Consider the following 72,089-nt stretch of genomic DNA (forward strand, 5'->3'; position numbering starts at 1 on the left):
TCCACGTCTTTAAAACGCATTTGGTGTGATTGGCCCCCAACCAGGGTTTTTTCTGCCACTTTTTATTTTTTTCAGCTTTTGCCTTGATGTTGTATTTTACATTGGTAAATGCCTATGGACATTGGCTACTAGCGTTCTGCACGTGTAAATGCACATCGATGCGAACAACGACGCAAACGTGTAAATGAAAAGTGCCGCATAGCCTACTTGTGTAGAGGCATTGGGGTAGGTCTGACAAAATCAGCCTTAATGACAACTGCATCAGTCTTCAATGTTGGTCTGACTTTTACACAGATAAACACTCACTTTGTCTATCCAGACCTCAATGTTAGAGTTCAGACAGATTCAGATAGTTTGTGTTTTGTTGATATTTTAGTTAGGGATGCACCGATATGGAACTTTTGGCCGATACCGATAACCGATAACTCTTTATAGTTAGGGGCCGATAACCGATATATATATATAGGCCGATAAATATTCCTATTAATTTCACAATGAAAAACTCCCAGACTGCGAACATCTTGTCTTTGCGCTAGACTAGCATACTCTTCTTAAGCCCGCAACATGTGTCATCTTCGTGCTATGTCACAGAAAGCACCAATCAAAACTCCACATGGCCAGCAATGAGCAAGTGAAGTGGTTCAACAAACCAAAATAATCCATAATTTATCGGCTTTCATTTATCTGCCTAATTTTGCTATCAGACCGATAACCGATAATATTAAAAATAAGCAGTTATCGACCGATAACGATATGTCGGCCGATATATCGTGCATCCCTAATTTTAGTCCTAATTGATTATGACAGATTTGTTACAGCCTTATCTGTCAAAATGAAAAAGTTTAATTCAACCTCTGTTGTAAAGCAGATTTTTAACTAGTCTTCTTCAATTGTGTCACTAGCCTACCACAATCCTTGTGCACCAGCTATGGAAAGTGCAGACCAAACTTCTACCTCCACCTGTGAGTCTCTTCCCATATTTAGTAAAGTAATGAATGCGGTCTTACTAATGAAAGGTTTTTTAGGGTACATTATTTTAATTACCAAATGATTTCTCGGATGAATTGGATAAAAAGACAATATTTTATTTTTCATTTATGAAAACTGGTTGTTGCTGCATGAACTCAAGCACATTTATTTCAAACACATCAACGCAACGTCATTGCTAAAAACCAATGCAGCTATTTTGGATAAAAGATAATGCGCCTCAGGTCACACAAATCAAACACGAAGAGTTGTCATACACAGTGTGTACAGTCAGTCATTCAAATTGGATATACACAAAAATCAGATTTAAACTGACAGTGTAAACATAGTCTATGAGATAAAACAAAAATGTTTAAATGTAAGCCTTGCTAAATACCTTATTACCCATAGTTTATCCTCTTTATACTATGGTCACTTGCTTTTGTTTATTTTGCAGTACAAAATAGGACAGGACAGATAAGAAAAAAACATTATTTTTTTTATTAATTATTTTATCTAGGGGTCAATAGATCTAGTTCAATCAACACCCTCACCATGCTCTCCCAGCTTTAGGTGCTTAGACCTGTTTTTCTAATCAAACAATACAAGGGCAGATGTTTCGGCGTTATTGCCTTCATGGCATGAAAGATTAAAATCTGCATTTAAACCCAAAGGGGATATGATCTTTAAATAAAATTGCATTGTCATTTTCTTGATTACAACCATAATACTGAACAACTTTAAAGGTCCCGTTTTTCCTGTGTTTTTTGAAGATTTGATTGTGTTTACAATGCGCAATATAACATGTGTACATGTTTCACATGCGGTATTTTTCACACAATCTACATATCTATATAGTCCTTTCACTGTCCTAAAAACGGGCTGATGTATTCTTTGTCCTATGAAGTCCCTCCTTCAGAAATACGTAACGAGTTCTGATTGTGTAGCTTGTTTAGTGTGTTGTGATTCAATAGCAGCTTATCTTAGCCAGGACGGAGTTTAGTCAAACACACTTGCTTTGACGTCATTCAACCGGGAAGTAGAGGGCTGTAGTACAAACCGGCCGTTCGCTGTATTGGAAGGGGGATTCTGTTAAAGAAAATACATCGCCTGGCTGGCAGTGAACTTTGAGCTTTATCATTTACAGGTATTATTTATGCTATTACAGCAACATTACACACTAACTAAAGTTTGAAAAATGGGATCAGGAAAAACGTGACCTTTAATGTTTAAGTATTGAGAAAGAAATTAATTCTTACTGTGGTGGAGATATTGAAAACTCTTAAAAAGAGGGGCATTTTGGGTGTTTTATTTAAAGACCATGTCCCCTTTTAGCCTGACTACATCAGACTTTGTACTTCCGCTCAAGCAAAGTAGCAGAGAATGGTATTACCAGGCTAGTCCCCTTTGGGTTTAAATGAAGATTTTGATCTGTCATGTTTTTAATATTTTGGTTTTTCTTTGGGTGCAATTTATATAAATGAAATACTTTGTCTGATGTGATGATGGTCTCATTGTGTTCTTTTGTTACAGATAGAACTGAACTGGAGTCTATGAACTAATGCTGTGTTCGAGACAACTTGGATGTTGGATATTATTGACCTTAAACCCGTAAGAAGTCAGGAACAGGAAACAAAGTGGAGTATCCGACCTCTCAACTTGGACCAGATCGATCAACACCGACCTCAACGAGATGCGTCATTTGACATTGCAGACAAGGTGGTGGCTAGCCTTTCACAGCCTTACATGAACCGCAAACAAACTTTAAACAGCACGTAATATAGATGAACATGAATGTTAAATTATCCAGTAACCGTTTTCTGCCATAATTGGCACAAGAGCACAAACTTCTCCTGGCGTCTCATTATGTGGTAAACACGCAAATGTGATACGTGATTGACTGGAATGCATTGAGGTCGGAGGTAGGATATTTAATGACATAACATCAGAAATCAGAGTTGTCTGTAACACTGCACAATATTTCACCTAATTGTTAGCACCTGATTATCATGTTTTTAACACAACCATTGATTGGTCACACGGATGAAGGCAGCAAGCAGAGACATTTGTCCTTTGTATCTCTCTCAAAAAAATTAATCTATATTTAATGTTAAAAAACACTTACAGTAGACTGTGTTAGATAACTGTGCTCTTGGAAGTCAGCTTAAGTGAACAAATGGTAATGTTAATGAAAAGTTCATTTTTGTCACTGTTGCAAACTAACCACCACACAGAATATGAAGAATAGCCAGAACTGTGGTAATAAGCTAGCCCTAAAATGTTGGGAGAATCTTGATGTATTGGACACAGGTGTGTAGTATCTGTTATATATTGACGGTTGACAGGTTTGTTTGCATGTAATTGCATTATTAATTTGGTGTTGATAGTCCAATGTTGATTTGGGAGAAATATTTAATTTCTTTTCTTTTTAGATCCTTTCTCTTTTTAATGCAGCACTTAAGGATGAACCACCCTGATCTACTAAGATGCACAGATTCAACTCTGGCCCAGCATCATCCCCATACCTCATCTGCCATCGGTTCAATTTAATGTCTGTCAATTGCAAATGGTATTTATTTCAGTTATATTACAACTTAATATTAAAGAAATAGTCTACCCTTTTGCCATATTAAACTATGTTATTACCTCAACCTAGATGAATTAATACATACCTATCTTTTTTCAATGCGTGCACCGTACAGCGCGTTGTGAATGTGTTAGCATTTAGCCTAGCCCCTTTCATTCCTATGGTACCAAAAAAGTTTTATTTTGTGGCACCATACTTACTGGTATAACTCCTCATGTAACAGTCTTAAAATAGGGAAAACACGAAAGTGTTTGGTGGCTTCCCTGTTTGGTACCATAGGAATGAATGGGGCTAGGCTAAATGCTAACACATTCACGACGCGCTGTACAGTGCACAATAGATATGTATTAATTCGTCTAAGTTGAGGTAATAACATAGTTTAATATGGCAAAAGGGTAGACTATTCCTTTAACTTTAATTGAGACTAGTATTGTGTAAAGCTGGGGTTTCCAAACTTCTCATTTCAAAACCTATTAGACAACTGTAATCATCTAGACCCACTAAAATATTTTTAAATATACATTTTTAAATGGGGTAAAACACATTTTTTCTCTTTCAGTGGAGTCATTTTATTTTCATAATATTTCATAATGTAAAGTAAATATAAGTTTATTTGCAATACCAAATATTTTATGGTATATTCTTTCAAAACCATTGTCATTGTTAATTATTAGTTTGGCCAAACTGTTGTTGCATCATTACGGTGTAGGTGTACACCTTAACCTACTGTGTGACGGACAAGTAGGTCCTCCTGACACACAATTTAAAATCCCCTGGTGTACCGAATGTTGTATTGTAATTAAAGTTGCATCTAAGTCTTGTGTAACAGTCTCCATTATTTGTGATTATATTCATAGTGTCACATGGTACTTTCAGCACTTACTACATCACAGTGTTTTTAATGCTTTCATTTTTAGGGTTATTATAAATTCATTCATTTTTAAAGAATTACTTCTTTATGTAGAACATGCAAAGTCTAAAATGTAAAGTGTCATGATCAGCTCTGGGTCTTGTGCAGTGATTAAATGAGCAGGTAGTAAATGTCATAGCTTTAAGTTCTGGATGTAATGAACATTCAGCACATAGGTTTCATAAATTGAATTTGGTAAACAAACTTGTCGAAACAATTCATGCTGTGATGCTGGATAATACCTGGTCAAATGAATACATGTATAATGTGTTTCAACATTGTATAAGGTTTCTTCATCTATATAGATATATGTTAAAGAACGGTGCAGAGACTGCTGTCCATTATTGGTTACAGTGTATTTGTTAAAATGTTGCCAGTAAGATTATTTCTGTGTATAAGGTACTTTGAGTACCTTTATGTGTCTTATTCTGCACTTAAAACATGAACGCAATTTATATGCAGGCGTCTCGTCAGAACTGCAAAATATGCAAATGAAACTGGACTAAACGCAAATAAGGGTATGATTTCATGTTATATTACACGTGATATGAGGTAGGGTATATAATAATTATATTTTATGAATGCAAATTAAATGCAAAACTCTTAAAAAACTGTCTAATTATATGCAGCTGAGGGGTTTTTTTTCAATCTTTTTGTTTGTGTTCAATACAATTAAACAAGAAATTAGTGTAAACAATGAAATGAGTTGAGCATTTCGGTCAGCTGATTCGTCTGCGTTTGCTCGGATTCAAGATCTCCAGAAGATGTATGCAGCTCGTAAAAATTTCGAATGTTTCAAGACATCGCCAAGACGTCTTGCAGAGATATTGCAGACGTCTTACTTTTCAATGTTCGCGGCCGATCTACAGAAGATGAAGCGATATTTAGCAGACGTCTCCGCGACGTACGTGTGCTATCTGGGGAGGGTGTAGCAAACACCCCGTAGCCCAGCCAAACGGATAAGCAATGGATGGATAGAAATAAATAGCCAGCCCCTAACTTTTAGTGCTTAAATTTCAATCTGAAACACAATTATAAATAATGACATTTTAAATGATTTCTTAGCAATATCAGTATCTTTTCCCCCCAATACGTTTACCTTACTTAGGCCTATATGTGTCTGTGGTCAGGCTGTTAGCTTAGCAACTAGCATGAACTCGTTTGAATTCTTACAATATGTTTTATTGTTTGGCAATAGCATGTCTGTTAGAAAGTCACTTTATACTATAGTTCTTTTGAAAAGATGTAAACAATATAGGCTACTGGTCCAGAGGCACTTCCTGTTTCAGTTTGTGACTGTTATTTTACACATAGGCTATATCATTATCTTTAAGATGTTTGTTTAACTTTTTGACTCAGTTCTATATGTTCTGTTGGTTGTAATTTATCCCAACATTTATCTAGTGTTAAAAAACTGAAACAGGAAGTGCTTCTGGACCAGTGTTGTTTACATCTTTTGAAATGGTCTATTTACAACCCTAGTTTGCAAACCTAAGAACTACATATTTAACAGTCTATATTACACTGCAACAGGGAAATTATTTGTAGTGTTTTTCATGTCTGGAATATTAAACCCTAATGGAAAAAACAGCATAGACCAGCATAATTCCCATGCTGGTTTGGTGCTTGTTTAGCTGGTCACCAGCATACCAGCACCAAAACACAACATATAGCATGCTGTTCTTGCTGGTATGACCTGCATGGGATTGGTGGTGGTATGCGATGACCACCAGCACCAACCCAGCATGGGAATTATGCTGGTCATCAGCAAACCAGCACCAAAACACATCATTTCCCTGCTGGAAAAAAACAGCATACCAGCATGAGTATGCATTTAGGGTTATGCAGAAGTGAAGCACAGTAGTGTTGTCAGAATTAATAATTATACATGACAGCAAAGTGAAATTTAATTTGTATCACATTTTGTGATGCTATCTAGTGATCACACCAGTACTCCTCATGATGGAAGAGTTCAAGGGCTTTGTAAAACAGTTGGTCTCATCATTGTAGTCCCTTTCCTTTTCTGAATGATGAGACTCACATATATGCATCATTTTTATAGTTCAGAGGTCAATATATCAAAGCAAAGCAACTGTATATTTGGTTTAGTCCTATGACAACATTTTTAATTTCACTCTGCCCACTCAGCCCTTGTATCACACATTTCAAAGACATGAAATGGTCCAGCGCATTTGTCAGACATAGTATTCAATTCCTTAATGAATTTTTTTCTTATTTGAATCAAACACTACTGTGGGCCTCATAACAGTGTCATTATAGATGGCCCTCAAAGCAGCAACAGTTGAGGGGGGCTGATCACATCCCAATTAGCTTCAAGTAATGTACTGCAGAACTCCAGGGTCCATCCTCTTAATTTTATGTCTGTCTGTTTGGGCTGTGCACATATGGGTAAGTGGTTATTTTCAGAATCATCATCTAATTTAAAGAGCTATTATATGACACTGATGTTTTAAAACTTTTCTATTGCTCAGAAGTTCACAACGCATTTGGCAACATTTAAATGATGGTGTGATTACTCAACACCTTATGTATTGTTGGTTTATATATGTTGTATACTGAGAGTATTTCTGGTGCACTTATGTATTGTTGTTCTTCTGTTGCTCTTAATGCTACCTCATTTGTAAGTCGCTTTGGACAAAAGCATCTGCAAAATTATTAAATGTATAAACAATTACTTATTTCCCACCATCAATCTTCAAGTAAAAAAAGCTTTGTATAGAGTTGTCTATCAACATTAAAAATTGAGGTGCTCTAAACCACATCATTTCCATTGCTTGATAGATAAAATGTGTAGGTAAAATATGTGATCAATTAGAATGGATGATTGATTTGTTTTTTACAACACAAGACAGGCAGAACAAAATATATTTTTTCTAGAAACTAAACAGTTTTACTATAATTAATACAAGGATCAGCAGCTATGGATGTTTTTTATTCTCTGAGCAAATACATTTTATGTTGTCTTGAATGTTCACCAAGTAGACTTTTTAATAAATAGTGTGTGTGTGAAAATAAAGAAACCAATGAATTCCTCAATGTTTATTGAAAAAAGTAAAGTAAATAGACTCACTGCACTTAACATCATTACATCACAGTAGGATATAACATCAATTAAAACAGTTAAATTGACAATAATTTGGTTGCAAAACAGTTTTAACAGTATTCAGTATTAATATCCAAAAAAGAGCAAAAAAGCAAGTGAAAGGAGGAGCAATAAAAGGGTCCAGGAAACAATGGTTTGTTTAAAACATAAAAGAAAAACAAGTTACACAGAGAAAATAATAGTGCTTCTTATTGTATCAGGTCCCCAAGAAGATGCCGAAGTCTAACAAGTGTCCCCATCCGCCACCCACTCCAATGGCCACTTCTTTTATCTGTAACACAAAAAGAAAAAATGCAATTACATGTTTGGTTGGGCAAATAAACTGTAGACACATTAAAGGAGAACACCACAGTTTTTCAATATTTACTATGTTCTTACCTCAACTTAGATGAATACATACATAGCTTTTTTCAACGCGTGCACTTAATCTTTGTACAACGCTTCTTGAATGTGTTAGCATTTAGCCTCGCCCCACTCACTCCCTAGGATCCAAACCGGGTTCAACCCAGGAGCCACCAAACACTACCATGGTTTCCACACTTTCCATGTTTTGTTTTGTGCCACCATACTTACTCGTGTAACTACTCATGTAAGAGTCTTTAAATATGGAAAACATGGAAGTGTTGTGGCGGCTTCCAAATTCATCCCTGTTTGGATCCTAAGGAATGAATGGCGCTAGGCTAAATGCTAAAGCATTCAAGAAGCACTGTACAAAGATTAAGTGCATGCATTGAAAAAAGATATGTATTCATTTGTCTAAGTTACATAGTAAATATTGAAAATGGTGGTGTTTTCCTTTAAGACACACATTAAAACTTCAGCTGTTTTCCTAAAGCTGTGTTTTGGTGGGGTTTTATTAAATCACAGTAGGATATGCAAGTCAACAATGCAAAAGAAAGCCTTCATTGTTCTTTTACATCAATTTTGTGTTAAAGCATTACTTGACTTATTGCATTTTGTTCTGGTAACTCCAAAGAGAGGAATGTGAAGTTCACATTTAACTTTAAGACAACATATGTGATAAATGAATCACAATGTTAACATTGTTTATGTCTCAATTTGGTGTTTTTAACAATTAAAGACAAGCCATGTGCAAATTCATTATTCAACAACTTTGTCTTTAATTATATGGAGAAAATATTCCGCAGTCTAATTCCCGTAGTTTAAAATCACCTGCGTTTCCAACGTCACAAACATAATATAACCAATCACATCAACACAGTTGAACGCGTGCATCAGTAGTATGTATGCATGTATGAATGTGTGTATGTATGTATGTATGTATGTGTATATATAGTCTAAGCTCAGCAGTTATGCGTCTAGACAGTGGTCACCAATCCTGGTCCTTCAGGTGTGTTTGATTAGGGTTGGAGCTAAAATCTGCAGAGACACCGTCCCTTCAGGACCAGGATTGGTGACCAATGGTCTTAGACCATATACATGTAAGTAGATGCTACATACAGATGTTTTAGCTGTGCAACTGAGTCGATTAGCATATTCATAGATCTGCGCATACAATGTGACAAGCAAAACTTTTTTTATATTATTATATTATATTATTATTTTTTATTATGATGTTCAAAGATGCATTTTAACTGATACAATTCTTGACTAGAATGAGACTTTAAAGAAAAGCACATGAGCAAGGTAAATCTATATAAATACCTAGAGACAAGGAAAGCTCATTTTGCAATGATGCCAAAATCTTACATTTTGTCTCGACCTTATCTTCTACAAGGAGTTTAATGGGTTGACAAATCCTCAGAACTATGACTTCACGTAGGCCATTTAGTTTGGGCATACTACCTTAATTTCATTATTTGCCTAAATTGTTTTGCATGTTAATTGTGGACAGTAGGTGTTAGTGGCAATTAGATATACTGACAACAGATTAAAATTAACAGTGAACATGCCACTTCTCATTGGCATGACTGAGACGTTGTACATACCAAAGTTTGCACGGCTCCCACTCCACCTGCTTCCATTTCTGGCCCTAAAAAACAGTGGGACTTTTTTAGTTTCAAATATTTACTGTGTTTACCAATAAGTTTAAGACCATTACATCAATAACAAAACAAAAAAAAACTATATCATCCCTTTTCAACTGGAACATTATATAACCCGCGTATTGTTTGAGTTGTATTACATTTAACCTTAATAACTCTGGATTTGGCAACCCTCTTCACAGAGTAAAAATCCTGTCTCCCTGTCACATTGTGTGGGGATTCAGAATTTCTGAATAATACATTTTAGAAAATGGAATGGGAGTAATAGTCTGCATTTTTTTTTATATACACTCCTTAAATCAAATCCGTACTTTCCCATAGAGTGCAAGAACCACCATGTTCAACAGTTTCCACACTGCAGATAAGTACTGTTCATTAATTCACAACAGACTGTAATACACTACATACTAGTGCTGCACAATTAATCGCATGTGATTGTAATGCGCATCTCGTCAGTAAATCTCGTCCTTGTTTAGTAGTAAATGGCCATCAGCTGCTTTCAGATGGAGCGCATTTACTACACAGAGCCGTAGTTCACTGACAAGAGGGGAAATATTGCATTAATAATCGCACGTGATTCATCCTACTACATAAATATCCCCTCCTGAATTTAAAGGCCATTGCTGATTCATCTAGTTAGATTGTGATCTTTTTCCCCATCAACCAATTCAAATTTAGCTTAAAAGTCATTTAACTGTCCGTTGTCAACACACCTTTCCTTTGATCTGGCCGCACTGTAGTCAGAGCTGGAAAGCCTTCTTTCACACCATCTGTTAACAACAGAGAAACATTTAAAATGTAGAAATTATTATGAAAATTAGTCCAGTTTATAATAAAAACTTATTTTCATAAAGGCTGCACACGGTAAGCACTGGACGCAAAAGGTCTTGTACAGTCAGTAAGAAATAACGCCATCACAGTAAAGTAATCACAACAAAAAATAGCCTATTATTCCACAGCTTTATAATCTCAAATAGACAGTTTATACTTGCATGGACACTTGCACGTGACTGGGCAACTGGCCAATGAAACATGATCATTAGCAGTTCCAAGTGGGCTCTAAATCTAACGCAACTAAGCCACACAGTCAACAGAAAGTATGCAGTTTTTCTTTATGATATTATGCAATGAAATATTGTGATAAAGGTACAGAGTCAATATATATTGCACCCCTAATTGGAGCCCACCAAAACCATGTCTTAGATATAGGCAAACACAGGCATGATTTAAGTTATGACAACAGCATTTCATGGAATTTGCCAAACACACACAAAACTGTTATTTGATTGATGGTACCTCTCGTCAAAATTCATGAAATGCTGTTTTCATTACTTAAAGTGGTGGCCAAAATGATTAGAACACCTGACAGATTATTAAACCCACATGGGCTATGAGATAACATTACCGATAAAGTTCTGAGGAAATATATTGACACTATGCCAGAGAGATGTGCTGCTGTAATTGCTGCAAAAGGTGAACATACCAAATAATAAAGTTAAAAGTGGATAAAAACAGTACGACTCACCTCATCTGATATTTGTTGTGCTCAAAGCAACCATTGTTATGAAAAGTAATCATGTTTTGGAAACAAACAAAAAAATCAATATTTCAGATCTGTCAGGTGTTCGAATAATTTTGACCACCACTGTATATAAATATAAATTTCTGCAACTCCTATTCCAAATGCTTTGAATGCAGGGATCCCAGGACTCTTAATTTGATTACAGTTTCACATGACACAAAGTAAGAGTATGGTTTTTTATAAAGCTTAGAATTTATTTTCAATGCACTTCATAAAGCTCCTTTTTTGCTTACCTTTTCTAAGAGAAACTGGGGAGGCTCTTGGGGGTCCATCTGGGTAATGGGTTTCTTTTCCCAGATTGCTGCAGTGGGGTTGCATGGTGTCCTGAGGGTCCTAAAAGGGATACTGGCTGTCAAATTGGGGACTTTGGTGGTGCAATAAGGGCTGCTGGTGGTCCAGTTGGAGCTGCTCTGGTATGAGGCAGGGCCACTGGTACCTGGAGATCAGGTTGGTCCATTTGGATTCAACTCGGGCTGATGAGGTTTTATTGACTTGTTCTGCAACACCTTGTGAGGTCCCGCCTACATTTTCGAAATACAGAATTATTTAGAAAACACTGATCAACCGTTTTAACAATTTTATAGACCAAACACCTAAACAATTATTTTAAGAGAAAAACGACAATTAAAATAATCATAATAAATTGCAGCCACAGTAGTAACAAGAGATGTAGACCTTACAAATGTAAAAAGTGCTTATTGTTCTACCAAACAGTAATAATTTAAAATAGAAATGTGATGGATGTTTGATAGTCTGGATGTTGACCAATTGTGCCACTTGTTCTACTGGTATACTGAAATTGTATAACTACAATATTTACTATTTACAGTGTCTACCAATTCAATGTGATAGTTAATGTTATAAACAAATGATATATGCAATTGTAAAGTTACTCTGATAGGACCAGTGTTATCACCTTTAGGGGTGGTTTCCTGGTCAGAGTTGATACTAGTCCCAAAGTAAAATGCATGTTTGAGCGTTTTAATTGGAAAAACAACTTGTACTGACATATCTTACCATACATCAGTGCCAATGTTTGGTCTCTAGATGCAGACACTGGTTGCTTGATTAGTAGTAAATCACCATCACCTGCTTTCAGATGGAGCAACATTTACCACACAAAGCGAAGTACACTGACAAGCTACGCAATATTGCATTTATCATCGTTGACAAATTGCCTGTGACAATGAACTGGATATTGCCTAGCTTTTCAGAGAAACACAGCTTTGTGTAGTAAATGCTGCTCCATCTGAAAACAGGTGATGGTGATTTACTGCTAATCAAAGAACTGACTTCACTGATGAGATGTGCAGGACAATTTCATGCAATTTATCCTGCAGCCCTATTTGCAAGCATTTGTAGAATAAAATGTCAACCCTTTAATCCACATTAGAGTTCAAGCTTAGTTCAAGCTTAGTTTAATATCGTCTGTCGTCCTGTGTCTGGACTGGATCATCTGGTGTGTGCATTTAATTTTATTTTAGATTAAACTGACAACCAAGCAGATGGAGTTATTAATGTTATTTTATTGATACTTAAACATGATCAGCTACATAAAGCTAGCTAGCTTTTAACCTCTCCCAACACTTGAGAGCAGTTGTAGCTGCAGTGATAGCTGCCCACTGTTCTGTGTGTGTGTGTGTGTGTGTTTACTACTCACTAAGATGGGTTAAAAGAATAGTTCACACTGTCATCATTTACTCACTCATTATTTTAAACCTATATGAGTATCTTTAGTCCTTTGAATGCTAAAGATGATAATTTGATGAGCAAGGATGGCAAGGATGCAGTTGACAGTACTCAGTGACTTTCATAGTATTTGTTTTAAATACTATGGAAGTCAATGAGCAACATCATCATACATTATCAAAATATCTTTTGTATTCAATAGACAAAGGGAATTCATGCTGGTTTAGAACAATGTCAGAATGAGAAAATAATGACAATGTTATTTATTTGGGTGAACTATCCCTTTAAATTGCATGGGTCACTTTCGAGCATGCATTCAACACGTGGTGTGTGACACATTTGTCAAAAGTCAGTTGTAAACTAAAAGCATCAATCACAAGCTGAGTACTACATTAGTTGAGAGAAGGCACCACATTTTTACCTGTAATTTTTAATACATAAAAAAAAATAATCTTACCTTGAATAGGTTCTTTAATCTTTCCAATCATGTAATGGATGTCTCAGTCAAGTGACAACGGGGTGTCAGAACCTCAGACCCCCAAGCATTTGGTTTTCTTCCAGGCCTTGACCAATACAAAACATAACAAACACGCAAAATAACATATATATGTTGTATGTATGTATGTATATAAAACAATAATCGCAATTTCATACCAGCATATCTTCATCATGCACCCAGCTCTCCCGCTTCTGATCAAATTTCTTCAGTTCTTTTTTACCCGAAGCTTATGTGGCTGCTCTACCTTGCATGTGTTGCAGGTTTTGCAAGCTACATTTAGTTGTGTATGGCAGACCACACACTTTCTAGTTGTTGACCCCTGGCCTGGCATTTCTAATAAAAATAAGAGTAAACGGAAGAGAGTGAAAGAGACTTTGAGAAGTACAAAGCAGGGCAAGATTATAAAATTAAAAAGCAATACTTACTTGAGGAGAGTGAGTGAGTTGATTATTGAAGTGGCTCTTAAAAGAGCTGTTGGTTTTCTAAGAAAAAGTATAAAGTGTGGGTGATGTTAACAGGGAAGGGTGGTGGGTACTGACCGGGCCTGAGAAAAGAAAACAAAAACATGATTAATTCTCTTACAGCAAAGTCTCCTAGGTTTGTCATATTATATATGCAGAACTGTAAAAAAAAAAGGTAACAGTTATGCTACCTATAAATAAAGCATAAACTGCATAAATGAACAGTTCTGAATTCTGAATTCAGAGAAATAAATGAAATAATTATCTTGGTACATGAAGCTTGGTTAGATATGGTTACTGTAGTCAAACTTTTACACACTTTCTTCTGAAAGATTTATTAACAACAATTACAGAACATAACACAATCAATTTTAATCCCTTCTAACGCTCAATTGACATAGATGTAACTGCACAAACTAGCCTTATTATATAAATAATATTAAATAATTAAATAAATGTATTCTGCTCACCAAGGCTGCATTTATTTGATATAAAAACACTTATAATGTGAAATATTATTGTAATCTGAATGTAATAATGTGAAATATTATTGTAATCTGAATGTAAGTGCTGCTGACGGTGTCAGCAGCGATCGCTCTCTGTGATCGATTGGTTCCGCCTTGTATGTTTAGATGAGCAGATTTACAATGAACACAATTATTTACTTAAAACGGTTATTTTTTTCATTTAGAGCTTATTTCATGAACTGTATTCCGCGCGAAATTAATAAAACTACTGGTTTAAAAACGCTAGAACAACTGTTTAGCAACAGTTATAATATAATGCAGTCACTGCAGCTTTCTGTGATTAATACATTAGCTGATTATCAAACAGTCATCCAATAATGTTTCTGACCTTAGTAACGTAAAAACCACTATAGATAACTCCATAGTCCACACACGCAAATTAAATGTTATGCTGCACCAACTTTAGGATTTCTTAAATGACCGCACCTGAACAAACAATTATGTCCTAAATATGAGCCTATTGGATTCTGACCAAACGCGTGCACTGACTTGTCTGTTGCCTTAGCGGTGATATTATATTGCTAACGTTGCAACAAAGACTTAACATAAACACAGGATTTACTCAATTTTAGTAACATTAATCACCAAATTTCCAAGAAAGTCTTACCCATGGAGCTCCAGAGAACGCATATCACTGCGTCGCTTCTCTTGTTGAAGTTGTTGGCAATAAGAAATTATCGCCCCCTATTGGTTATCATCCTCATAAATGCGTGTCATTTTCACGCCTTGAGGAGGCAAAGCGTGACATTGACACGCATCCTCGAGTGGACCAGCGTGTCTATTACACGCTTTAGCGTGATACTGGGTTGACATTATTCTTTTGGCAAAATGGGTAAAATATAAAAACTAAACTCTCAGAGCTTTCCAATGATATATAGTCATATTAGTGTAATAACACTGTAAAATAAAACATTGATTTAAATGTAAGATGTACTGTTAAAATAATTTATACCACAGGGCTGTTGAATGCTTTATTTTGATTGGTTGAAAAAAGTTCAATTGGTGTTGATTATTTTTCTGTAAAACAGACTAATCGCTTATTTTTCTCTTAAAATAACCACCAGAGTAATGTCTGTGGTAATCGTGGTGTAAGAGGAATAATTGACTCCGGTCCTTTAAATTATTAGAAAATAATGCACAACCACAGTGTTATTACCACCTTAGGTGTGCTTTATTTTCAAATAATTCAACGGCCCATCATCAATGATTCCTTACCTAAACTAAAGTTCTTATCTGTATGTTGTAAATCTAAAGTAAATGTGTTTCAGATGCAGTGAAGACTCCTGAGCTGACTGTCATCTCTTACCCGAGCATTGACTCCTGTACTGTAAACTTCACATGTAGAGCTCATAATCTCACACTTCACTCCACTTATAATAATGATAACTGCTCTCCAGAGGAAGTGACATCACATGAGAAGTTCACTCTCATCCTGATCTGTAGTGATGAAACCATCATCTGTAACCATAGCAACCCTGTCAGCTGGGAAATAGACACAATAGACATTAGACAGCTTTGTAAAGGTAAATATTTTCTGCTGACCCATCATCACAAACCATAAACACAATAATGTATACACAGATTATCTGCTATTCATGTGTCTCACAAAACAAAACTCTCTTCTTGATTTTCTGATCTTAAAACTGCATTTTCTCTGTATTTTAAACTTTAAGATGAATAGACTGATGACTGTAGTTTTTATTTAATAATCTCTTGCAGGGAATGAAGGACACAATCTATTCTCCTCCAGTCAATCGTATAGTGTGTTCAGTATTGTGATGCTTATGGTTGTTGTTGGAGTTATGGTGTTTTGTGGTTTGGTCCCTTATTGTTGCTGCAGGAATAAAAAAGGTTTGTATACTTTATCAGAAACTAAAATATCGTAATACTGTAAGTGTTTAGTTTGTGTTACATGAAAATCCACTCAGTCCTCAAATGCACACTGACACCTTGACAGAGCTGACAAATATTGCGTTTTTGCGCGTGTAGATCCAAAAAGCTGTTTTTAATCATGATAAGTCAACTTCTTAAGCGGTCGTTTTTTCTTATAATGCGTTGTGTTTCTTGTTTTATGTGTTACAATACTGATCAATCTACAAGTTATTTAGTGACCTAACACATCCTGAAGTTTCACTTCTCAGAGTTTTTCAGAATAAAAATATAAGTATACTTTTGTCCCGTTGCTGGTTGTATGTTGAAAATTTTTATTTTTCTAATTTAATTTAATTTAATTTTCATTGTGTTCAAAGTGTTGAAAAAATATTTTATTCTCAACTATTTAAGTTTGTACTGTCGGGTTGCTTTAAAAACATTTGATGAAACTGAAATTTAAAATAAAAATGTAATTGTATTATTTTTTACAAAGATAAATTACAATATATGTTTGCAGTTACATATCAACAAGGTCATAGTCACGTACTAAAAACAATAACACAAAAATCTGTCTTGTTCTGTTGTGTTACTTTTGAATCACCTGTGTGTTACTTTCATCCCAGCTGACAGGGTCAAAAGTAACCACTGATGTTCAAAGTATTCTGAAGTCATTTTATATTTGTTTAAAATTTCACCTGGTATTGACAGAGCACACTTGTGAGTTATTGACCACAGCAGAAATATATCTCTGTCTAAAACATTATATTTTAAAATTACGCTTTTCTGAAAAGTTGTACTTCGCCCCTGTTCTCCCTTAATGTGAAAAGTAAACTATTTTATATTTCTCAGGTGTTCAGATGGATGATAATATAGACTATGATGATGTTGAGGTAAGATTCATATCACTCATCATTTGTTGTACACTGTCAGAATTTTTTTTTTCAAAAAAGTGCTCCCTGTATAGCTACCACTGGGGTGGATCCCTTTCAAAAAGTAGACCTTTGTCAAAAGAGTTCATATCAGTACCTAAGAGGTACAAATTGGTAACCATAGAGTGCATATTAGTAACGCAAAGTAACATATTTGTACCAAATGTGACCCATCACGGAAACCAGTGACACATGTCAGCAGCACAACTTTCGAGATAATGAGAAAGAACGTTTTTTTCTAAATTTGTGATTTTTGTTTTATTGCAGAATCTGTTAGTTAGATAGCAGTTTTTGTATATTTAAAAGCGCACATTTTGTGGTTGAAATCGGCTTGTTTTTCTGGAGATTCTAGCGTGCAGCGGGGGGCGTCATTGTCTGTGTGTGTATTTACATACTGGATAAGCGGCTTTTGTTTTTGCCCCCGCCCCTAAAGGGAACAGGGTGACTACTGAATAAGGATAGTTCGCCCAAAAATGAAAATAATGTCATTAATGACTCACCCTTATGTCATTCTAAACTCGGAAGACCTCCGTTCATCTTCAGAACACAGATTAAGATGTTTTAACGTCATTAAAAATCTATGTACTGTTTCCATGACCAGAAAGGTAAAAAAACATCATCAAAGTAGTCCATGTGACATCAGTGGGTCAGTTAGAATTTGTTGAAGCATTGAAAATACATTTTGGTCCAAAAACAGCAAGAATTACGACTTTCTGTTGTAAACCACGTGATGTCATATGACTGTAGTGACGCGGCTGCCCTGTTCCTCAGACATGTTTGCTACGTTTTTTTTTCAAAATTACAGCGTGCGTCTCCCCAGACTGTAACCGAAGCTCGGTCACACCAAAAACAAAAGAAAAAAAAGCTGGGGTGCACCAGATACAGTAACAGTCAGCCGCGTCGTACGTCAGCCGCGTCACTGACTTGTTTGACTTTATCCAGCGCCGCAGTCGGATGATGTCAAAGTACCGCGAGAGCTCTTCAAGAAATCTTACGAAGTAGTTTAATTTCGACTCGCTCTCGCTGTACTTTGACGTCATCTGTCTGTCAGTTCATGCAGCGTAGCATGAAGTCAAACACACACAAAAAAGTCACACAGAGATCGTTGAATTCGTTATATAATTGGCTACTGTATATGTTTTGTCTATCAATATTTTCCATGAAGTCATTGGCAAAAAGGTGAAAAGAGTCATGTTTATTTTTGCATGTTGTCATCTGGACTTCTGTCACAAAATACTACATATGATGTTAGAACATCTGTATCTCAAAACGGCTTTACAGGGGGTATGGCTTAGCTAAATGAGATTTAAATGAGCCCTATTGTCTCTCCAGGCATGAGAAGGTCTAACTTTCAAAGTCTATTTTCTTTGTTATTTTTGAATCTGTTACATTCAAATGGCCACAACTTCTCCAAATCTTATCAGATTTTCATGTGTTACACATCGTTGAAAAGCTTAGAAACTGCACTTTCAGAATCTGTGAATAACTCAAAATGCCCCAGATCCGACTTGTGTCCCTACTTTCCGTGACTGGTCACATATGTATACATATCTGTACCTAAATGGTAGATATTAGGACTTTTTTAAATTGTACCACCCCAGTTACATCTTGGGATCATTTTCTTCTAACAGTGTTCACATTAGATATACACAGTGTTGGGGAAAGTTACTTTTAAAAGTAATGCATTACAATATTAAGTTACTCCCCAAAAAAGTAACTAATTGCGTTACTTAGTTACTTTTCATGGAAAGTAAAGCTTGCGTTACTTTTAAGTTACTTTTGCGTTACTTTTTCTTACTTGGCTGAGGCTTGATGTCTTTCAGGCCTTGCAGGTGTTTTTTATGATCGCAAAAATGTCAAGCTCTGGCCTGCCATCATCGTTTCTGACTCAAACTGTTTCCGCTCGGTCGCACAGAGTGCGTAATTCTACGTTAATATGTTCAGTTTAATTCAATACATTATTTTATTTTAAAATTGAATTAATTAAACTGAAAATTAACTCGCATTACTTTTTTAAAAAAGTAACTCAAATATTAATGAGTACATTTATTAAGTAATGCTTTACTCGTTACTTTAGAAAAGTAATATTATTACGTAATGATCATTACTTGTAATGCGTTACCCCCAACACTGGATATACACGCTGTCATGGTCTCTAAATTTGTACATTTCAAAAATAAAGTCTTTCATAAAACACTGTCAATAATTATATTGTTTCATAAATAACTGTTAGTTAAAAATAATAGATACAGTGTACTGTATGTTGCTTGTTCTAAAGTAGTGTCGTTAAATATCTACTAATATAATATCAAACATAATACAAAACATTATTTTACTAAACAGTAATGCATCATCACCCTTCAGTAATACACTAACATCTGTTTTATTTTATTTGTTGTTAAAGACTCTGACCCACATACATAAGATGACAGAAGATATCTGGACCACTGTTACATACAGTACCACACAGTAGATCATCATTACAAACCTTAATGTGTTCATCATGACTGTTGATAAAGATCAGACTGAAGTAAACCAAAAACATTTTTGGTTTCACACCCTCTTTCTGGAACAGCTCACAAACACAACTTGAACTTCAGGACCTCAATACTTACATAGTAATTAAAAAAGTATAAATATTAATGGCTTGTAATTTCTATTTGCTGTAATTCTTGTAAAGCAAAACTTTGTACAAACTAAAACTATTTTTACGCCGTTCAATGTATGTTTAACATATGCAGTTAAGTGTATCTTTGATAAAGAAAGTTCTTCTCTGGAGAAATATAAGCAAAGATTATTAGTTCACATACAGTAGTATTGTTGTTAAAAGAAATGTTGATATGTTTAATTCCCACATGTTTTTGCATTAACAAAGTTGTTGTTATTCATTTTTGTCTTGATTAGATGTTCTGCTTGCACTTTTGAGTTTTAATAAATCATTTGGATTAAAGTGTAATCATTTGTTTAAAATCTTATATTGTAAAACTGGATTAAATGTGTTTTATAATAACAGCATGCTTTTAAACAGACAAGACCTCATCTTTCATCCAACCTCTGCATTTGCTCTGACATGTTGAATATTAACTTCTGGCCCAAATCCTGAATGATGGGGATCCATTCTTGCCTTGTGATGATTGCAATTTGTGCATTTCTGCTTGACTTTTAAGGCCTTAAAAACTTACGAAATGTTTAATTGCAACGAAGTATACCATAGAATTGTGAAATAAGCATATTATGCAACACAAAATTTCTATAACCCAGCATTTTAATTTAGGCACCGGTTATTAACACTAAGTGATATTTTCTTAGCAACAGATACTATATGTGATATGAAAGGAAGAAGATTGAGGTCAACAAAAAGTGGATATGAAACATCAACATCCCACCAAAAGTCAGTCCCACGAGTCATACACACTAATGCTGCACCACCGAAGCTGTTGATGTCTTTTTTAAACTTTACTGCTCCAAACAGATGTAATGGGGTAGAAGGGGTAGGACTACAAATTAGGTGGACTACAAATCCCAGGAGTCAATATACTATAATAGAAAATCAAACTTTGTGTGACTTCCTCTTTGTGGTACCATGTGCTATAAAAAGCTGTTTGGTGTTTTTCAAAGCTGTGTAATAGCAAATGAAATAAAAACAATTGATTAATGAACAGTATAGCAGCCTAGAACTGAATTGTAAAGATAAGAGTTGTGACTTATAGTTTCATTGGCCATGTCAGAGTGCAAGCTAAGCATCTAGCTGGAACAATGAGGTTACCGCTTACTGCCCCAAGAGTTTGTCAAATTCAGTCACTCTATTAGAACCTATGAGCAATGATAGTGGTGGTGGATTACCTGCAGCTATTTTGATTTCTCCAGCATTGTTACAGTCTTCCCAAAATACAATCTGTGTACCTATGGTTAATGTTAGCACAGAGACAGCATATTTACCAGCAAAAGCTAAGTTAAGTAGTTTGGTTAGCGCTACGGTTGTCAATCAATCTGAACAAGATTTTTTTTGAAGAAAATTTGCAAGGTAATGTTACTGAAATGGTTATTCAGTGTCAGACTGCAGCGTCTATTTCAAACCACAGTGAGATAGAGTTACCAGGCCTATCAGAGTCTGAAAAGGAAGTGGTTAGGCACCTCTTGCAAAAATATCAGATAAGGATGATTGTGACTTGGGTTGTACTAAATTAACAGAGCATCAAATCCCTTTGTTGGATGATGTTCCAGTCCACCAGCGTCATCGCCAATTCCCCCAAGTCAGTTGGAAGCAGTGAAAACTCACATTAAGCAGCTTTTGGAGAGCCAGGTCATCAAGGAGAGTTGTACTGTAGTCCATATTCATCTACAATTGTGCTGGTAAAGAATGATTCCTTAAGAATGTGCGTAGTAGACTATCGCCAGCTAAATGCAAAAACATGAAAGGACGCTTATCCTCTTCCTCGCATTAAGAAGTCATTAGATGCATTGACTGGGACAAATGTTTTTTTTGCATTAGATTTAGCAAGCGGCTGCAATCAAGTGCCATTGGCTGAAGCCGATTGCACCAAGACTGCCTTCTGTACTCCTTTTGGACTCTTGGCCTTTGTAATGGACCAAGCACTTTTCAACGACTAATGGAGCAAATTTTAATGCTGTAATTTGTGTTTTTAATGTAGAATTCTTTTAAGTGTTTTTAATGTTGGTAAATATGGTATAGGGGCAATAATCAATTTGTATTTTCTTTGTCTTTTTACAGATGATGCATGATTTACTTTTATTGAAAGAATTGATGGCTTGATGGTTGCTTGAGAGATCCCTTTAAATGTTGAATTGGGTCTTGTATTTTGAAGTGGCAAAGTGATTTATTGTGGAGAGTGTGTTTTGTTTTTTGTTTTTCTTGTTTGTTTTATTTATCTTGGATCAACTAATGACCGTTGGGTTTTCTTTACCTCATATATGTTGTAATCTGTTAATGTGGGGGAAACAACTTGTAGTGGTTTGAGGTGATGATTTACTTTTGCTGTGGAGTGCGGATTAAACAGGTTTTTGTTTTATTTGTAAGGACTGTATTGTAGTGCTTACAATGTAGTCCTTTTTCTCTTTTTTGTTTGTTGGATCTTTTGCCATGTTTGATTGTCTGTGATGCGACTTCTAAATGCTGTAAAATAAACCTTGTCATTTTTGCAAAGAAACACACTGTAGTGATTGCCCTTAATTTTAATGTTCTCCTCATCCCCTTGTGAGATGATGGGCTTACACAGACATTTTAACAAGGGACCATATTTGAACTTAGTGTAAATAGACACTCTGATTCATTTTTGTCAGTTTTTGCTTGTCATATTCAAACATAAAGCACAACACAAGAACATGACACAATCGCTCACAAAGCCAATAGCGCTTCACATTTCAAGCTGACGTAATGATACAAGCTTACATAAAACGAAACAGATTAGTGGAAAATATTTTATGACAGCAAGAGAAGTGGAAACAGTCATTAGAAAAACATTTTTTTTTATTCATATTTTTTATTATTCAAAATATGGTTGTTGCCCATAAATAACAATGACACCACTAGGGATAGCACCAAATACAACGACATACTGTTTTGGAGTAGCAGAAATATTGAAACAAGGGAGAGATTCTTGGTAAGTAAGTGTGAGGATTTGGGGGCATATGAACCCAAAATGCATACAGGGGATGAACAAAACAGAAACTTTATTAACAAAAGGGAAAACAAAACCCACAAGGGGGCAAAACAAGACAGGATCAACACTAAACTTGACAAAACAAATAAAAACTTACAATTAACAAAAACAGACTACACTAGGAATACACTGGACAAACAACTTACAGCAAGATGAACACCGGGCACAGACACAATATAACAAAGCAAACGTGCACAGAACAGCAAACACAAAAGGACTTTAAATAGGAGAACTAATGAGGGGAACAGGTGAAAATCATAACAGGTAAGGGATCGGGTAAAAAGTGACGGGACAATTAAAACACGTGGCCTGATAATAAATAATCCATAGCCACGTGTTCCCACACAAAACATGGTACTGTCAGAACCCTGTCACAATGAACTAGATGTAATACAAGACAAGATCCTGAAAGTAAGTAAACATCTTGATTAAATAAGTGATTGAACCGACTGATCCCATTCCTAAACCAGTTTAAAAAATGAGATTTTTGTTTATAACAATTATTCTTATTATTCCAAATAAAAAAATTGGTTGTGGGAAATTGTTTTTGAAAATCATAGATCATACTAACAAAGCTTTACTAATAAATTAATACCGCCATTACTGTAGCTGTTGGATAAAAACAGATTTTTGACATAATGGTGCAGCAGGGCTTAAGACTACACTGTTAGACATTTCAAAGGGTTTTTACAGTAGTCTACTGGCAACACTGTTGCCAGTAGACTACTGTAATCTCAATTTACAATACTATACTGTATTTCAGGTTTACAGTATCTCTGCAATACTGTAATTTTGTTATACAGTAAAATACTGTAAAATACACCGAGTTAACGGTACACTACTGTAATATTTCATCATTTGTATTCATTGGTTTATCAATTTGTTCTAAATATAAAGTAGGATTTTATAGAAATGATTTTATTTATACTACACAAATACAACTGAAATTTAATACAAACAGCCACAGTTGTAACAAAATATAACATTTTTATTTAAAAAATGACATACAAGAACTTTCAACATTCAAAAATTGAATGAAAAAAATTTATTTAATGCTGCAATGTAATAAATTACCACAAAACACATGGGTTTACATGGACATTAACGTGCATTGTAGAATGCACACTCAATAAATAGAAACAATCACAGTAGCTTCAAAATGAAAACAAATAAATTACCACAAAACACATGGGTTTACATGGACATTACCGTGCATTATAGAATGCACACTCAATCAATAGGAAAATCACAGTAGCTTCAAAATGAAAACAAATGTGTGTCACAAAACACATGGGTTTACATGGACATTAACGTGCATTATAAAATGCACACTCAATAAATAGAAACAATCACAGTTGCTTCAAAATGAAAACAAATGTGTGTCACAAAACACATGGGTTTACATGGACATTAACGTGCATTATAGAATGCACACTCAATAAATAGAAACATCTTATTAACATCAAAATCAATTGAACTTTTTGTATAAATAGTAAATACAAAGTAAAACGTTAGTAAAACATGTTGTCTTGTAACAAAACAATCCATCTGATGTCCTGTAGGTAAAAAAGATGGTTATAATAATTTTTTGACTAAACATACATTTTTATGAAACTTAAAATATCCTACAAAATATTCCTCTCTATAAAATTAAACATTGATGGGCAGTTTCCCAGACAGGGTTCAGATTAATCCAGAACTGGGCCTTGGTTATAATTAAAGGGATAGTTCGGCCACAAAATGATATTAAATCTATGATTTACTCACCCTCAAGCTGTCCAAGATGCATATGTTCATAACTTTTCAGACAAACAGATTTTCAGTTATTTTAGAAAATGTCCTAAATCTTACAGTTCATAAAATGCAAGGGTATGGGGTCCACCGCCAAGTCCAAAAAATGTGCATCCGTCATTCACAAAAGAAAACGGCTCTAGTGGGTAAAAAAGGCCTTCTGGGAATAATCTGTATGGTTTTGTTGTACAAATATCCACATGTAAAACTTTATAAGAGTATAACTAGATTCCGGTAAAGCGGCCATCTTAGACCCCTCTGCATTCAGATAAGAGTGTATGCACTTTGCAGAGTTCTTTGCTGCTGCTTCGTGCCTTCGCCCTCTGCGTTTGTCATACATGACTAAGAAAAGAGCGTACACTACACTGATACTCTCTCCTGAATGCGGAGGAGTCTAAGATGGCGGCAGAACTGGAAGCAAATTGTTTTCGTTTATAAAGTTTTACATCTGGATATTCCACAACACCGCAGAGATTACCCTGGTTGGATTACTTTTGTGAGGGATGGATGCACATTTTTTGGACTTAAAGGAGGATCTTAGACATTTTCTAAAATAACTAAAAATATGTTAGTCTGAAAAATGATGAACATATGCATCTCAGAAGACCCGAGGGTAAATCAGTCATGGGTCCAACATCATTTTTGGCCGAACAATCCCTTTAACTAAAAACTAAACTGTCTGTATACTGTACATGTCCTAATCAGAAGTGTCTTACCTAATCAAAGTTTTTCCATTCAAACTCTGGGAGGTGTCGTAGGAAGGAAGATACTCTGCTGTTGATGACTGTTGTTTTTCTGTTTACCATTTCCCCAGTCTTGCGGCTTACTCCAGTTTTAGCAGTGCATTTACTTCCATCCTCTGGATTGATCCTCACGAAGAATCTTTAGGTTACAGGAAAAAGTAAAAATTAATACATGTGTGATATTACATTGTGACATAACATTGTGACAGTGTGAACAAGGTCTAAATGGCCATTGGACTTGTTTTGTTTTGAGTGCATATAAACTAGGTCTACACAATAAATCACATGCCATTGTCACACGCATCTTGTCAGTAAAGCCGGTTCTTTGATTATTTGTTAATCGTCATCACCTGCCTTCAGATTGAGCAGCTTTTACTACACAGAGCCGTAGTTCACTGACAAGCTGGGCAATATTGCATTCATAATTGCGGACAAATCACATGCAGTAATGAATCAGATATTGCCTAGATTTTCAGTGAACTACGGCTCTGTGTAGTAAATTCTGCTCCATCCGAAAGCAGGTGATGACGATTAACAAATAATCAAAGAACCGGCTTTACTGACAAGATGCGTGTGACAATCGCATGTGATTTATTGTGCAGACCTAGTTTATATGCACTCAAAACAAAACAAGTCCAGTGGCCATTTAGACTTTGTTCACACTGTCAGTCCAAATCTGATTTTGGTGCATATCCGATTTGACACTCACTTTTTTGATTCAACGTCTGGCGTGTTTACGTTTTACGTCACGCTACAGCATGATGTAACCGAAAAGCTACACAAATGCGATCAGAGCGATCAGACTGAATCGGATTTCCGGAAATGTGATTTGAAAAGGTTTTCAAACCACCTCTGTATGTAGCCTGAAACGGATTAGAAAAAAAACAAACAAATTTTGTGTGCTTTTTGACCGTTCACACGTTCTAAATGTGATTGGATTCGGCTATGCACCAAAATCAGATTTGAACTGAAAGTGTGAACAATGTCTTTGAGTCTAAATACAAAAACAATTTAAAAAATCTTTCCTCGTTTAACCAGCAATAAAAATTATAGAGAAAACAGTTTAAAAGTTTACAAATTCTAAACACAAACTGGGTGTGATTGTCTCTTGTACTTGGCCTGCAGCCTTTATACATATTTTTGGATATAAAAAGTTTATATGAGAGAACCATCTTTGTGAAAGCACCATCTTTGTAAAACTGCTTTGAACACGTTTTGCACTTTTGACAGAGATAGTTCCCCTAAAAGCTAATAAAAGAATGTCAAAAACAACAGTTATGAAGGAAGAGGTTTTGAGGAATGTTTGTAACCAAACCAATGATGAGCCCCATTCACTTACATAGTTGGAAAAAGAATACTATGGAGGTGAATGGAGCTCATGAACGGTTTGGTTACAAACATTCCTCAAAATATCTTCCTTTGTGTTCATTAGAACTATCCCTTTAAACCAGGAGTGGGCATTCCTGATCTTGTAGGGCCACTGTCCAGCAAAGTTTAGCTTAAACCCTAATCAAACACACCTGAAAGATTTAATCAAAGACTGCAGGATTAATTGGAAATTATATTCAGGTGTGTTTGATAAGGGTTGGAACTAAACTTTGCTTTACAGTGGCTCTACAGGACCAGGAATGCCCACCCTGATTGAAACAGATGTGAAATAAACACTGAATTAAAAGTAAATGTGGAGAAACAAAGAGAGGTACTTACAGTTGTATGAGTTCCAGTGTCACACAGGCTTGCTCCTGGTATTCTATGTTGAAAACATAGAAGCTTGCAAAGAATACTGAAAAGGCATCTGCGAATCCCAGGTGCTCCTCCAGAATATAAGCCACTTTTCCATCAATGCTCACCATCCACTTTGATGCAGAAAGAAACGTGTTCCCTAAAATACATGCAAATAAAGGCTTAGCTCAAATGGACAACACAAACCCTTCTCAAAATCAAAGGCAAGTCTTTTCTTACCAAGCATTATTAGTCTTGGTGTTGCTGGCAGTTTGTGTTTTCCTCTATGGATGACTTTGTTGCAGTTGTCTTTAAAACAGAAACATTTGTGAAAACGAAATTAAAAAATGATGAATAATATGTTGCGCTAATAAAATGTCTACTTACATCTGCCAAAATAAAGATGGAGTCTTCTTTTTCAAGGAAGTGCTTCATCAGAAGCAGCACTGCTGCTATGCCGGTCCGGTTCTGCTGCATGACTGTTGTGTCATTGTCAATGTTGTGTAAAAGTCTCTGGATCTGGATGTCTTTGTTTTGTGTTCCTCTTTGAAAAAAATTTATGATCCTCTTTCCTTTGGTTTGTAGAGCCTCTCCTACTCGATCACAAATGTCAATACCTGTGAGAGTTTTGAAATGGGCACAGAGTCCTCTTTTTGTAAAAAGAAAAGGCCATTGTTCCTCAACTGTAATCATACTTGGGGGAGGGCAGCTGTTTATCATGTGACGTTGATAAATGTATGTCAAATTCATTGACTCGTCAATTTCTGGCAAGTCAGCAGCTCTGGGGCCAGCAGACTGAAATATGACCACCATATTTTGTCTTCTGTCTTCTAGAGATTCAACTGTCTCTCCTTCTGGTAGATGTTTTGGCTGCCAATTTGTGCAGCCATAGCGGTCTTGTTTGCTTCGTACGGTTATGGAGGTAGCGCTACCACCACTAGTTTCTGTCACTGCCCTTGGTTTCCGCATTCTTTCACTTACATTGTTGCGGTTGACATGTTCAACTCTTGTTTTAAGTTGATTAACAAGTGAATAGTAACCTATTCCTAATTGTTCACCTTCCTCGTCTGTGTCTGCAAAGGTCAAAGGATATTTTGACACAATCACTTTGGCTATATCTACACAGGCAGCCCTGTTGGGATTTGGACAGCTTTTTTGCATAGCTGCCACCACAGTTCTCACCATGGCTCTTCTGTCTGCAGGGTTAGCCCTATGCCCTCTTAATATTGCCTCTGAGAGTGAAGTAGGCATCTTGTCCCAAGGAATCTCAAACTGATGGGTCCATGAGTTTGGTGTTTTTGTTAAAGATAATCCAGAATTGCGGGACTGTGTACAAGATGGTGTTGGGTGGGAACGTTCATCAATCAATTCGATGTTCAAGGTAGTGACTGGCACTGGGCCTGTCTGTTCATTTGGCACGCAGTTGGCAGTAGTGTCCACTATATTCAATTATTTGAGAGAGAAAACAAATACATTAACAAGTTTTTACAAATACATTAACAAATATTTACAAAGTTAGCTTATTTACAGTATATACTCTTTACATATAAAATAACTTAAATTTTATGAATGATTCTCAAATATGCTTTAATTTTCTAAACAATCCAACATCAATAGTTATTAATAAGTCACATTTTCTGTGTTTTAAGTGGTATCACAATATCAATTTATGCTTAGATGAGAACAATTAATTAGTTTTATCCCTACTGTCATTTTAGAGGCTACATTAATTTAGTAATTTAAATCATTATAAAAACATAAAATAATAGTGTCTCAAGCTTTACCAAGAAAGATGTCTCATACAGTATCTTCAAAATTTTACACTGCTATAGACCCACTGTTTCCTCACCTCTTTGTTTAAAGGTGTGGATGACTTTACGGCACTGTATTGGTGTTAAAAGATGCTGCAAGTCATCCTTCTCAATAAAGGCAAGGTCCTCTTTTCTTGTTACTCCAACCGCTGATGACAGGTGTTCTATGAGGACCTTCAATCTCTCATAATCTAATTCAGGTAGCACTCTTTGAATTTCCTGAATGCAGTCGACATCCATTCCTAGAACGAAGAACACACAGAATGATGTAAGCAAACAGTAGGGAGGTCAAAGATGTTGTACACTGCCAGTGGGTAATAGTCATGCAACCTGTCTGCATTGACATATGTATATTCATTATCTGACTTTAGGTAGTAGACTCCAAGATCAACTAACAGAACTGCATGATGTACCAACGCAACAAAGTAAACCTCTTTGTCATCAGTAAATATTAGGGATATTTTCCCAAAAACCAGTGCATCACCAGTGTGCTTTAAAACAACAACAAGGCCCTTGCTGTACTTGGTCCCTTTATAAATTACTGATGAAACCTCTGAGGTTTTGCTTTTGTCAATACCAGCTGACTTTAACAGCATCTGTATATCCCTGTTGTATGCCTGCTCATCAATTTCATTTGCTTCACCAGCAACCTGAATAGGAGGAGGAAACAACTGACCACAACTTAGGTATGACTGTAGAAGCTGGTGTCGTTCTGCCAGTGTTTTACTTAAGTGTAAAAAATTTCTAAGTTTCCTGGCACATTCCTTGAAATAGGAGTGCTTGCTCTCAAACCGGAGGGTCCACAAGCGTATCAGTGGCCCAAACTTAAGGATAAGATCAGGATAATGCAACATGTAGTGATGCTTTGGTTTGAGGGGGTGGTCAGGGAACATGCTGCTGCGCAAATACATATATTCCTCTAGCAAAACTTTCAGATATGCAACCTCATTCTGGTTAATTTTTGGAGCACAGATTAATTCAGCTATTTCCTTTAGTTTTAGACACAACTGCCAAACCTCACTTTCAATAGGATGTTTGATCCACTTACCAACATAAACTGGTAACAGTCGTAAGAGACACCAATTCTGTGTTGCTGTACCACTCAGCTTTTTAGCATTTTGCTTAATCTCACATGGTTTGTTATTCGAGTCACTACCCTGAAGTTTTGTTTGTGAAATGGCACGATTTAGCTGTAAGTAAGTGAAATCTTTTTCAACTTTTACTAAATGTTCAATATAGAGGGCCAAATCATTTGCTACTACTCCCTCAAAAAGGTCATGTCCAAGACATGGAGGAAGGCCGCTGCAGACATGAAAAGACTTCAGTGTGTTAAAACATGAATCAAATTTGATTCCATCTACTAAATTCTGTTCAGAGGTCAGTCGCTGAACACTGTCATTATAATTTGCAGGTGTTCGTTGTGGGCCGAATACCAGTGGCGATTTGGTAAATGTTTCCCTGTCAATCAAGCAGTACCTACAAAAGTTTGTGCTACTGCTAAAATTTTCTGTAAATACACCAACAGAGTGGGAACCAAGATTGTCACCACATATGACATATTAGGTTATTAATTCAGGTAAACAAACCATATAACCGCGTATCAAATATTCTTACCTTGCGGGCCTTTTTCTCTTCCCCGAATGAAATCTTCTGGGTCTTCAAGTCATTAAAAAAACCCCGTCGTCTCCGGGATATAAATCGTCGTCAAAAAAGCACTGCTGGTGGAAATTAGCGTTAAAAACCCATTTGCTTTTATCCTCCGTTAGTTCCTCGCATCTGTGTCACAAAACACGTACCTTTACTGTCAAATCTTCGTTAAAAAAGCACTGTTATTTGTGGCAAAACTCCTCGTTGAAAACTCCTCAGCTTAACAAAAATACACTTTGTTTAGTCCCAGCACCCGTGTCACACAAACAACATCCCTGACAAATCTTCGTGGGGGAACTCCTCGTTTAAAACTCCTCAGCTTAAAAAGTACACTTTATTTGTTCCCAGCACCCGTGTCACACAAATAACTTCCCTGACAAATCTTCGTGGATAAACTCCTCGTTTAAACTCCTCAAATTAAAATAAATAAATAAACTACACTTTATTTGTTTCCATCACATGTGTCACTAAACGCCTTCCCTGACTAAATGTCGTCGAAAAACACCGTTATTTGTGGAGAAAATCCTTGTTTAAAACTCCTCAACTTAAAAATAGATCTCCTCAACTTATTTTCTTCCCCGCATCTTTGTCATACCTAAACAACTTGCATGGCAAACCTTCGTCGAACCGCGGTGTTGTTTTGGTGAAACTCGTTAAAAACTCCTTAGTTTACCCGTGTAACAGATTTGTGTCACCTGTGGCACCTTCCCTGCAAAACGTGTGGCGCGGCTGTGGGGGTTCCTAATCTAAAACATGGGGCATAGCCTGTACATGCATTTGTAAGAAATAAGCTAAATGGCTTAGATTAATAGTAAAAAGACCGCCAAAAGAGAGACTGTAAATACAGTAGCATACTTCAATTCTTAAAAATACAGTAAGTAACTGTATATTGTGTTTGACGTCACAGAAAATTCCCACAATGCACTGCAAATTACAGTTCCTTACTGTAAAGATAATTTGCTGTATGATACTGTGTGAAATACAGTAAATAACTGTAAAAATTACAGAAATGTCTAACAGTGTAGTCCCAGACTGAAATGCATGTTTGAGCTGCCTTCATTTAAAAACATCTTGGTAACCCTTTACAATAAGGTTAATTCGTTAATGAACTGCACTTATAAAACATTTATTAATGTTTGTTAATGTTAATTTCAACAATTACTAATACTTTATTAAAATCTTGTTAACAATAGTTAATGCACTGAGAACTAACATGAACAAACAATTAAAAGCTTTATTTCTATTAACATTAACAAATATAACTGTAACAAATGTACTGCTCATGTTTTGTTCATGTTAGTTTATACATTAACTAATGTTAACGAATGAACCTTATTGTAAAGTTTCTTAACATACATCAGTGTAAGTGTATTGTCTCAAGATGCACACCAGTAGTTTTTTGTAAGGTTTGTTTGTAAAAAAAAAAAATGCTATCGTTCGATGTATAGTGTAATCCAGTGGCGGCTCGTGACTGCTCTTCCGAGGATGCGCTTATTCAAAATAAGTGTTCGGATTGTCACGTGTGTTGTTCCCTTTTCCAAAATATGTGTCATGCGTGTGGAGAGATCCTGTGTGCATCATGTGTTTTGTCAAAATGCCTGCTGCAAATGCGCCAAACCGTTTATGATAAAAGAGACGCTCACGTTCCTTTAATACACGCAACACACTCCCTTAACACTAAACTCTGATTACGCATGAGATTATGCGAGTATCTGGCAAACACAAGGATCTCTTTTCAAGTTCATGTTCAAGGCAGCAGGCACTTATTTTGGCATGACACATGATGCACACACGATCTCTCAAAGCGCAGAACACATATTATGAAATGACGAACCACACACATGACAAGCTACATACATGTTGTGACGAACTTTGCATTGTGCGCTTCAAAAAAAGAAGTCACCAGCCACCACTGGTGTAATCATTTGTTTCAAATCTTATTAAACTTTTGCAGTTCTATATATACACTTTGCAAAACACAAAATTTATGTCACCCAATGGTTTATTTACATCGGTTTATGCCCCAGCAGAGGTCTGTGCACACCAATGCTGTCTCAACTGGTAAGCTGACTAAACCACTTGCATACAGGAAGCAGAATAGTTTCTGGTCAAGCTGTAAATGGAGTTGAACACTTCCTTATCTACTCACAGGATCAAACATTTCAGTTCATTTCTGTTTGATAGAATGGGTGATCTTTATTATTTTGCTTTCTTTCTCGCTCTTCTCATCTCTAACACAGGTAAAAAACTTTATTTAATAATGACTTAAGTCTTAAGACATTGACGGCATTCAGCACAGAGTTTACACTACTGATCATATTGCTCTATGGTATGTATTGTGAAATAATTAAATTTCCATGAAAAAAAATCAAAAATCTTTTTTAAATTGTAAAGTGATGTCAAATTAACAAAGCCCCACCAACAACCACTGACACATAAATCAATAACTTTGACCCATGCAATGTATCTTTGGCTTTTTCTACAAATATGATGTTTACGACTGGTTTTGTGTCCCAAGGTCACATTTTACCCAAAAGCTTTTCTTGTGATTATAAGCACGCTATAGCAATAATGTGGCTAAAGATAATATTGTCTCAGACTGTATTTACAGCCCAAATCTCACCCCAAATGCAAATAAAGTATTTAGCCTGTGGTGAGAAAGCAATCTGGCCCAATGGACAAACAAACCAGGCTGAATAAGATGTTTAAGGGCTGACAAGCAGCAGTGTGTTTTGCTAATATGTTACCAACCGGTGCGGGCTACTGAATGCCCCTCCGGCGCATTCCACCTCGAGGAGGTCCCCAAAGCACCCCAATGACCAAACACACACAGCAGGTAAGTAAAGGTTAAAACAAACTTTATTTAAATTATTTAAAACTAGGATGGGGGAGGGGAAAGGGGAAACTAAAATAATTTGTCTTCTGCCTCTCAGCTGGATCTTGCAGAAGGGGAGAGGGGCAGGTGCCAGAGGCAGGGGCACGACTAAGGGGGAGACAGGGGGATGGAGCTCCTTCCGTTTTGTCCGCGGCCTTCCAAGCCGTTCCACATCCCGCTCCGGTGGGTGACCGTGGTGTATTCAGGTAAGTTCAGATAAGTAAGGACTCCTTTGTGCCGATAACTTTGTATTCTGCTCTTCCTCCGCAGGGTGCCTGACCAACTGTCCTCTGTCCGCGGCCGGCTGGACTCTGAGCCCGTCCCGAATGCCTGTTCTGGTCACACACACAAGAGACAGGTTAGAAAATCTACTAGACTGTCGTACCTTTCTCCGGCACTAGAGGTTTGCTAGGACAGGCTACTGGGCTATGAATAACTCCACTTTCTGTTTGCAGGCTGCTCAGGGACGCTTCGGGGCCGTGCTCCACCAGGCTGGCGAGTACACAAGGTAAGTATGGATTTCACTCGGCGCGCTGGACTGGATCTATAAAGTCTCCCTGGTAAGTATGGTTTTGGGCTCCACCCTGGTGACGCTCTACAGTTCACTGGGCATGCTGCTCTGTATCATCTGACAATTCAGGTACGTATAGCTTTTAGCTTAGTCCTAATGTGGCTCTGCGGTTCACGGGGCGTGCTGCTCTGCATCAACAGACGGTTCAGGTACGTATAGCTATAAGCTTGGTTCTAATGTAGCTTTGCGGTTTTTCTGGCCGGTGGTCTGGGTGTCACGGATCCCCACACGATGGTCTGCGTGTCCTACACTCCTCTGGCTCGCCCACCGGCTTCATACTGCACGGCGGGGCCACTACACAGCGACACACTCCACACACAATAGCTTACTGTCTGTTACTTCGATGCCTCAGTGAATGTAAACAACTCTTGTACTTACGGTCTGATACCATGTATCTCTCTTTCTCCGTGTTTGTTTGTCCTCTTCTCGCGGTTCCCCAAGCCGCTTGACTCCAGGAAACCTCCGCTCAGAAATCGTGCTTCACTGTGGCCTTAAATACACACGTATACACATAGGTAATAATGCACTTCTTTAAGTATGATTCGTCTTCTTCCAAACCGATGACTCGGGTCTCTGTTCTCTTTACTCCACAGATCTCCTCTTTCAGTCTTTATCCGCTGTTTTGCCACTTCAGCCCACCACTTTGCCACAACGCCCGCTCTAACATCCACTAGAAAGGGGAACAACAATGAACACCGTCTTGTGTTTCACATGCTCTATTTATACTTCCTGCTTCCCTTGAATCTACCAGTCAGTGTTCGCCACCTCAGCGTGCACACCTGTCACTTGTTTTTGCTGATTCCGTTGCCCGGGGTTACCCGGAAGTGCCGGTGTTTGGGTAAATCGGTCCGGGCGGAACTCTTCTCCATAACTTTGGTTCCACCCCTATAGTCACTCGTGACAAATACATACTTTACAAGCAGTTTAGTGAGTATCTTGAAGAGATGGGCTTTAATCACTCAGTTTAACAGTGCTGCTATTAAATCGTTAAATAACATAAGGACAGCTACAAAACAAAAAAAACCACAATAAACGTGCAGCTCTGACAGATTACAATGAGCAGAATCCCGCAAAATATGTGCATGGTCGGCCAAAGCCTTTATGGGACACTAAGCAGAATTTATTTGGGGGCCCCTCGCTGCCTAATTTTATTACTAAATGTATTAGTTGTAGGTGTGTTTAGAAGCGTATTATGTATTACCATATAAAATTATTGTCAAAACATTTGATAACAATTTCAGTACTTTACATTTTGAGTGAACAGACTACACAGGGACTCATCATACAAAAGTTGTATACACTTGGGAGAAAAAGAGAAAATTAAAGAAAAAGGGTTAAATAGTTCCTCTATTAGAATGCATTGATAAACTCATTAAACTATTTTATAAAAATACTTTAAATGTGACATATCATCAAAACTGACTTTTTCCATGGTTAAGTGCTATAATTGAGTCCCCAGTGCTTCTATCAACCTAGAAAATGTGAAAAAGATCGACCCAGTAACTTAGTTTTGGCAAACCATTTTCTGCGAGCATTACAAAAATAGATAATTGAAATTTGGCTCCCCTTGTGATGTCAGAAGGGGATCTTATTATAATAATAAAGCCCCTTAATCTGCACTATCCAACCACAGCACTGTCATTTAGTCCCAAGATTAGCTCATTTGCATTTAAAAGGACACCCAAAAAATTATATATTTTGCTGAAGCATTTTGTTAAAGATGCAAACCGTAACTTGACGTTTTCTTTGATTTGATTGTTCAGCGCTCAGTTCAAACAGTAACTCCCACCTTCTTTCACTCGTTTTGATATTTAGGGTGAAGTCCGAATGGTGTTTATGCGCCCTTGTTGGTACTTCAGAAAGAAGACATCACAAAAACAGTCGGTTTAAATAAAAAGAAAACGACGTTTTATTTCATTGCTCTATTTGCCAAGTGAATTTGGCCTCACTATGAGACAAAATTGTGCAACTTCCTCTAAAGTTTATACATAAAGGGATATTTTCCCCTCTGAAGGGCACTTTGAGAAGGGGAAGCCACATGAACTAGTTCTACTACTTATTGTTCACCAAGTGTATTTTTATCAGTCACACTGAGAGACACAATTGCGCAAATCCCTCTAGAATTTATACATCAAGAGTTTTAACTCTTTCCCTGCTATTGATGAGTTATCTTGTCAATTAAGAGAAAACATTTGCATATAAAAACATGTTCCTGATTAATTTTATGTTAATCTGTGCACTTACCCAATTTATGAAATAAACTGAAGCCAAAACGTTATTTACTAATTTTAAACTCCATGTATGCTTTGATAATCGATCTGAATCTGATCTCTAACAAAAGTTTTTTATTTTTAAAGAAAAATAGCCACATTTAAGAGTTTATAAGCAAAGAAAAAAATTAAGATAGGCTGAAACATTTTTTTCCCATTTTGTTTTTTTTATGTTTGTTTGAAAGCAGAAGGTCTGTATTTTCATTTGATATATTTGTATGTTTATATATTTTTAGAAGAAAATTTTTCTGGAAGGCATATTGTGAAATTGAAAATCACAAAAAATTATGGTGGGCAACTTTTCAAAAAATGGCTGACGGGAAATAAGTTAATCTTCAAAGGGAATAGGGCATAGAGATGATCACTTACAAGCAGAATCCACCCTGAGTAGCGCTATATATGCATACATGAGTGCATTCTGACCAATAAAAGGAAACTTTAATCTCACGTGAGCTTTATTAACAAATTTTGGCACATGTTAAGATTTTGCCATTTGAAAGCGAACTGAACCAAGAAGAGAAGAAACAATGTAACTATATTAATCCATGTTTAATTTGACTCAAGTTTGTGTAAAACTTGTTAAGCTTAATAAAACTAGCAAATAATAATCTGTGTTTCTTTCTCACCTCAGGGTCCAGAGCTGAAGACACTGTGTTTGTGGAGACAGGAGCTTCTGTTCAACTGAATATACAGAGAGATAAACTACCTGACAAGTTTGATGAGATATTCTGGCAGAATGAAAAATCAGACACTATAGTGAAATATTATAATAAATTTAAAGCAGTAAATGATTACGATGCCTACAAGGACAGAGTGGATTTCAATAACAAAACCTTCTCTCTAACACTGAAGAACATGAAGAAGACAGACAGTGGAGTTTATACAGCAAAAATAACTGGAACATCAAATAGAGATGTTGTATGTACAGATGAGTATCTGTTATAGGTGAGTGAATATAGAGAGTCTGTTGTGATTTAATGTGTTACTGCATTTTTTTTGGGCCTTTCTTTTAGACTGCAGTAGCATGGCAGTGGCCTTGCAATTTGAAACTGATAACTGATCAACAAAACACTTAAATGATACAAATTACACAAAAATACATTTGTTCCAAAGAAAACTTAACACAAAACTTAATATGTTATAACATATTTTGGGCCCACCTGTGGGCTGGTGACCATTTTTAAACAAAACTTGATTTAAATGTAAGATGTATTGTTAAAATAATCTACAGTTCATTTCATGATGTTGTAAAACTAAAGTAAATGTGTTTCAGACGCGGTGAAGACTCCTGACCTGACTGTCATCTCTAACTGGTCCAGCAGTGACTCCTGTACTGTAAACTTCACATATAGAGCTCATGATCTCACACTTAACTCCACTTATAATAATGATAACTGCTCTCCAGAGGAAGTGACATCACATGAGAAGTTCACTCTCATCATAATCTGTAGTGATGCATCCATCATCTGTAACCATAGCAACCCTATCAGCTGGAAAACAGACAGAATAGACATTAAACAGCTTTGTAAAGGTAAATATGTTCTGCTAACCCGTCATCACAAACCACAGACACAATAGTGCATACACCAACATGATCTCACAAAGTTCCGTGGGATAGTTTTTGCTCATTTTTCCGTGACATTCTCACGGATCTCCGCGTGTTTCCGTGGCCCTGCCACGGACTTTCTTTTCCGTGGCATTCTCACGGATTGGTTACTCAACTGCTTTTTCCTATTTTCAAACCATTGTCGCTTCGGTTTAGGGTTAGATTTGGTGCTTGCGTTACTTTGTCACTGTAAGTATTGGTTTATACAATTTTTTCTGATGTATTCTTTTATATTTTCTAAACTTTAATCAATTGTCACCTGGCATTGGGGTTAGAGTTTGGTTTGGGTAGGGATGTCATTTTATGTAAATCTAACCCTAAACCGAAGCGACAATGGTAAGAAAATAGGACAAAACAGTTGAGTAACCAATCCGTGAGAATGCCACGGAAAAGAAAGTCCGTGACAGGGCCACGGAAATATGCGGAGATCCGTGAGAATGTCACGGAAAAATTAGCAAAAAATTCCGTGACTATGCCACGGAAATTCGTGAGATTGCATACACAGATTATCTGTTATTTATGTGTCTCACAAAACAAAGCTTTCTTCTTGGTTTACTGATCTTAAAGGTGCAGTCTGTACATTTTAGTGGCATCTAGTGGTGAGGTTGCAAATTGCAACCAACAACTCAGTTTACAGCTCACCCTTCACTTTTGAAATGCATAGAAAGCTACGGTAGCTGCCACAGGTCAAACATATCACAGTTGAAGATAACTTAGTAAAAAAGTTTGTCCATTAAGAGCTTCTGTAAAAAACATGGCGGCACAAAATGGCGACTGTAAAAAAAATCAGTAGAAATTGCAGCTGGGTTGCCAGTAACTTACCGTAGATTCAAATCCACGTCATTCACTGGCAACATTTTGTTCAAAGTTAAACGAACATCAAACATTTACAAGTCTTTGTCCCCACAGAGCAAAACCAAAAAAACAGCATCAAGCAAAGCATTCTGGGAAACAAAATCTGAAGCAAAAAACTGAAAAAGGTTGATGATGATTTCTGGTTCCCAGAATGCTTTGCATGAGGCTGCCATTATATAGTGTTATTCTGTAAAGACAAAGACTTGTTAATATTTAACATTTATTTAACATTGAACAAACTCTTGCCAGTAAATAATATAAATACAAATCTACGGTAAATTACCGGCAACCCAGCTGCAATAACATTGTAATTTCTACAGATTTTTTTTACAGTGCGTAAAGGACCCTCTGTGTATGTAGTTAAAAACATATAATTCTAAGGTTATATAAACATAACGGTTCATTATGAAAGGTCTTCATACACCCCTAATTTAGTTTTGTATATTATTTTGCATTTCTGTCAAAAGATCTTTCTAAAAATTACACACTGCATCTTTAAAACCGCATTTTCTCTGTATTTTAAACTTTAATATTTATTCATTTAATAATCTCTTCTAGGGAATAAAGGACACATTCTATTCTACCCCAGTAAAACTTATATTGTGTTCAGTATTTTGATGCTGGTGGTTGTTGCTGGAGTGATTGTGTTTTGTGGTTTGCTTTTTTGTTGTTGCTGGAGGAATAAAAAAGGTTTGTATCCTTTTCAGAAACTAAAATATTGTAATATTGTGAGTGTTTAGTTTGTGTTACATGAGTTTAACTGAGAGAAATCTACTCAGTCCTCAAATGCACACTGACACCTTGACAGAGCTAAAAAAATATCGCGTTTTGCATGTGTAGGTCCAGAAAGCTGTTTTTAACCATGATAAGTTAATTTCTTTTAGGAACTGTAAGTAGGATTTTAAGTGTTTTATTAATTAAAATCAATTTCTTTATTCATAAATATGTCCTCGTTGGTGTCAAATGACCTCTGTCATTGATCTGACTTTTCTTTGTAAGCTTAGAATTTCTTCTCTTTATTTACATTGAATGGGTAAGTCCAAGAAATCTCCCATGTCGTTCTTCGCCGTATTGATAAATTATAATAGCAGAAAGGGACAAAAAGCACTAGCCTACCAAAGCGTTTCCACAACGTGTTTTCATTTAGAACACGTGAACCAGCTGAAACGGACAAGGAGATCAGTGAGTACAAAACAGCAATCGTAGTTGCAACACTAATTTGGAAAAGCGAGGCGCTAGAGAGTACTGTTCGTTTGAATGCAAAATACAATTTCACCACTAGATGGGGGTAAATCCTACTTATTGCCCCTTTAAGCAGTCACTTTTTCTTATAATGCGTTGTGTTTCTTTGTTCATGTGTTACAATATTGATCAATCTACAGGTTATTTAGTGCCCTAACACATCCTGAATTTTGACTTTTCAGAATAAAAGTATAAGTATACTTTTGTCCCAATGCTAATACGGTTGTATATGTTGAAAATTTAAAATTTTCTCATTTGATTTAATTTAATTTTCATAGGGGCGGTTTCCCGGACAGGGACTAGACCAGTCCTAGACTAAAACATTTTTAAGAGCTGTCCAAACTGAAAACAACTTGCACTGACATATCTTAAAATACACCAGTGCCCTTTGTTTTGCCTCAAAATGCACACAGGTAATGTTTTAAGTAAGGCATATTTGTTAAAACTAGTTATATTTCCTAATTAAACTAAGGCCTAGTCCTGGATTAAGCTAATCCCTGTCCGGGAAACCGCCCCATAGTGTTCAAAGTGTTGAATTTTTTTTTATTCTCAACAATTGAAGTTTGTACTGTCAGGTTGCTTTTGAAATATTTGATAAAACTGAAATTTAAAATAAAAATGTAATTTCATTATTTTTTACAAAGATAACAACATATTTTTGCAGTTACATATCAACAAGGTCATAGTCATGTATATTTACTAAAAACAAGTGTAACACAAAATCTATCTTGTTCTGTTGTGTTACTTTTGACCCACCTGTGTGTTACTTTTATCCCAGCTGACAGGGTCAAAAGTAACAATCCACTATTTATGTTCAACGTGAATTTATACTGAATTCAGTTTACATTTGATCTAAATTTCACCTGGTATTGACAGAGCACACTTGTGAGTTATTGACCACAGCAAACATACAGTATATCTCTGTCTAAAACATTATCTTTTAAAATAACATTCTTCTGAAAAGTTTTACTTTCGCCCCTGCTCTCCCTTAATGTGTAAAGTAAAACTATTTTATATTTCTCAGGTGTTCAGAAGGATGATTATATAAACTATGATGATGTTGAGGTAAGATTCATATCACTCATCATTTGTTGTACACTGTCAGAATTTTTTTTTAAAAAGTGCTCCCTGTATAGCTGTGACTGGAGTGGATCCCTTTCAAACATTCACACCAAAAGAGTTCATATTAGTACCTCAGATGTACAAATTGGTAACCATAGAACGCAAATGTATACATATCTGTACCTAAATGGTAGATATTAAGATCTTTTTAAATGTTACCACCCCAGTGACAGCTTGGGGTCATTTTCTTCTGGCAGTGTAAACATAATACTGTCACGGTTGGTCTAAACCGGATAATAGAAAATAACAGAAGACGAACCCAAACGCAAGATGTAAGAAAATATAACAAAGATTTATTTACAAAAACTGAAACACCCACGAGGGGGTAAAACGGAAAGGAACAAAACAATGTGATGAAACACAAATAACTGGAACAGATAAACAGGAACCATAAAACTTGGATTTCACAAACATCAAACAACGCACGCACACCACACAGAGAACACAAGGGCATTATAAAGACACCACATCAATGGGGAACAGGTGAACATAATTAATCACTTAAGACATGATTACATAAGGGAGTAGGGTAAAAGTGACAAGACACTGGGAATACGTGTTACACAGATATGATGTGAATACACACGTATTCCCACATAAAACAATGCTGCCCTGGTCCTGCCCTCTGGATAATAACCAAGGTCAGGCAAGACCATGACAGCCACAAAACACTGGGAACACGTGTCACACAGATATGATGTGAACACACGTGTTCCCACGTACACACACTGCTGCCCTGACCTTGCCCACAGAACATAGACCTGATCTACACTAAGGTCTGGCAAGATCACGACAGCAACAAGACACCGGGGACATGTGGCAGCCACACACAGAATGTGATCCCACATGTCCTCACACAGAACATGATACTGCCACGGTCCTGTCAGATGCACTCAGACCTACATCTAGCACGGATGTCCGACAGGACCATGACAAATACACACTGTCATGATCTCTAAATTTGTACATTTCAAAATTAAAATGTTTCAGTGTTATAGATACAGTGTTTGTTGCTTGTTTCCAGTAGTGTCATTAAATATCTACTAATATTATTAAAACATTATTTTACTAAACAGCAATACATCATCACTCTTCAATTATACACTAACATCTGTTTTATTTGATTTTATTTATTGTTAAAGACTCCGACTCACATTCATAAGATGACAGAAGATATCTGGACCACTGTTACATACAATACAATACAGTAGATCATCATTACAAACCTTAATGTGTTCATCATGATGTTGATAAACTTTAATAATGTTGATAAAGCTTTTTTGGTTTCACGCACACTTCAACTTCAGGACCTTTATACTTTCATAGTAGCTAATTTAAAAAAAGTATAAATATTAATGGCTTGTAATTTCTCTTTTAAAACTTTGTACAAACTAAATCAGTTCAATGTATGTTTAACATCTGCAGTTTTTAGTGTATGTTTGATATAGAAAGTTTATTACAAGTCACATACTGTAATGGTTTTTGTGTTTCATACATTTCTGTTCATTGTTAATCATCTTGTTTAGTTAATTTGTTATCTTATTTTGTCATTAATAGTTTCACCTGTGTTTAATTCTAGTTAAGTTCTTACACCTGATCACCTTTTTTCCCCTGGACTAGCCAGGAGGGTTTTTCCTCCAAGAGTTTTGTTCATACCCTGAAGAGTCCGGCACCACCTTTGGCTTAACTGAATACTTTTTTCTGTATACGTTACATTATTACTACGCTCGCTTTTCTATGCTTTTCCCTACATCTATTAATGTAAAGCTGCTTTGAAACAATTAACAATTGTGAAAATGTTTATAAATAAAATTAAATTGAATTTAATTGATATGTTTGATTAATCACTACTCTTTATATTCTGCCCTCATGTGTTTATTCGTTTGTCGGTTGTTGTCAATGTTATGATGTTCCTCGTCTTCATTGTGTGTTTTTGAATAAAGTTCCAGAATGTATTAAGAATCTTATTTCCTCATCATTGTTGGTATATATTGTGTAGTAAAAGGATTTGTGTACGCGAAGGAAATGTTGATCTGTTTAATTCAGACCAGTTTTGCATTAACAAAATTGTTGTTATTCATTTTTGTCTTTAGATTAGAAGTTCTGCTTGCACTTTTGAGTTTTAATAAATCATTTGCTGTAAAGTGTAATCATTTGTTTAAAATCTTATATTGTAAAACTGAATTAAATGTGTTTTATAATAGCAGCTGCTTTTAAACAGACAAGACCTCATATCTCTCATCCTGGACTGGATAAGAAAAGGCTTTTAATGGTAAAAACGTTATAACAATGTATTCAAAGAGTCAATATTTACAGTGTTGTCTCTTCTTCTTCATTTGCTCTGACATGGATATTAACTTCTGGCCAAATCCTGAATGATGGAGATCCATTCCTGCTTGCCTTTTAAGGCCTTTAAAACTTATGAAATGTTTCATTGCATCATAGTATACCATAAAATGTGAAAATAGCATACTATGCAACACAACATTTATATAAGCCAGCATATTAATTTATGCACCGGTTATTAATTATTTATTTGCATGAATAAATAATGAGGTGAGTCTAAGAAAGGATAAGGGGATATTTTGGGCATGTTTTACTAATAAAAAAGTTTTAAATTAATATGTGTTGTGTTATTACGTTTATGTAATACTGAATTGCATTGTTTCTGATATATATTGTAAAGATGCGGGGTTTTTTAGTCACCGTCATAGAGAACAGTAGTACTTTTCCTGTGATTTAAATACTGCTGAAAAGACCTGCAAGGATTGAATAAACTAGTCAGATAAAATGGGTGGGAAACGTAACCACTAGAGTTTGCCAACAGAAATCACTTTTTGTTTAAAAAGACTCCGTTATTTTAGGCTGGACATTTTTGGAGGGCAGAAGGAAAATCTGGGGGGGGGGCAATGCCCCTCCCAGCCCCCCTGTAGACCCGGCCCTGCTGTGAACTAACATGAACAAACAATTAAAAGCTTTATTACTATTAACTAACATTAACAAAGATTAATAAATACTGTAACAAATGTATTGCTCATGGTTTGTTCATGTTAGTTAATACATTAACTAATGTTAACTAATGAACCTTATTGTAAAGTTTCTTAACATATATCAGTGTAATTGTATTGTGTCAAGATGCACACCAGTAGTTGTTTGTAAGGTTTGTTTGTAAAAAAGATATGCTATCGTTCAATGTATAGTGTAACCGTTTGTTTAAAATCTTATACAGTTAAACTGTGGCTGTTCCATTGTCAATCTGATGAACCAGCACACATAATAAAAGCAGCTACATGCTTTCAAACAGCAAACTCCTCATATCGCTGGACTCTGACAATAAAATTGCAAAAACATTCAATATATTCAAAGAGTCATTATTTAAAATGTAAAGACCTTTCTTCTTCATCACCTCTGTAGTTTGCTCTGGCAGGTTGGATCTCAACTTCTGGGCCAGATCTTAACTGATGGCAATCTATTCTTGATTTATTAATGATCACAGTTTGTGGGCTTCTGCTTGTCTACTGACATTTTGAGATCTGACCGCAGGTTCTCTATGGCCAATAAAAGCCTTTAATAGTTCTGAAATGCTTCATTGTTTTCTCTTAAATATATACATTTGAAAAAGCATACTTTGCAAAACACAAAATTTTATGTCACCCAATGGTTTATTTACATCAGTTTATGCCCCAGCAGAGGTCTGTGCACATCAATGCTGTCTCAACTGGTAAGTAGCTGACTAAACCACTTGCATACAGGAAGAAGAGTTTGGTAGTTTCTGGTTAAGATGTGAATGGAGTTGAACACTTCCTCATCTACTCACAGGATCATTTCAGTTCATTTCTGTTTGATAGAATGGGAAATCTTCAGTATTTAGTTTTCTTTATCGCTCTTCTCATCTTTAACACAGGTAATAAACTTTATTTAATAATGACTTAAGACATGTTAATAATCTAAATATTGTTAATGATTATCATAACACTGATGGTGATATTCAGCACAGTGTTTAGACACAACTGATCATATATTCCTCTTTGATATGTATTATATATTAAATAATTAAATTTCCATGTTTGTTTCCATTTTTCTTTATCTATAACGAGGTTTGTTAAAATATTTGTGCATGTGCATAATAACGTAGTTTCCATGTTCTTGTAAAGTGAAAGCAGGTTTCTGTTTACATGTGAGTTGTTGACTAATGGCCGTTAACATTTTTGTTTTTCAACAAGAAGGGATCAAAAATCTGCCTACTGAGAAATTCATCAATTCATGTAACTTAAATATTCAATAAAGTCAACTAGTATAAACCTCTTTTATTTCTCAGTAAATACTTGTGCATGTAGGAAGTAAAGGCAAAGTGTGCTGTTTCTGTATATTTGAACACGTGTGTCCATGTGTCTATGAACACATAAATGACATGTGCATGTAAGTGTATATGTATGCGTATGTATCTTTAAAGGGCACATATTTTGCAAAATCCACTTTTACAAGGTGTTTGAAGTGTGTAAACACAACAATGAAAAAAAATAAAAAAGTATTTTTTAATTGTAATTTGACGTCAAATTAACAAAGCCCGCCCACAGTCACTGATGTATAAGAAAAAACAATAACTTTGACCCATATAATGTATCTTTGGCTTTTTCTTCAAATATACTCATGAGGCTTACGACTCGTTTTGTGGCCCAAGGTCACATTTAACCCAAAAGCTTTTCTTGTGTTTATTTGCACGTAAATGTGGCTAAAGATAATATTGTCTCAGACTGTATTCACAGCCCAAATCTCAGCCCAAATGAGAAAGCAATCTGACCCAATGGACAAACAAAACAGGCTGAATATGGCGGGTAAGGGCATACAAACAGCAGTGTGTTTTGCAAATATATACTTCATACAGTTTATAAGCAGTTTAGTGAGTATTTTGAGAAGATTTAAACACATTAAATAATATAAAGACAGCTACAAAAAAAAACACACACAATAGACGTACAGCTCTGACAGATTACAATGAGCAGAGTCCCCCAAAATATGTGCATGGTCAGCCAAAGCCTTTACACTAAGCAGAATTTTATTTAGGGGCCCCCTCACCGCCTAATTTTATTACTAAATGTATTAGTTGTAGTTGTGTTTACACTGAAAAAAAATCCTTTCAATTTACGTAATTTTAATGTGTACATCGGTCCCACATAATCCGATTGTATAAAACCAACATAATTTTCCTCATTTAATTTTTATGTGTCAGACCAAAACATTTTAATTGTTTTAAGTAGTCTAATAGAAATATGTTGACTCAAAGTGCTATTTCTCTTTCCTATAACACATTTATTTTGTAATGTTTAAGTAATTTTATTATGTAAGGGGACTAGATTTTCATCTGTAATTCCAACATGCTTTTTTAATGCTTATATTATGGGATTATGTAACTCTAAAGCAATTTCATTATGTCTCTGGCACCAGAATAATCACCCATAATTATCCAAATGTTATTTATTTTTTTTTAAATACAAAATACATTTGCATTGGCATAAAAAGCAAAGAATTTTGTACAAATGTTTAGTGATATTGAGGCAAACCACTGCTTTCAGATCATCAATTCAATTACATCATTATACATTAATTCATTAACAGTCAATAACTATTACAACAATCAGCACATGCAGTACATACATAAAGGGGCAATTTCCCAGACAGGTTGTAGATTAATCCATGACTAGGCCCTAGTTATATTAGGATATTTTTTTACAAAAAAAGTTTACAAACAAACCTAGCTTACAAAAACAACACTGGAGTACATCTTGAGACAAAACAATGGCACTGATATATGTCAAGATATGTCAGTGCAATATGTTTTCAAATTAAGGCATTGCAAAAGTCTGGGACTAGGAAAAGCCCCATCTGTAAAACTGACCCAAATGTTTAAAATAGTTACTATCACAGTCAAGCCCGTAGGCAGGGGGGGTTCGGGTGGTTCGAACGAACCCCCCCTCACTGCCAAAAGGTCCAGAATTTAAGTCGTTTTTTCGTGTGATTATTGTCATCATTGTTTTAATCAATGCTTGTGACAAATATTCTGGGTTCCTGTTTCAAATTAATATAATACATTATTTAAGCTGGACGCTGATGCTCGTTTTATTTGACTCAACGTTCAGCGCTCGTTTGACTTCTGGCTGCGCTGCGCAGACCGATCGGCATGTGACGTCTTAGCAGCGCGAGACCGATTCAATAGTAAATGACTCAGTATGCTTTTAAATAGATCTCGCGGTAGTGTGATGTCACATGCCAACAGGTCTGAGCTGCACCCCATTAAGTAAGATAAAGTCAAAATTATACCGAGATGACCAATCAAATCAAACCAGGCAGACAGAGGTGCAACACAGAGGTCAGATGCGCAGTTAATGGAAGTGCAAGAAAGATGTAAGTAATCAAACGCTGACTATTATACATCAGTTTAATGACGAGAAATATGAAATCGCAGTGATTGTCATGGTGACGAGACAAGAAACATTACTGCAGGTGCGCACATATGGGTGTCCAAATTTAATGCACTGCTTTCACTCCCTCCAGTAATTCACTTCCCGTTATTCAGTGTGTTTATTAACAAAATTGCCACCCTTTAATTCTTTAAGATATCTTTTTACTGTATGATTAAATTCACTGTTGTACTGAACTGCTGCGGAGCTTGAAAACTTGAAAGCGCGACGCATGATGTGCGCGGTACAACGCTTCATCCACCGGTAATGCGCGTGCACGAGTTTAAATGAGCCCATATTCATCTTTTGGCTTAAACATTTTATTCCATTCGGTCTTAAAGCCCAATAAACAATACCTGTTGAAGTCATTAAAGTTAAATAACAAAAGAAGAGAAAGTCACTTACTGGTCCTGACTGTAACCTAGAGCTCTGCTATTAAAAGTAAGTTCGTGGAGTTTTGATTTTCTGAACAACTTTTACTAAAGTTACTGCAGTTAACACGAAACCTTTTGCTTCATTAACAGACAGTAAATCAGATTGGAGAAGTTTAAAATTAAGGCTTGCATTATGTTTACATCTTACACAGTTAGTATAATGCAGTAATGCATGCAGGGCAAGAAGAATATCTATCTAATGTGGGGTAATTATGTGAAGTAATCGTAGATTCATTTATGCTTTTTTAATAATTACAGTTTTCTTTCATGGGATATGGACCCCCTAAAGTAGCCTCTGCCAACCCATTTATAAAATTCTAGTTCCCTGCATTACTGATGTTGTATTTAAGCAAATTAAGTGTATATTAAGTGTGTGCATATTTTGAATTAATTTAATAAACTAATTATTGATAGCCTTTAGTTAATTGACTAAAATGATCCTATATTGTTTACTTTACTGACATAGCCCATTGTGCCCAGGATGGTAAAATAATTATTACAATGTATTTCTATACTGCCAAAGGCAAAAGACCTTAACTCACTAGAGTGTGAAACTGAGAAAAATGACTTTAAAGTTTAGACTTTTAGTGAGTTTCAGTTGTCAGTTAATTTATTCTTTATTTTATTTTCTTGAAAAAAACATAAAATTGACTCAAGATACTTATGCAAATAATAAAGGAGGTCTTGAATGTCTCAAAAATATCAATAAGTAATTTTGACCAAAAACGAAGGGGCAGTACTGACATGGTTTGAAATCTATAGTTAATCTATAGTTATTTGATTCTTTGGTTTTCTGATGTTTTTTGAAATTCATATATGTAGAGCAGACAAATATTTTTTTCCTGGGGTGCATGCCCTAGAAAAATACGGACCTCGGTATTTATAAAATCCTGTGTATGGCCCTCCTCATAATTAAATACAAAAGGAGGAGAAAAACTGCAAAAAGGTCCACTTTTTGAAAAAAAAAGAACCCCCCCTTTCAATAGGCTGGCTACGGACCTGACAGTAGATTTAGAAGTGCTAAAACACAAACACTGCATTCTAAAGAGAAATGCAAAACAGTAAGTACTATTATTTTTAAAATGGATTTACAAACTGGAAAATATCAATTCTTCAGAAAGTCAGAGCTACAGCATTTGTATAAACTGATAATCAAAGATTCAACAAAAACAAAATACAACAACCATTTCCAAAATCCACTCTGAGCAGCAAACTGTTAATGTTTTAATAAGAGAAAACACTTAAAACAGATAAACAAAGTCGAAAATGAGCAGCACGGTCTTTCTGATCCTTTCACTGAAAGAAAGTGTTTGTTAAAGTTACGCTCAATGCAGTTCCATTAAAATCTTTTGGATTTCCTCCAAAATAAAGCGGAGATCAGGATAGCTCAGGTTTAAGGCATACATCAGCTCAAACAACATGGCACGAAGTTGCAACACCTTCATGGCATCCAGGACTATACAAAGATCCTCTTCTTCATCACAAGAAGCATGTTGTTTGAGAGCACAAATCCCAACATTGGTGTCTTCAAATGACCTCACTGATGCTGACTTCATCCATGCCCTGTACAAAACAAACTAATTTAGTTAAAGAAACAGAAAAAAGTTACTGTTACAATAAAAGTGTCATTGGAAATTAGTACAATGCAATTGAATATAAATGTAAGTATACAGCCCCATGTGCATTGCCACAGCATGTTACAATTGGTTACAAATATATGGGTTACAAAGCAAGGCAGCTGCACTGTCCACTGCTCTGGGTGTGTGTGTGTGTGTGTGTGTGTGTTCACTACACTGGGATGAGTTAAATAAAGAGGCCACATTTCGAGTGTGTGCTACCATACCTGACAATCACAGCAAAAGTGAATTATCTCATTTTCTCACTCTCATGTTGTTACAGACCTGTATAAATGTCTTGTTCTGATGAACATGAAGGAAGATATTTATTTTGAGAAATGTTTGCAACCAAACTGTTCATGAGCCCCATTCACTTCAATAGTATTATATTTCCCCACTATGGAAGTGAATGGGGCTTATGATTGGTTTGGTTACAAACATTCCTCAAAATATCTTCCTTAGTGTTCATCAGAACAAAGACAATTATAAAGGTTTGTAACAACATGATAGGGAGTAAGTGATGAGAATTTTTATTTTTGGGTGAACTACCCCTTTAAATCTTCCCAGGTGTTTTAATGACCCTTGTGCCAAAAGATGTTGTAACTAAAACATACTAAACGTTCTGTACTTCCAACAATGTTTACACATTTTTATGTCAATGAATCTATATTACTTACTTCTGTCATTTGATCATTAATTGTTTGAAGTCTTTTTGCTAGCTGTCCTCCTTTCTGATAGAAGAGTTTCATCAGGTTTTTGGAATGGAGGTCCAGGTGACACAGGAACATAAGACAGTAGTGATTCTTTTAAATTCAGCATTTATCTGAAAACAGATTAACCAACCATTGTATATTTGAGTACTGCGAGTCAAAGAATAATACATGTATATTAGTTACAAAAATAAGATTTAGCTCCTAACAGCAGTACAAAAGTGATATGAATTACTTACCAATGCTTTTGAGTGTGTGCAAGGATGATGGACCTATAAGAGGAAATATTCAGAGGTGAAATCAAACATAACCTCAAATGATGAAGGTCACACATACACAGAGCAATAATGAAATAAGTATTATATCAGTCATACAAAATTTGGACAAAATTAGATCTTAAAACAACAAGGTTCTCTTCTGAAAACGTCAGCTTTAAGGTGTGGCACTTCAAAGCAATTTTTTCAGTTAATATACCAGACGTCACGCGAGACATTTAAAAAAGCTTTTTCTAATAGAATCAAGTGTTGCTCGTGGCGCAGCGAAGTCATGAATAACTGACGCGGGCTGATAATCTGATTAAGCAGACAGTTTGTTTCATACGCAATGTCATTATTAATGTAGTCAATTGATATCATCTGGTAAATTACTAACATGGATAACGTTACTCTGGACAGAATAACGTTTGGTTAGCGTTTTATTTGTCCTGAACCGTTTCCATAGAACAGCTGAGTAAATAGTGCATCAAAAGTCAACTCAAAGCTGACAGTTTTCAACTCAGATAAAACTACCAAACGTGAAATAACGTTATACAGCTGACATTTTTAAAACGCTGTTTTTCTTTATGAGCCTTACATTTACTGACTGACTGACTGACTGTAAAATTAACTTACTCCACCAACCTCCTCCAAACTAATTTTTACTACAAGTCATTGCAATGGCTACATATTGTAAAAAAAACTGTCTATCTAGTGATGTATCACGTATAAAGTGAACATAAATAAATAATAGAACTTACTTTAATAACGTGGTGTCCGTCTGAGAGAGTTCTTCTGACTGACTGCTGCTCATTTTGGCGCCCAAAACAAACGATGTTTATTCTTCTTTTATGGCAGTTGACGTCCTTTTCATTGAGCTATACTGCCACCTTCTGCTCAGGAGGTGCCATTTTGTGTGCAAACTCAATTTTATTGCATTAAGTATTTAATTCAATCAATTTTAATCAATGTGAGAATAATGTGTTCATTTTACATTCAAACTAAACATTTACATCCTAATCAATTAAATTATTTTTACACAAGGAATATAAATATTTTGTGTTGCATCTACATGTTTATTTTATTTAAATTCAAAGACCCACCAAGTCCATTTTTTTCAGTGTAGAAGTTTAATATGTATTAGAAGTGTATTATGACTGTAAAAACATTTGATAACAATTTCAGTACATTTTTAGTGAACAGTCCCTTTAAATTTTAAGCACAGACTACACAGGGACTTATCATTCAAACATTGTGGACACTTGGGAGGAAAAGAGAAAATGAAAGAAATGGGACTAAAGAAACAAATAAAGGCAAACTTTTTTCAAAAATACTTTAAAGGGGACATATCATTAAATCTGTCTTTTTCTATGTTTAAGTGCTATAATTGTGTCCCCAGTGCTTCTGTCAACTAGAAAATGTGAAAAAGATCAACCCAGTAACTTAGTTTTGGTAAACCATTATCTGCATGTGAAAAGTCATTGAAATTTGGCTCCCCTTGTGATGTCAGAATAGCCTGGGTGCCAGCCGATCTTAGCCCCGCCCACCACATTTGAAAAACGGGGAAGATCGGTCTGGGGATTCACCGTTGAGGAGCTACTATGCGAATACCAAAACCGGCCGACGAATCAAATTGTGAGGGCGGGCTTTATACGATGATGGACAGATGATCAACAGTAACGTATCAACCACGTCAGCAAAGAGCGCGTGTGTTCAATCTGTTTACAATGAAATGGCTGCCGCTGGTGAATTCAGATGTGTGGATTCTGACATTGAGTCTGTTCTAAAAGATATTGACAGAGCATTGATTTAAAAAGAGGAACAGAGAAACGCGATCAAGGCATTTGTTTATGTTTTCGCCGTCCTTTCTATGGAGGACAAAGTTAAAGAAGCAACTGAAATGGGTATCACGGCGATGCAACTCGGCGTGCACGACGAGATGGATATAATTAGCGGTCGTTGCCAGCTTCTTTTCGGAAGCCTGGAATCGTAACTGCTGAATAAGCGGAGGGACATGCTAGGCTCCGATATTTTTCAAGCCAACGTAATGGGTAGCTATCGTCGTGGATGAAGTTCACCTAACGTACAAATGGTAAGAGAACGTTAGTCTTACTGTATGACTTAGTAAATACTTAATGTTGTGATATAAATGAAATGTTGAAAACATAGTAGGTGTTGATGTACCTTCGCTAACTCAGACTTAGTATAATTAAAATGATGTTAGTATCATTGTAGCGAAATTACTAGCAGTTCGGTCAGGCTGCTTAAGACGCCATTTCAACATAAGTCACACACTCCGTTGCTCTGATTGGTCGTATGTCTATCCAATTGAGTGCAGAGGCATTTTTCGGTTGAGACACGCCTCATAATTTTAGCTCAATGGAGCGGTATCAGACTCAAATTCTGACTAGAATTGAGTATGACAACGTCAGGCTAATGTCAGAAGGGAATCTTATTATAATAATACCGCCCCTTAATCTGCACTATCCAACCATGACACTGCATTTAGTGAAGATATCAGCTCTTTTCATTTAAAAGGACACATCCAAAAAATCTATATGGTATTTTGCTGAAGACGCAAACCGTAACTTGATGTTTTCTTTGATTTGATTGTTCACCGCTCAGTTCAAACAGTAACTCCCACCTTCTTTCACTTGTTTTGTCATTGAGGGTGAAGTCCAAATGGTGTTTATGTGCCCTTGATTGGTACTTCAGGAAGAGGACATCACAAAAACAGTCGCTCTATTCGCGAAATAAATGCAGCTACACTATGAGACACAATTGCACAAATCCCTCTAGAATTTATACATCAAGAGTTTTAACCAGTTTAGGGATGATTACTTTCGAGTGGAATTCACCTTGAGTAGCGCTATATATGCATACACGAGTGCATTCTAACTAATAAAAGGAAACTTTAATCTCACGTGAGTTTTATTAACAAATTTTGCCCGTTTTAAAACTTTTCCATTTGAAAGGGAACTAAAGAAGAGAATGCAACATTGTAACTATTTTAATTCATGTTATATTTGACTCAAGTTTGTGTAAAACTTGTAGGGGCGGTTTCCCGGACAGGGATTAGACGAGTCCTAGACTAAAACATTTTTAAGAGCTGTCCAAACTGAAAAAAACTTGCACTTACATACAGTATCTTAAAATACATCAGTGCCATTTGTTATGCCTCAAAATGCACACATGTAATGTTTTTAGTAAGGCATGTTTGTTAAAACTAATTATATTTCCTAATTAAACTAAGGCCTAGTCCTGGATTAAGCTAATCCCTGTCCGGGAAACTGCCCCGTAAAGCTTAATGAAATCAACAATTATTCGTCTGTATTTCTCTGTCTTCTCAGGGTCCAGCGCTGAAGACACTGTGTATGTGGAGACAGGAGCTTCTGTTCAACTGGATATACAGAGAGATAAACTACCTGATGAGTTTGAAGAGATAAACTGGCAGAATGAAAAATCAGACACTATAGTGAAATATTATATTCAATTTAAAGCAGTTAAAGAGTACAATCACTACAAGGACAGCGTGGATTTTAATACTGAAAGTTTCTCTCTAACACTGAAGAACATGAAGAAGACAGACAGTGGAGTTTACACAGCTAAAATAACTGGAACAATAAATAGAGATGTTGCAGTACACAGAGTATCTGTTATAGGTGAGTGAGTATAGAGAGTCTGTTGTGATTTAATGTGTTACTGCATTTGTTTCAGCCTTTCCTTAAGACTGCAGAAGCATGACAGTGTGCTTGCAATTTGAAACTGATATCTGATCAACAAAACACTGTTTGAAATTATACAAATTACACACAAATACATTTGTTCCAAAGAAGACTTAACACAAAACCTATAATGGTGAAACATTGTGTTTGTCCCACTCCAACAAATGGTCCACATGTGGGTCAGTGACAGTTTTAAAAAATACTCTCACTACATTATTCTTTTGGCAAAATTTGTGAAATATAAAAACTAAACTCTCAGAGCTTTCCAATATTAGTGTAATAAAAAACAGTTTTTTAAACAAAACATTGATTTAAATGTAAGATAAACTGTTAAAATAATTTATAAAACAGTTAAATTGGTGTTGATTATTTTTCTGTAAAACAGACTAATCGCTTATTTTTCTCTTAAAATAACCGAAGAGTAATGTCTGTGGTAATCATGGTGTAAGAGGAATAATCAACTCCGGTCCTTTAAATTATTAGAAAATAATGCACAACCACAGTGTTATTACCACCTTAGGTGTGCTTTATTTTCAAATAATTAAATGGCCCATCGTCAATGATTCCTTACACAAACTACAGTTCATCTCAGTATGTTGTAAATCTAAAGTAAATGTGTTTCAGATGCAGTGAAGACTCCTGAGCTGACTGTCATCTCTAACTGGTCCAGCAGTGACTCCTGTACTGTAAACTTCACATGTAGATCTCATGACCTCACACTTCACTCCACTTATAATAATGATAACTGCTCTCCAGAGGAAGTGACATCACATGAGAAGTTCGCTCTCATCCTGATCTGTAGTAATGAAACCATCATCTGTAACCATAGCAACCCTATCAGCTGGAAAACAGAGATAATAGACATTAAACAGCTTTGTAAATGTAAGTATTTTCTGCTGACCCATCATCACAAACCATAAACACAATTGAGTATACACAGATTATCTGCTATTCATGTGTCTCACAAAACAAAACTCTCTTCTTGATTTACTAATCTTAAAACTGCATTTTCTCTGTATTTTAAACTTTAGTATGAATAGACTGATGAATGCAGTTTTTTATTTAAAGGGGCCGTGAATTGGTCGATTTTATTGCTTTATGACGTTGATTGATGTCTACTTATGCATTTCGCGTTGTTTTTACATTCAAAAACATCAAAAGCAATAAGTAATACGCTATTTTGTAACATGGATTAGTGGCTGTCTTGAGAAATGGTTCGTTTGAAGGGGCGGGCCGCATTGAAGACCTGAACGTAAACACCCACTGCTATGATTGGACAGCTTCATTCCCCGTCATTACATGTAGGGAAATGTTTTAAAAACATTAATGTGATAAAAATAGCAGCCGAACACAAATATGTTTGAGACACAAAAGATTCTGGGTGCTAAACATGATACACATAAATGACAATACGTATATTAAAGTAGAAACAAAACTCGACGTGACTAAATTACCGTATAAAACACAGTAAGCGTGCATCCGAATCTAAACTGCGGCTAATAAATCCTTATCAATAACTTTGTATATTTCTATTGTGCTTGTGAGGTCGCTTTTACATTGACGTAATGTTAAATACCACAGTTATATGATAAAAAATAAGCTTTGTTGAGTGTTTGACCTTTCAAACGGAACTCGCCTAAATTACCGTATACAACACAGTAAACGGGCATCAGAATCTAAACTGCGGTTGATAAATCCTTCCTTATAACTAACTTTGTATATTTCTACCTTTAAATTACAGTCGTATTGTTAAGTGTTGTACCTTTATTAATCGTTTAATGTTTTTAGTAAATTAAAACAGTCAACAAACGTATTTAGACACAGATGTTACAACAGGACACATTAAGCAATCTCTTTTAACAAAGCAATAGTGAAACGCAGTAACTTAAATAAAGTAAAATGTCTTACTGTGAATTATACTGCTGTGTCATTGTTGTCAGATCCAATATAAGTGGTGCTTCTGACTGAGTCTCTCTGCAAATCCAGCATCGACTTCTTTACAAATGAATCCATGTCCACAACGTTAACAAACGCTCCCCACACGAGCTGGAACTTCTTCAAAAGCAAACTTTATCCAAGCATATTGCTAATGTTAAGTTCCAAGCCTCCGAATTGAAGTATTTAGCTTCTGTGTTGTTCCCATGGTTGTTCCCACGCGGTTCTGAAAATGCGTTTCCATGGTATCATAACAGATCACCGCGTCAAAATAAAAGTCTCTCAGAAAAAATGTATTTAAAAAGTCATTTTGGTTAAATTTGTCAATCTTTAAAGACATGTTTACTTACTGAGACACACGTGTCACGCGAAGCTGTGGGCGGGGCTACAAAAGTAGACTTGTCCTTTTGGTTATGGGGAGGTGTTTCAATTCTACTTTGACGTCATAGATTTCCGAATTTTAGACTGGAGTTTTTAGCTGGCTTGGTGCCAAAGACGGTTATATTTCAGTAGCACGGACGTTTTCAGTTCTGAAACTTGCAGGATGTTCATTTAAGTATGATGACCTCTTATATAACAAATTATCAAGTTAAAATTGAGTTTTTGATTCACCGCTCCTTTAATGATCTCTTCCAGGGAATGAAGGACACAATCTATTCCCCCCCAGACAAACGTATAGTGTGTTCAGTATTGTGATGCTTGTGGTTGTTACTGGAGTGATTGTGTTTTGGGGTTTGGTTCTTTACTGTTGCTGCAGAAATAAAAAAGGTTTGTATCCTTTTCAGAAACTAAAATATTGTAATACTGTAAATGTTTAGTTTGTGTTACATGAGTTTAACCGAGAGAAATCCACTCAGTCCTCAAATGCACAATGACACCTTGCTGACAAATATTGAGTTTTGCGCGTGTAGGTCCAGAAAGCTGTTTTTAACCATAAGTCAATTTCTTAAGCAGTCGTTTTTTCTCTTATAATGCGTTGTGTTTCTTGCTTTATGTGTTACAATATTGATCAATCTACAGTTATTTAGTGCTCTAACACAGGGGTTCTCAACCTTTTACAAGCTGGTCCCCCCTGAAGACTTAAAATTTAGTCTTTTATTATTAAATTTATTCTTTTATTAAAATGTATTATTTTAATATGATTTTATTATTATATATTATGTATCTGTATTATTATTCTTTATATTCATAATCAGTTGTGTTATCTTATGGAGTGTTATATGCATGTGTTTGAATGCACGAGACTATAGATAGTATGGATCACATGTCAGGGGATTGAAAGAGGGTAATACGCTCTATTGAAAATGACATGTCAGATGTGTACAGTTTGCAAAGCACCACAGAAGTATACACTAAGAATAGTATCTTAATATAGGAGTGGACTGTGCCATGTGTTAGCATGACATATATGTTCTATATTTGAGATGCTTAAGCAACATGTTTTTCTACCTTACAAGGAAGTCTTTCTGTGATGTATAAAAGCTCAAACCTTACTGTACCACCCCAGAGAAACTGAGGGATGACGGGGTGAAAGGAAGGAGAATTAAAGAAATGTATAGGCTGTCATAAATAGAACATCTTTACTGGTTTCTCTCCTGACATATATATATTAAAGATTTTTTCTTGGCAAGACAATTGGTGTCCGGACCCGTGAATCAAATAATAAAGGGGAAAAGGCTTAATTCCAAGTCTACACCCCCCAAAGCAGGTTCATTGCTGTCGGGCCCCCCTCACACCGATAGATAGATAGATAGATAGATAGATAGATAGATAGATAGATAGATAGATAGAGCTTCATACTGCTGTTTGGCAGCACCTCGGCACACACGGCACACTGAGGTCTCATTTCAGCCGTGACTGTAAACCTAAACTGCAGGAATGCCTCATCCATTTTTGTTATGTGTTTTCAATATTTAAGTTTAGGCAATATGTAAGTGTTCGTGTGTGTGGCTATGTTGAGAGACGTATCGCGGGACAGGGGCTAATCAGCTGGACTTAGGCACAATCTTTAATAAAACCAACAAAAGAATTATTTTGCAGACAATTCAGATTTTATTTTAATACATAACGATTGTAGTCTTTCGTGTAGCAGTTTAAAAAAAATACTGGCTAGGGCTTAGATTTGATCTAATCTTTAAAAGAAATGTGGGATAGTCTTTAAAAAGACTGATGGGGTTTTGTTGTAAAGGACGGGAACGGCGACGATTCATTTGCCGCCTGGACACGGAGGGGTGTGTGTCTCCTCTCTGCTCTGACTGCAGCTTTCCAAGTATACTCCCCGCGGCTACATGCGGATGGGCATGTTCGAACAAAATATACGCAATACAAATGATTTCTTATTCAAATAATTAGTCTAACTAGGCTGTCAGGGCAGCACTGGTTTGGCGACATTTACAGTACATTGAGAAACTGACGTGGCCGCCTGCGAGTTTTGGACGGGAGGGGCTCACGGCACTCGCAGGTCTAAGGGGGCGTGCACACCAACGCTTTTACGTCCGCGGCCGGCGCATGTTTTCAATTGTTTTCAATGGAAGCTCAGCGTTTTTCAAAAAAACCTCTCGGCTGAGCGCCGAGAGTTGAGAAATGTTCAACTTTGGAAGAAAAGATCCGCTCGTCAATGTCAGTTCTCACGCGGCCGTCCAATCACAGTGGAGGTGGGGCGGGACAAGTATCACAGCAACCAACCGTCTCACAGCTGACGTATCAGAGCTACCAAAGCGCTTAGCTGAAGAAAGCTGGCACTCAGCTGAAAAACAGCTGGCATTCGGCGTTGTCCAGGCGTTTACAGCCGCGTTTTAAAGTTTTGGTGTGCACACCAACACTTTTACGCTCGCAGCCGGCGCATGTTTTCAATTGTTTCCAATGGAAGCTCGGCGTTTTTCAAATAAGCCAGCAGCTAGCGTGTTTTTTCCGCACTGAAAACCGGCGCTCGGCGGTTTTTCCGCGCTCGGCGCTGAGCGTCGAGAGTTGAAAGAGATTCAACTTTGGGAGAAAAGCTCCGCTCGTCAATGTCAGTTCTCACACGGCCGCCCAATCACAGTGGAGGAGGGGCGGGACATTACCACAGCAACCAACCGGCTCGCAGCTGAAGTATCACAGCTACCAAAGCGCTCAGCTGAAGAAAGCTGGCACTCAGCTGAAAAACAGCTGGCATTCGGCGTCCTCAAGGCGTTTTCAGCCGCGTTTAAAAGTTTTGGTGTGTCCAGCCCCTAACTGCAGAGTGATTCATGCTTTCGAGTCTCCAAACACCACAAAAGTCTCAAAAACACCAGTAAAAATCGCTGGATTTGTCGCTTTTGACAAAAAAAGTTATGTTTGCGTTATATTCATAAGGTGGCGGTACTCTCTTTGCATTGTCAAATCATGACATTTTTATAGTGAAAAACAAAACTTGGAGATATTGCTGTTACAACAACAATTTATTGTTATTAATTAACAATATAAATGTATTTAAACATGTTTGTGTGAGCGTGGCTGCGTGCGTGCGTATTCTTTACAAAGACATTTTCTTTTTAGAAGTTGGTCATTAATAAACTTAATTGTCTTGAAGTTTGTTACAACAATAGCATCTAGATGTTAAACAACCAAGAAAACAGCCCTGATCTTTTCTTTTCAGTCATATTTCGATATGGTTACAAGACAGCAAACATAGTAAATAACTTCACAAGAAGTAGGCCTATACTTGGGTTTTACAGTTCAAATCACTTTTTAGACTAAATATTGACTGTTTTGGTCTATTTCAGCAGCGAAAAGAGATCTGATTAATCCACACAAAAAATCACAGCATAGCGCGTCTCACAGCAACACTCCATCATGGTTTGAATGATTCAGTGATTTGAACGAATCGGTTGAGTCAAAGATTCAATGACCCATTCACAAACATCCGTCTTATTCTTGATGAATCGGCCGTTTGAACGAATAGCTTGAATAAACGACTCAATGACTCGTTTAATAAAACCGCTTATCACCTGTATTTCCGCGCTCACCAGTCCAAACACATTTTAATTTTTTTTCAGGAGTTATGTATATACAAAATGATAACTTTTTATGACAGCAGTTTAGGGACAAAAAAATGATTTTTTTTTTCAGATTTTATTTTTTGCCTCCAATCCTGTAGTCACTCGCGCCCCACCGCAATAGTGTCGGCGCCCCCCCAGGGGGGCGGGCCTCACTGGTTGAGAACCACTGCTCTAACACATAAGTTTGACTTCTCAGAGTTTTTCAGAATAAAAGTATAAGTATATTTTTGTCCCGCTGCTGGTTGTATGTTGAACATTTTTATTTTTCTAATTTGATTTAATTTTCATTGTGTTCAAAGTGTTGAAAAAATATTTTATTCTCAACAATTTAAGTTTGTACTATTGGGTTGCTTTAAAAACATTTGATGAAACTGAAATTTAAAATAAAAATGTAATTTTATCATTTTTTACAAAGATAAATTACAAAATAACTTTGCAGTTACATATTAACAAGGTCATGGTCATGTATATTTACTAAAAGCAAGTGTAACACAAAATCTATCTTGTTTTGTTGTGTTACTTTTGACCCACCTGTGTGTTTCTTTCATCCCAGCTGACAGGGTCAAAAGTAACAATGTGCTACTGATGTTTAAAGTGAAATTATACTGAAGTCATTTTAAATTTGATCAAAATTCCACCTGGTATCCATAGACCACACTTGTGAGTTATTGACCACAGCAAACATATATCTCTGTCTGAAACATAATCTTTTAAATTACGCTTTATGAAAAGTTGTACTTTCGCCCCTGCTCTCCCTTAATGTGTAAAGTAAAACTATTTTATATTTCTCAGGTGTTCAGAAGGATGATACTATAGACTACGATGATGTTGAGGTAAGATTCATATCACTCATCATTTGTTGTACACTGTCAGAATTTTTTTTTTTTTAAAGTGCTCCCTGTATAGCTGTGACTGGAGTGGATCCCTTTCAAAACTACACATTCACACCAAAAGAGTTCATATCAGTACCTCAGAGGTACAAATTGGTGACCATAGAGCGCAAACGTACATATCTATTCTGTACCTAAATGGTGGATATTAAGATCTTTTTAAATGGTACCACCCCAGTGACCGCTTGGGATAATTTTCTTCTGGCAGTGTAAACATTAGATAATAAACGCTGTCATGGTTTCTAAATTTGTACATTTCAAAATTAAAGTGTTTCATTGTTACAGATACAGTGTTTGTTGCTTGTTTCCAGTAGTGTCATTAAATATCTACTAATATTATTAAAACATTATTTTACTAAACAGCAATACATCATCACTCTTCAATTATACACTAACATCTGTTTTATTTTATTTTATTTATTGTTAAAGACTCTGACCCACATTCATAAGATGACAGAAGATATCTGGACCACTGTTACATACAATACAGTAGCACGTCACCACAAACCTAAATGTGTTCATCATGACTGTTGATAAACTTTAATAATGTTGATAAAGCTTTTTTGGTTTCACGCCCTCTTTCTGGAACAGCTTGGAAACAAAACTTCAATACTTACATAGTAATTTAAAAAAGTATATATATTAATGGCTTGTAATTTCTCTTTTAAAACTTTGTACAAACTAAATCAATCTATACACCAGTTCAATGTATGTTTAACATCTGCAGTTTTTAGTGTATGTTTGATATAGAAAGTTTATTACAAGTCGCATACTGTAAGGGTTTTTGTGTTTCATTCATTTCTGTTCATTGTTAATCATCTTGTTTAGCTCATTTGTTATCTCATTTTATCATTTTCACCTGTGTTTAATTCTAGTTAAGTTCTTACACCTGATCACCTTCTTCCCCTGGACTAGCCAGGAGGGTTTTTCTCCAAGAGTTTTTTCATCCCCCGGAGAGTCCGCCACTATTGCCTTAACTTAATACTTTTTTCTGTATAGGTTACATTATTACTATACGCTCGCTTTTCTATGCTTTTCCCTACATCTATTAATGTAAAGCTGCTTTGAAACAATTAACAATTGTGAAAATGTTTATAAATAAAATTAAATTGAATTTAATTGATATGTTTGATTAATCACTACCCTTTATATTCTGCCCTCATGTGTTTATTCTTTTGTCGGTTGTTGTCAATGTTATGATGTTCCTCGTCTTCGTTGTGTGTTTTTGAATAAAGTTCCAGAATGTATTAAGAATCCTATTTCCTCGTCATCGTTGGTATATGTAGTAGAAAGAGTTAGTGTACGTGACACATACAGTAAAGGAATTGTTGATCTGTTTAATTCCCACCTGTTTTTGCACTAACGAAGTTGTGGTTATTAATTTTTGTCTTTAGATTAAAAGTTCTGCTTGCACTTTTGAGTTTTAATAAATCATTCGCTGTAAACTGTGATCATTTGTTTAAAATCTTATATTGTAAAACTGAACTAAATGTTTTTAATAATAACAGCTGCTTTTAAACAGACAAGACCTCATATCTCTCATCCTCACATCCTCTTCTTCATAACCTCTGCACTTGCTCTGACATGCTGGATATTAACTTCTGGGCCAAATCCTGAATGATGGAGATCCATTCTTGCCTTGAGATGATCACAGTTTGTGCATTTCTGCTTGCCTTTTAAGGCCTTTAAAATGTATGAAATGTTTCATTGCATCATACAGTAGTATACCATAAAATGTGAAAATAGCATACTATGCAACACAACATTTATATAGCCCACCATATTAATTCAGGCAATGGCTATTAACACTTAGCAATATTTTCTTAGCAACAGATGCTATATGTGAGAGTAAAAGGGAGAAGAGTGAGGTCAACAAAAGGCGAAACATCTACATCCCGCCAAAAGTCAGTCCCACGAGTCATACACACTAATGTCTGCACCACTGAAGCTGTTGATGTCTTTTTTTAACTTTACTGCTATAAACAGATGTAATGGGGTAGAAGGGGTAGGAGTACAAATTAGGTGGACTACAAATCCCAGGAGTTAATATACTATAAAAGAAAATCAAACTTTGTGTGACTTCCTCTTTGTGGTACCATGTGCTATAAAAAGCTGTTTGGTGTTTTTCAAAGCTGTGTAATAGCAAATGAACAAAAAAAAACCCCAATTGATTAATGAACAGTATAGCAGCCTACACTTTCAGAAACAAAGGCACAAAAGTTGTCACTGGGACAGTACCCTTTCAAAAAGGTACACCTTTGTACCCAAAGAGTGCATATTAGTACTTTGAACTGCCAAAATGTACCTATAAAGGTACATATTTGTACCTAAATGATACATATTAGGACCTTTTTTAAAGGGTACTGCCCCAGTGACAGCTTCGTACCTTTATTTTTGACAGTGTAGAACTAAATTGTAAAAGTAAGAGTTGTGACTTATGGTTTCATTGGCCATGTCAGAGTGCAAGCTAAGCATCTAGCTGGAACAATAGCCGTGTTTGCACTATCGGGCTTCAAGCGGGCGTGCCAGTGCCTGCCGAGGCCTGTGCCGTTTGCATTGTCACTTCCGGGGCATGATCGTGCTTCACTGGTGCTTCGTTGGGGCTTAAGGCCCGGCTTTTCTGGCCCGCCGAATTCCTTGGGCCAGAGCGGGCTTCTCGGGGCTGAGTGGTTAAGGTCAAAGGTGGAGTTTATCTGAGTCTCTGGCAAGATGCGCATCATCCATCTGTCTGCAGATTTAAAACTTTAAAAATAATTGGGATCACCAGCAATTTACTGTTTAACAGAAGATGCCTGCTATGTTTGTACTTGAAAATGATCTGCATATGTAAAAAACAAAGACGCGTCACAACACCGAACTTGCCACGCTAAGGATCCGGCGCACACCGCTACCGGTTCGGGAGAAGTTTATAAAGTTTCGGGCACAGAACAAAGTGTTTAAAGTGCAACAGTGCTGAGAAATTAAAGATGTGTGTTGGATCATCATATTTGGTTGTGGGAAATTGTTTTTGAAAATCATAAATTATACTAATAAAGCTTGTTTATCAAAAATAGAAAGAGCAACAGGGATTTTTTCAATGCTGAAATTGCATAGCAATAGAAAATGTAAACCTCCACATTAAGAAAAAAAACATGATTGTGTATAATATACTAAATGCTATATGGTTTTCTCAAGTAATTTCTCAAACAATTGATTTTGAAAGTATTATTTAAGATTGCAAATCAACAAAATTAAGACCGCCATTACTAAAACTGTTGGATAACACTGATTTTTGACAATGATGCAGTAGGGCTTAAGACTTTGACATAATTGTGCAGTTTCCCAGACAGGACTTAAGACTAGTCCCAGACTAAAATGCATGTTTGAGCTGCCTTCATTTAAAAACATCTTGGTAACCCTTTACAATAAGGTTCATAAGTTAACATTAGTTAACTACAGTAGTTAACATGAACTATAATGAACTGCACTTATAAAACATTTATTAATCTTTGTTAATGTTAATTTCAACAATTACTAATACTTTATTAAAATCTTGTTAACGTTAGATGATGCACTCTGAACTAACATGAACAAACAATTAAAAGCTTTATTTAACTAACATTAACATAGATTAATAAATACTGTAACACATGTATTGCTCATGGTTTGTACTAATGTTAACTGATGAACCTTATTTTAAAGTTTCTTAACTGAAGAGTTTCTTTGCCAAACGAGATAAATCTATTTTTTAACATTTTTGTCAAAACATGTTTATTATGTTATCATGTTATTATTTTGTTTTATGGTGCTACTTAGCTGTATTTTTTAAGTTATGAAGGTTTAAATCAAAACAAACCAACTGCAGTTGCATTGAAATTAATTGGAATGCACAACCAAAAAAAAACGAGATTTCTGAACAATTAAAAAAACGATGGTCATCTCGTTTTGCAACAAAACTCTTCATATATCAGTGTAATTGTTTTGTCTCTAGATGCACACCAGTAGTTGTTTGTAAGGTTTGTTTGTAAAAAAAGATATGCTATCGTTCAATGTAACCGTTTGTTTAAAATCTTATAGTTAAACTGTGGCTGTTCCATTGTCAATCTGATCAACAAACACACATAATAAAAGCAGCTGCGTGCTTTCAAACTACAAACTCCTCATATTGCTGGACTCTGACAATAAAATTGCAAAAACATTAAATATATTCAAAGAGTCATTATTTAAAATGTAAAGACCTTTCTTCTTCATCACGTCTGTAGTTTGCTCTAGCAGGTTGGATCTCAACTTCTGGCCAGATCTTAACTGATGGCGATCCATTCTTGATTTATTAGTGAGATCACAGTTTGTGGGCTTCTGCTTGTCCACTAACATTTTGAGATCTGACCGCAGGTTCTCTATGGCTAATAAAAGCCTTTAATACTTCTGAAATGCTTCATTGTTTTCTCTTAAATATATACATTTGAAAAAGCATACTTTGCAAAACACAAAATTTTATGTCACCCAATGGTTTATTTACATCAGTTTATGCCCCAGCAGAGGTCTGTGCACATCAATGCTGTCTCAACTGGTAAGTAGCTGACTAAACCACTTGCATACAGGAAGCAGAGTTTGGCAGGTTTTGGTTAAGATGTGAATGGAGATAAACACTTCTTCATCTACTAACAAAATCATTTCAGTTCATTTCTGTTTGATAGAATGGGAAATCTTCAGTATTTAGTTTTCTTTCTCGCTCTTCTCATCTCTAACACAGGTAATAAATGTTATTTAATAATGACTTAAAACATGTTAATAAACTAAATATTGTTAATGATTATCATAACACTGATGGTGATATTCAGCACAGTGTTTAGACACAACTGATCATATATTCCTCTTTGATATGTATTATTAAATAATTAAATGTCCATGTTTGTTTCCATTTTTCTTTATAAGGAGGTTTGTTAAAATATTTGTGCATGTGCATAATAACATAGTTTCCATGTTCTTGTAAAGTGAAAGCAGGTTCCTGTTTTATGTGAGTTCTTGACAAATGGCCGTCAACATTTTTGTTTTTCAACAAGAAGTGGTTAAAAATCTGCATACTGCGAAATTCATCAATTCATGTAACTTAAATATTCAATAAAGTAAACTAGTATAAACCTCTTTTATTTCTCAGTGAATACTTGTGGATGTAGGAAGTAAAGGCAAAGTGTGCTGTTTCTGTATATTTGAACACGTGTGTCCATGTGTCTATGAACACGTAAATGACATGTGCATATAAGTCTATAAATGTTTATGTATCTTTAAAGAGCACATATTTTGCAAAATCCACTTTTACAAGGTGTTTGAAGTGTGTGAACACAACAATGGTCACATTACAATCAAAAAGTCTTTTTTAATTGTAATGTGACGTCAAATTAACAAAGCCCCACCCACAGACACTGATGCATAAGAAAAATCGATAACTTTGAATTTATTTTTGACTTTTCTACAAATATACTCATGAGGCTTACGACTGGTTTTGTGTCCCAAGGTCACATTTTACCCAAAAGCTTTTCTTGTGTTTATAAGCACACTATAGCAATAATGTGGCTATAGATAATATTGTCTCAGACTGTATTCAAAGCCCAAATTTCATCCTTAATGCAAACAAAGCGATTCGCCTGTGGTGAAAAAGCAATCTGACCAAACAAATCAGGCTGAATATGCAACCCTATATCACGACATTGCGTGACTGTTTCGCGCGTGGGCCGGCGTGGCAGTGTCGCGCTTTGCCGCGTTTGGGCGTGTGCGTGTCGCGCTTTCTGTTTGTGTCGCTGTCACGTATTGGTTGCTCAACTTTTTTGTCCTATTTTCAAACCATTGTCGCTTCGGTCTAGGGCCAGATTTGGTGCTTGTGTTATATGTCACTTTAAGTATTTGTCACTTTAAGTATTGGTTTATAAAATAAAAAGATACAATACTTATTCTTTTATATTTTCTAAACTTTAACCAATTGTCACCTGACGTTGGGGTTAGAGTTTGTTTAGGTAAGGGTGTCATTTTATGTAAATCTAACCCTAAACCGAAGCGACAATGGTAAGAAATTAGGACAAAAAAGTTGAGTAACCAATACGTGACAGCGACACAAACAGAAAGCGTGACATGCTCACGCTCAAACGCGGCAAAGCGTGACATTGTCGCGCTGGTCCATGCGTGGAATGGTCACGCAATTTCGTGATACTGGGTTGGAATATGATGGGTAAGCGCATACAAGCAGCAGTGTGTTTTGCTAATACATACTTCATACAATTTACAAGCAGTTTAGTGAGTATCTTAAGGAGATGGGCTTTAATCACTCAGTGTAACAGTGCTGCTATTAAAATCATTAAATAATATAAGGTCAGCTACCAAAAAACACAATAAACGTGCAGATCTGACAGATGAGCAGAATCCCTCAAAATATGTGCATGGTTGGCCCAAGCCTTTATGGGACACTAAGCAGAATTTTATTTAGGGCCCCCTCACCGCCTAATTTTATTACTAAATGTATTAGTTGTAGCTGTGTTTAGAAGCGTATTATGTATAACAATGTAAAATTATTGTCATAACATTTGATAACAATTTCAGTACTTTACATTTTGAGTGAACTGTCCCTTTAAATTTTAAGCACAGACTACACGGGGACTCATCATACAAAAGTTGTATACACTTGGGAGAAAATGAAAGAAAAAGGGTTAAATAGTTCCTCTATTAGAATGCATTGATAAACTCATTAAACTATTTTATAAAAATACTTTAAATGGGACATATCATCAAAACTGACTTTTTTCATGTGTAAGTGCTATAATTGAGTCCCCAGTGCTTCTGTCAACTAGAAAATGTGAAAAAGATCAACCCAGTAACTTAGTTTTGGTAAACTATTCTCTGCAAGCATGTAAAAAAAATAGGTAATTGAAATTTGGCTTTGGCTCCACTATCCAACCATGACACTGCCATTTAGTGCAGAGATCAGTTCATTTGCATTTAAAAGAACCCCAAAAATCTATATGGTATTTTGCTGAAGACGCAAACAGTAACTTGATGTTTTCTTTGATTTGATTGGTCACCACCAGTGTTGGGCAAGTTACTGAAAATTAGTAATTAGTTACAGTTACTAGTTACTTCTTTTAAAAGTAACTGAATTACTCTACCAGTTACTGTATATCAAAAGTAATTAGTTACTTAGAAAAGCACCTTTTAAGTTACTTTTATGTCTGCTTTTTAAATGTAAATATGAACAGTACTGAACAGTCAAACAGTAAAATAATATAGATGGTCTATTTTACACGTAAGACTCTAATATATCACATACTGTAGTAGCCTATTTTGCTTTAGATTCAACCTTTGAATATTTTTGTTAGAAATTATCTTAATATGTAAACTTAGTTTATTTATGTATATCATTTAGACCATTTAGACAAATATTCTGCATGTTTACAAAAATATATAATGTGTTAAAATTGTGTAATGTCTCTTTAAAAATTTGGAGACAATTGTGTCAACATGTCATATTTTCTAAAATAAATTATCATTTTTCTGATTTCATATTTATTTTAAAGGGGGGGTTTAATGGTATTTCAAGCATTCTGACTTATTAACACAGTTATAGAGTTGTTTCCTCATGCTAAACGTAGGCAAAGTGTCAAAACAGCAGTTGGGCGTGTTTCAGAGTATTTCTGTGCCGAATGCACTTCGCCAGGGTTCGTACAAGTTTCGGCTAGTTTTTTTCAATTACAGTTCTAACTGACGTTTCAGGGGTTTTCGATACGTATCACTTCTTTATATGGGCTTCCGCCGGAAAACTTCCCCTGGAAAACCCCGCCCAGCCGTCAGTCAGCGGGAGACGCTAGAGCTTGCTAACAGCTTATCACGCCACTCAGCTTTGTTTAATTTCAAAGTCAACAATGGCACAAGAAGAAGTGTGTTTTTGGATGTAAGGAGAAGAAAGCCAGCCTTATGGAAACAATGGATATAGTTTATTATCCGGATTAGCAGCGGAGTTTTGATGCTGTGGATTTTCAGAACCGGGTCATGACGAGTTACACGTGGTAAGTAAGACTTCTGTCTTATGTTGGAAATAGGCGCGTGTATATTATATAAATGACACGAACATGTAGTGAATCATAAGTTAAAACAGTGTTGTATAGTGTTGTATGACTCGTACTCGCTTCTCCCGTGTTATAACTCCTCCTTCTTAATTTTTTCGTACGTGATCGGAAAGATTCGGTAAAGCTAATATTTCTTTTATAAATCTGATTAAACTAAAGACTCTTCGGAGATATAAAGGATGCCATACTACTCTATAGGTACTCCAGATTAACATCAGAAATGCAGAAACAGCGTGTGTTACGTGAGCTTTAATAAGTTAGAAACGTCTCCACTGTGTCCTGCTGACAGGCGCGTGCAGCAGATGAGGCAAATTATGGGTCCTCCGAAGGTTAGACCGTCTCAGTTCTCTTCGCGAACTTCTGAGCGCCATGAAAGGCAGAGTGCTCACCTTTTATCGCATGCTTAGTAGGGTCAGCCCTTGAATTGGAACACAGCTTGTGAAGCTTGCCGCAGGGACTGCGCTCTTTGGTCATATATTGTTTGTTTTCTGATGGATTTAAATGATACACAGGATTAAAGAAAGATATTTAATCAGAAAACGGAGTAGGCTACGTGGACTGTTTTGTCGGACGGACACAGAGCGAGTGGATTGTTTTGTCAGACGGACACAGAGCGAGTGGATTGTTTGTTCGGATATGGAGAGACTGAAACTAAAACTAAAAGCGAGCTCACACATACTATGGAGTTTGAACACGGGTGTACAGCGCAGTGTGAATATTTTAGTGGAAACAACAATCGCGGATCGTTCTCTTCCATTAATTTTTCATGTTCATTCTATATGCACTGTCAGCTATGATGAAGTGTAATGTATCATTGCGCCGCCAACTACGGTCCTGTGACGTCAGATATGTCTTGTCTATTTTTTACAAAATAGAGTAACGCGAGTAACGAACTCATTTAAATTTCAGTAATTGTAATTGCGTTACTTGATTTAAAAAAATACTTAGTTACATGCTCGTTACTGCTAAAAGTAGTGGAGTTACAGTAACGCGTTCAGTACTCCCATCACTGGTCACCACTCAGTACAAACAGTAAGTTTTGGCTTTGAGGGTGAAGTCCAAATGGCGTTTATGCGCCTTTGATGGGTACTTCAGAAAGAGGACAGCACAAAAACAGTCACTTTAAATAAAAAGAAAATGACGTTTCATTTCATTGCTCTATTCACCAAGTGAATTTGGCCACACTATGAGACAAAATTGTGCAACTTTCTCTAAAGTTTATACATGAAGGGATATTTTCCCCTCTGAAGGGCACTTTGAGAAGAGGACGCCACATAAACTACTCTGGATAAAGAAAAATTACGTTTCTACTTATTGTTCACAAAGTGTATTTTAATCAGTCACAGTATGAGACACAATTGCACAAATCCCTCTAGAATTTATACATCAAGAGTTTTTCATCTTAAAAAGGGAATAGGGCATAGGGATAAACACTTTCAAGGGGAATCCAACCTGAGTAGTCCTATATATGCATACACGAGTGCATTCTGAACAATAAAAGGACACTTTAATCTCACGTGAGTTTTCACTGATTCTTGAAACTTTGGCAAAAACATGTCCCACTAAGAAAAGTGCTAATTTTGTTGGAAATTAAAAACATTTTCACGAAGAAAAAGAATCAATGTTATAATCAGGGGGTCCTTTGCACATATGTAAGGTTTTTTTATAGGTTTATTTTTATTTTTTATTAATTTAATGATTATATGTTGGCCCATTGCCTACAAAATCAGCTGTCCTCGGTTAAGAGATAATCATTTCAACTTGATTAAAAAAGTCGAAAGTAATAATTGAATTGAATAATATATTTACCACACGAAAAAGTACATTGTAATATGTATTAAAAACTACAAACAGTGAGTTTTGAACAATATTTACTATTATTTTGTGATTGCTCAAAATGTGTCCCACATATTTGTCACCACCGTCAGATTTTTATTAAAAGCAATAAAATAAGACAACTACAGGGTCAACTGCATTCCTGAGGACCCCATTTTCAAACGTTCAGCTCTACTGCATGCTTCAAGATCACTCAAGCTCCTGTATGTTTGCCTATTTTCTCTTAAACTTGTTCAGATGTTTGGACACTGCTACTGTGACAACCATAACATGTCAACACCGTCATCTTTGCAAAAAATATTAAATTATGAAATAAATTTATCATTTTTAAGAAGAGGTCTGAAGTAGCTAGCAACAGAGGGGAAACAAGATGGCTAATCTGAACAACTCATCTATTTTTTTTATCTATATTAGGTTTTTGTCACCACCGTCAGGTTTTCTGTCTTTTCTGTCAGGTTTTATGTATTTTTGGAACAACAACGGAGTTATTTTAAAAGCCTCTTTGTTTGAGAACTACTTCTTCCGCCACGGATTTGAGAGCGGCCAGAATGACAGGAAACACTTTCGGCTGCTTTGAATCTCATAACAACTCAATGGACGGAAAATCCGTTTCTTTATATTACCGTTTCTTCGTCACAAAGTTTAGTTTTAAGAGTAGTTCAGTCGAGAATGTATATGTATTATATTTAAATCTGCAGTCGATTAGTAAAGATAGCACCTGTTTGAACGTTTGCTTAGTGAGATTCGGTACGAATGAGAACCAAAGCATGAGCGGACGTCAGTGTTCACTCGCCCCGCTGACCACCGCCCTCTCTGGGCTAAATCTTTGACACAGATTCCCTGGCTCTAATTTCGGCCTTGTTTGTTTTTGATCGTCAAAATGAGATCAAATCAGCAGTATTTGGTGTCATGATCAAACTATTACTTGTTTTTTTATTCATATTTAGTGTCTTTTGTGTTGTTATTGTTTTGGCGTGAGGTAAAAGTGAATAAAACTATACTTGTATAATGTTACTATTGCGTTCCCATTTACT

The 72,089-nt window shown here is 36.0% G+C and overlaps 1 protein-coding gene, 4 long non-coding RNA genes and 1 pseudogene across 7 annotated transcripts in view; 4 read left to right on the plus strand and 2 right to left on the minus strand.

The window, feature by feature from the left end:
• The window catches only part of LOC141367337 (uncharacterized), a 4,192-nt gene extending 795 nt beyond the window's left edge, over window positions 1-3,397 (plus strand). Inside the window, exons 1-2 of one of the 3 annotated variants that reach the window (XR_012371691.1) lie at window positions 365-962; window positions 2,500-3,397. This is a non-coding gene — a long non-coding RNA (uncharacterized lncRNA). Of the gene's footprint in view, window positions 1-364; window positions 963-1,771; window positions 2,114-2,499 lie in introns of those variants that run through there. The other 2 variants (XR_012371694.1, XR_012371686.1) reach the window with 2 other exon arrangements.
• An 11,903-nt stretch (window positions 3,398-15,300) lies between these two features.
• On the plus strand, window positions 15,301-19,985 carry LOC141367350 (uncharacterized). Its single transcript, XR_012371709.1, has 4 exons — window positions 15,301-15,874; window positions 16,071-16,202; window positions 17,073-17,113; window positions 19,557-19,985. It is a non-coding gene; the product is annotated as an uncharacterized lncRNA (long non-coding RNA).
• A 3,928-nt stretch (window positions 19,986-23,913) lies between these two features.
• Window positions 23,914-30,318, minus strand: LOC141366058 (uncharacterized; annotated as a pseudogene).
• A 2,350-nt stretch (window positions 30,319-32,668) lies between these two features.
• Window positions 32,669-37,164, plus strand: LOC141366060 (uncharacterized). Its single transcript, XR_012371016.1, has 2 exons — window positions 32,669-32,787; window positions 36,895-37,164. It is a non-coding gene; the product is annotated as an uncharacterized lncRNA (long non-coding RNA).
• An 11,880-nt stretch (window positions 37,165-49,044) lies between these two features.
• On the minus strand, window positions 49,045-51,445 carry LOC141366062 (uncharacterized). The gene is made up of 4 exons (XR_012371017.1): window positions 51,322-51,445; window positions 50,546-50,578; window positions 50,274-50,419; window positions 49,045-49,543 (listed from the first exon to the last, which is right to left on the minus strand). It is a non-coding gene; the product is annotated as an uncharacterized lncRNA (long non-coding RNA).
• A 2,407-nt stretch (window positions 51,446-53,852) lies between these two features.
• Window positions 53,853-55,266, plus strand: LOC141367353 (uncharacterized). The gene is made up of 2 exons (XM_073872692.1): window positions 53,853-54,222; window positions 54,910-55,266. The coding sequence occupies exons 1-2, from the start codon at window positions 53,868-53,870 to the stop codon at window positions 55,203-55,205; spliced, it is 651 nt and encodes a 216-aa protein (XP_073728793.1). The 5' UTR covers window positions 53,853-53,867; the 3' UTR covers window positions 55,206-55,266.
• Window positions 55,267-72,089: the final 16,823 nt, after the last annotated feature.

The sequence above is a fragment of the Misgurnus anguillicaudatus genome, chromosome 2 (assembly GCF_027580225.2).
Source record: "Misgurnus anguillicaudatus chromosome 2, ASM2758022v2, whole genome shotgun sequence".
Taxonomy (NCBI): domain Eukaryota; kingdom Metazoa; phylum Chordata; class Actinopteri; order Cypriniformes; family Cobitidae; genus Misgurnus; species Misgurnus anguillicaudatus.

Coding starts and splice junctions, on each gene's coding strand:
- LOC141367353 (XM_073872692.1), top strand. CDS start 53,868: ATGAAATCAACAATTATTCGTCTGTATTTCTCTGTCTTCTCAGGGTCC. Junction 54,223..54,909: donor ACACAGAGTATCTGTTATAG/GTGAGTGAGTAT, acceptor AATGTGTTTCAG/ATGCAGTGAAGACTCCTGAG.